Here is a 68,741-nt window from a genome sequence, read left to right as displayed (position 1 = left end):
GAAGGGAGATTAAATAATACTTTGTTTGGATGGAGAATTAACAGGGGGTACAAGGAAAGGTGGATGATATAAAAAGCTGTCAAATGACCATGTTGTCATTGTGCAGTCCCTAAATTAATTATGCATTACGTTTTATATGTAATTGCAAATTTAATTATTCTTTCACATTTGCAAATATAAACTGTCTAAAGAGGAAAAAAATTTAAGTGTTCCAAATTTCAATTCGTTTGAACCGGTGGAAAGATTTTAGTTTTCTGATCATTTTATCCTAAATGGTCATAATTAAAATTTGACTTTAGGCCTCTCGTTGATTAGCTCTAAGAAAGTCATAGAATTAAATATCTCTTAGGGTTAATCAATGACAGCCACAGAGTCAAAATTAAACTATGACTATTTAGGATAAAATGATCTAAAAACTAAAATCTTTCCATCGGTTCAAACGGATTGAAATTTAGAAAACTTAATTTTTCAACCTCTTTAGACAGTTTATATATTAAAAAATATGGTTAAAAAATTAAGTGTTTCAAATTTTAATTTATTTGAACTAGTGGAAAGATTTTTTAGTTTTTTGATCATTTTATTCTAAATGGTCATAGTTAAATTTTGACTCTAGAGCTCTCGTTGATTCACCCTAAGAAAGTCGTAGAATCAAATATTTTTTAGGGCTAATCAACGAGAGCTCAAGAATCAAAATAAAAATATGACCATTTAGAATAAAATGATCAGAAAATAAAAATCTTTCCACCAGTTCAAACAGATTAAATTTTGAAACACTTAATTTTTCAACCTTTTTAGACAGAGTGTTAGGATAAGTTTGAAGGGAAAGTATGATTTTAGATAGAATGGAGAGTAGAAACTGGTTGAATTGTGGATGGGGAAAGGGGATAACAAGGGGTATTTTCGTCCACAAATCATCCCTTCAAACACTGATTATTTTTAGGCACCTCAAGAGGAGCCCAAATTTAATACCGGACAATCCCTAATCCTGGCCAAAATGATGAGGGAGTCAAAGATAAGAAGGGAACCAATTTCGGATGCGGAGGAAAAGGGTTGGGCCCCCGCTTTTTCCATCCAAGCAGGGCCTAAAAGATGAAAACATTTAATGGGTCGATTTGGATTTTGGAATCACCGTCAAGACACCCAACAAATGAAAAGAGAAATAGAGCAATACCTGGAAAAATATAAAGGGGAAAAGGATTGAGGTAGTAAAGTAAATGGTTCAACTGGGTATGCACGATAGAATCAAAAGATGAAGGAGGCCAGGGGACCCATTCACTTTACCCAGCCAAAAAATAAAAAAATGAATGGGTCCCCTGTCCACGTCACAATGTTGTAAACATGTTGTAGAAAAATGTTGTAAGTGTAGCATTTCTGCTTAGTAGGGTTTCAAATTTGAAAGTGGGTGTAATTTTGATCGATGGCAATTTTGTAATTAAATGAAAGAGGCTGGATAATTTAATAAAAGGGAAATTTCACCTCATCTCCTGGATCAATTCAATCTTATCTATTTTAACAATTTGACCCCACACCCTTCTATTTTATAATAGAAATTTTTCCTAATTAGTACTACAGGCTTCTCAATTTTTCCCACCAGTGTGCTTTTCTCTCTCTCTCTCTCTCTCTCTCTCTCTCTCAAATTTGAACTTTCAAAGCTACGTTATCACTTTCTTTCGTTCCGATTCGTGTGAATTTAGTCTGCTAAATTCATCTATATTCGTGTCTTCCCAAAATTGGCTTGGTTTTCTTCTGAAGCGGAAGGTACTCGAAAGGGAAAATCAAAGAAACTGGGCCATTAGCATTGCCATTTGCACCGTTTCAACTTTCAACAGAATCTTGTGTATGATGATTGACGAAATTTCGTTCCGATGTGACATCGTCTTCATTTTTTTCTCCATTTTAAAAAAAATTTTGGAAAAAAAAAAAATTCAAATCGGATCGTATCCAATTTTTTCGGATTCGGATTACCACTGTCGGATTCGATTCGGATTGGATTCGAATTTATCGGATTTGGATCGAATCTGATCCATTGACAGGCCTACTTCAAAGTCTCCAATGAAGAATCATGAAATACCAGTTGTGAATACATGCATAAAACTCTTTATAACAATCCAGTGATAGCAAAACCAAAACTAATACGGAGTATGAATTTGAAGAGTCATGTCAGCAAAATTTACTCTAAGAGAAGTAGCAAACTTGCTACACCATTTTGGTGTAGCGCTCTCACTCTTCACTCTCACTCTCACTCTTTAAATTTGAAGATCAAAGAGAAATGACTTTTCAAAAACTTTCACATGATTTTTTTTTAACAAAGTGGTCCCTTAAAATATACTCCCCCGTCCTATTTTGTTTGTCTATTTTCGTTATTCATATGTTTTTTAAACGCGTATATGTCCCAATTTGTAATATTTTTCATAATTTAATTTTTTTTTTTGTAGACGTACTTAATCGAGAATTATCAATCAAGATTTATATTGCATATTTTTGGATATTTATATTGGAAAATATAAACGATTGAAAACTAACATGTGCGAACATAAAAAAAAGACCAACAAAATAGGACGGAAGGAGTAAAAGCTAATAAAAAACTTAAAATTTGAAGACTTCCTTGGAGTGCACTTGTTGCAATTGCTTCTCCAACTTGCCATATGTGTCACCAAAACTATATCAGTATAAAATTATACTATCTCCTTTGGAGATGCTTTCATGCGGTCCTTGCAGTCACTAAATAAAGTAAATGTGCGAAGTAAAATCGAACTTTTTTTTGGTATAAATTAAAGATTTATGAAACGAACACGAACATTCAGGAGCTAAGGGGCATAGCTTAGACAATATATATATAGAAGAGAAAAAAAAAAAAAACAAACCTATTATAGGTAGACAACACAAACCAACATGACGATGGAGATCAGAACTCTGCAGCTCCTTGCAATATAAGTTAGTTGCAATTACTTAATTGGTGGTTAGCTCGAAAAATATTTTTTTTTTGGACATGAAAATGTTGATATACGATTTTTGTCTTCGTTGGCAATATCAGTATCCTAATAAGATGAAGAAAGTGTGTTGGACAAAATCAGACCTGTAAGACTTGTTTCATGGACATTCTCAAGTACCGGAAGACTGAAACTGAACACTGATGGCAGCAACAGAGGTAATCCGGGACCAGCTGTGGCTATGGTGGAGTTTTTAGGGAGGAGAAAGGGCATTGGATCCTTGGGTTCTTTGGAAAGCTTGAAGACTGTACAAGTTTGGAAGCGGAGCTTTGGGGGCTGTTCAAGGGGCTCGAAAAGGGATGGATGCTATGGATGTGGAGTCGGATTCAACCACTGCTATTGATCTGAATATTGAGGAACCACCTGGGAATTCACTCCACATAGTGCACATCACACTACAAGAAAAATGAAAATTAGTGACGAAAAAGTGACGACGAAATTTAATTTTGTCACTAAATGAGTATATTTGGCGACGAAAAAATAAATTCGTCACTATTTTGATAATTTTCGTGACGAAATAATTTCGTCACCAATTATGCCTGTTTAGCGACGAAAAAAATATTTTCGTCACTAAAGGTACCCATTTGACGATAAAATACATTTTTCGTCGCCGAAAGCTTAAAAAATGTGACAAAATTATTTTTTATCGCCAAAGATAATCATTTGGTGACAAAAAATATATTTCGTCGCCAAATGTAAGCAATTTAGTAACGAAATATTTTTTTCGTCACCAAATGCTTAACTTTGGTGACGAAAAATAATTTCGTCACCATTTTAACGCTTTCAGCGACAAAAAATATATTTCGTTGTCAAATGAGTACCTTTCGTGACGAAATTTATGAATTGCGCTTTGTCACTAAATGTATTTCGGACATAACTCTTTACTAAAATCTCCGATTGAGATAATTCAAATTGGGTTTGAACAATAACTCAATTGCCTACAACTTTTATGTTTATCAAAATTGCTAATTTTAATGTTTAAAGGTCCAAAATTACATTCGAAATATATTTTCATTTTAAACATATGTGTTATATATTAGATATTTCAAATATTTACTGAAAAGTGTGTGTAGTGCAGTTGGTTGGAGCTTGCGCGAAAAACTCAAGGGACTCGGGTTCGAAACCCAGCAGGAGCAAGAAAGATGGATTTCTTTTCCCATATAAAAACATCTTTCGGAACGAAAAATTTCGTCACTGATTTCTTATATTAGTGACAAAAAATTTCTTCACCAATGTGACCCATCGGTGACGAATTTTTTCGTCGTCAAAAAGCTCAATAAGTGAGGAAAAAAATTTCGTCACCAATTATTCACTTTTTGGTGACGAAATATTTCGTCATCAAAAGGCACTATAAGTGACGAAAAATAGATTTCGTCACCAGGTAGGAATCCTCAACAACCTTTACTCGACAAATTTTTTTTCGTCACCTATATTATTTGTGACGAAAAACATGCAATTTTTGACGATTTTCATTCGTAACCCAATTGAATTTTTCTTGTAGTGTCAAAAAATGTAAAGTCCTCGTGGACCCTAAGGCACACACTTAGAGAGGGAAATAAGGTGACAGATAGGCTTGCCAACATGCGAGTGGATCAGAGGACCGTATGATGTCTCACATTATCTCCGATGATTTAGTTGTGTTTTATTTTCCTTTGAACCAAAAAAAAAAATATTATGAACAAAGAGATGGTTGACTTTAATGGCATTCAGCGAAAGTGGAAATCCAACAGGTGGCATGGGTACCAAATTAACAGAGGCCATGCATGAATGTTGAATAAAGACACGTTTTTGTCTTCAACAATGTTGACTTTTGATTCGATCTCAAGAATTGAAATCAACTTATCACTTAATTTTCAAAGCCGTATGCATCAATATTAGGTTTACTTATTGTATTAGTAATGTTTTCCTTGGACTTTTAATTAGTACCTAACCTAACACAAAAGCATGCATGTCTTGATCTGCATTACCGGTAACTCTCCATTTTCAGTCTCATTTTCAACACAATAAACGAGCTAGATGGTTACCCGATGACGTGAAGTTTCCTTTCTGTATCTTCTTAAATTGAATATCTTTCTCTACAATCTTCTATCCAATTAATGGTTCGATCATCAAAATGGAAGCAACTTCTCTGCAGTAAAAAAAATGGGGCTGCATTTTGCAGTTTGCCTGTTACGAGCTCTCCTGGATCGTTCTTGGATGATCCGACCCGTTTATATTGTAGGACTAATCGAATATAATGTTCACGCAAAAATTAAAGTAGTTGTGGTGAATAGATGGTGCTCATGGGGGTAGGTGGCAATGCAGTGGTAAAGATGTGATGGTACTTGATAGAGCTGCCCCTGACTTTCCAGGGGCCTAAAGCCCACACATATAGATCGAGTCAAAAGAGATATGGAGTCCGAAGGGTAGTGGAGTTTTCTTTGGGGCTAAATTAAGGATTGGGGTCTTTTTGCTAGATTATAATAAAGGGTACCAAAATAGGACAAGCCCTGAAAATTTAAAATTTTTTGGGGTTTCAAGTGGCCACCTCTTTGACTTTAGCTCAGGACCAGCTATAGTGCAAGCAGATTGGTGGGGTGGAGAGGTAGTTTTTGCATGTGGTGGTGTGGTGAGAGATGGTGGTCATCATGGCCAGTGATGTGGGTGACAGAGAAGTGATGGTGGTTGTAGCAGAGGTGGTGGCGATAGAAAGGTTTGTGACTTTTATGTGGTCGTGTGATGGATAGAAGGTGGTGAGTGGTGGTGGTCATTGAATAAGAGGTGGAAGCGGTTGAATGCATGGAGGAGTGGTACCCTCGATGACGATGACGAGTGGTGACACAATTGAATCGGTGAAGAGGTGGGGTGGTCATAGCTGTCAAAGGTAATGGACAAATTGTCGATCATGGTGGCCGGTGGTGAAGGTGACTGCAGATGGTGTGTAACGATCCGGAGTTTTGACCCTTTTTTTTGTAATAATATTAGCTTCAATATTATTAAGTCTAAATTATTATTTTTAATAATATTATTAAACCTTATTTTTGCATGCAACTACTATATAGTTTTATTCATTTTTTTTTCTTCACACACATGTATGCATGCACACACATTTCTCCAACTCCCTCACCTCACTCTCTCTTGCAACCTCTCTCTCTTCCTCCCATAGCTCTCTCTCTCTAGCCGTAATTCTCTCTCTTCCTTACCCTCCAAGAAAAACCAAATCCATCCCCCTTGTCCAAACTGAAAAATTTCTTGACCACCAAGAAAAATCCGTATTTAATTCCTTCCTATCCTCTTCATACTCTCTCCTTGACCTTAAACTCAATCCAAATTCGTCCATTCCAAATTCAAAGAACCCAACTTCCATTAATGTGATCTTATTCTTTCTATCCAAAATTTGCCTATAAAAAAACCCTCCCCATTGACCACGAACATACCACTATTCCACCCATGCTCCTCCGACTCAGAAGTGAGAAAAAACCGTAGGCAAATTGGAGCTCCATACAATGGAGTTCTAGAGAGAGAAAGTGAGAGAGAGAAAAGTGGGTTTTGTACCTAGACCCAACCGAAATCCAATTCAACTATTCCAATCACTTCCCACAACCCCAAGCATCACCAAACAATGTTCAATTCGGCCCCAAGGTCCCTAATAGCCAAATCTCGAAGTCATCTTCTCCAAAACTCCAAATTCGTTTTTGAATCAATCCAATCCAATTCGAGATATTATAATCCATTCCAACCTCCTCTCTATGTATATTAAGTGTTTTTAGGACTTAGATATAGCCCATGCGATCCATGCACGAAACCGTAGCCAAAACGGACAAAAAAAGAAATTACAGTCGCGACCTTGCGGCCGGGTTGCCCAGCTGCAAGAACCAAGGTTCCAGACCTCGTGAGCCGCAAGGTCAACCCAATCACACCTTGCGGTGAGAACTATTTTAGTTCGAATGAACTTTGCGACCTTCCGAACCCGATTTTTGACACTCAAGCTATTTTTCCCAGACTTTTCAAACCTCAAAGATCATAACTTGTTAATATTATTTTTTTATTTTATTCTCTATTTATTATATTTTTTTACTTGTTTTCATTCAAAGTTTACAAATGAAAAATCTTTGCAACCTTCCCAAGAACGTTTTACCATCCAAACTATTTTTCCTAGACTTCTCGCATTTTAAAGATGATATCTTGCTAATTTAATATTTTTTTTATTAAATTTACTATTTATTATTATTTTTAAAGTGTTTCCAATCAAAATTACTTTACAATCTTATAACTTTGTTATTAATGCCTGAGTAATTTTTTTAGACTCCTTACGTTCCTAAGATGAAACTTTGTTAATCTCAACATATTTTATTTATTAAATTATTTATTACCAAATTATTTTACTTCTAGCAACTTTCGTTAATATCTTTATTTTAAAATAATCTTGCGACCCTCCGGACCCACTTTTTGATACTCGATCATGTTGCATAGGGTCGTAGGACTCCTTTTAGGGCCATGATACTTAGGTCCCGTTCCAGAAACCTTCTTAAAAAATAAGCAGCTTATTTCACATTTTCAAACTCAAAAATAAAGTAAATGAAAAATAATTTTTCAATTTTTTTTGCATCGTATAAAAGATCTCATCAAAATCTTCCAAACAAGATCCATATTGCATATTTTTAGATTTCAATAAGACCATAATTTTTGAGCTTGAAATTGCCTTCTTAAAAAATAAGGACTTATTTTGGTTTCCGGAACGGAGCCTTATTCTAGTATTATTGTCTATTTTTGTATTTATCATGGTTATTAATCTATCTATTTCCTAAATAAAATTTGTACAAGCCTAAGCTTACTAACTTTTGACCAAATTATTATTATTATTATTATTTTATTAATAATTAGATAAAAGTTTTTTGCATATTTATTAACTTCTTGGACATACATGACTAAGGGCAACGGCCCATTCGTAAAAAGTTGTGAGATTGCATTGCTTGTTATTGTTTTAATTACTATTTTGATTAATTGTATATTGTTCCAATACTTGATTTGAATGCTAGATTGCACCCTAGAAACATGAGGCGGTATACGAATAGAATTCATCTAGACGTTGCTAAGTTAATGAAAAAATGGTAAAGTGTTGAAGTTTGTGAGATTGTGGATTATGATTTGGCTATGGCTAAGGGTGACCTGCGGGGCCCGGTGATGTTATTGTGGTGATCCTACCGTATGGTACGCCATTGGAAGTTCCAAAGGGTAATTGTGCCTTTGCAAGGTCAGCAAGGGGGAATTGTCTCATGACACGGTCATAGTTAGTGGCTTAAGAATTGTGGTGACCTTAACGTATGGTATGCCATGAGAAATTCCAAAGGGTAATTGTGCCTTTGCAAGGCCAGCAATGGGGGATTGTCCCATGACACGGTCATAGTTAGTGGCTTAGGAATGGTGGCGACCCTAACGTATGATACGCAATGGAAAGTTTCAAAGGGTAATTGTGCCCCCTGCTATGGTCTTAAATGAATTCATGCGAAGTACATAACTTAGATGAACTCGTTTAGAACCCCGTGTGCAGGACAAACAAGGGGGGATTTTCCATGACACGGTCATAGTTAGTGGTATGGGAGGAAAGGATCTTGTGGAGAAGATCTTAGATTTCATTTAGGTTAATGGATAGTAACAAACTAGTTAATGTGTAAAATCTCTGCTTGACTTCTTCGATTCAATATTATCTTGTTACCTGCTAGCTGTAAAGTAGGAGGGGTAGTTGGGTTGGATTATCCTACTGGGTGATTTATGACTCATGGATACATCTGTGTCCTGGCAAATCAGTTGCTTCGGTGATCAATTTGCCAGCAGTTGCAAGATTCAATGGTGGAGTGGCTTTGAAACAGGAGGAAAAACCAGGAGCAGAGATCGAGTATGCTTGGAATCTGTATCAAGACTAGAGTCGCTCTGGAGTTATTTCAATAAAATTATATTATTTTAATGCCTCCGAAATTATTTGAAAAATCGGGGCGTTACATGGTGAGGTGGTGGAGAAAAGGTGACAAAGTTGTTGAGGTAGAAAGATGGCGGCAACGGTAGTGTTGTTGGTGGAAAGAGTTGTCCATATTGTTTAATTTAATTTTTTTATATGTAATATGCATAATTATTTTTTGATAGATTTCAATTAATTTTATCAAACAAAGTTTGCAAAATAAAAAATTATAGCTTGTGAAGTACAAAAAATTTCTTAAGTGACACAACTACCAAAAGGGGCTAATAATTTGAGATGGAGTGGGTTGCAGTGAACTCGTGCGATGCAGTGCTATGCCCATCTATTTGTATTATTATAACAACAAAAAGTTTATTATCCTTATCATACATTATAAGTTAATTTATTTTTCTTAGATTTTTGTTAGTTTTGCATCAATGCTTTTTAATTATTTATTTGAAATGTGAGAAATCTAAATTCTAAAAATCAAGAAACTTCAAGTTAAAATAGTTTATTAATGACGAAAGTTATAAAAGTACATCAATTTTTTAGATTAGTTTTGTCTGCTAAGTTAATACAAATATGATGAAACACTAATAAAATATTATAAACTAAAAAACAAAATAAAGTAGGCCAAACTCTTGAGTTGGTGATCTATGAAAATAGATAGACAATAAAAAATTACTCAGGTGATATTTAAATAAGGGTTAATTATAGATTACCTCCTTGGACTATCAACATTTTTCACTGTACTTCTTCATCTAAAAAATTTCACACCTTACCCCTTAATATATCATCTAGTATCACTTAGCCCTTTTTGTTATTCTGTCTTTTAGATTTGAGCCTTAGACTCCGATATGACATGAACATGTGGTTAATTTATGATAAAAATATCTTTTTTATGATATTAGTATTAAAATATTTTTATGACTCATATTTAAAATATTTATAAATGTTAAAATCATAAAAATTAGAGTCGTAGTGGACCCCACATAACATATAAATGATAAAGAGAAGCATGTTCCTTGAATTAGAGGATGTACTAAAAAAAGAGAGAAGTAAATGAGAATTTATGTAACATATGAAGAATATGCCATAGAAATTGATATATAGCAATGTCTCATTGAAAAAGAGAGATTTTGATCATAAATTACTCAGTATTTTCATGTCACATTGGACTCTAACGCTGAAATATGGGGAATGGGGATGTTACCAAGCACCCCTGCCAAACGGGTGCCAAGCGATCGATTTGACCATTCATCTCGGCAATCGACGGCTCAAATCTTGACCGAGCAATAGATGGTTTAGATTTATATGCGCTTTAATTCAATCCGAATCGTTCATGCCGAGATGAACCACCAAATGTCCCTCGGCACCCGCTCGGCAGGGGGTAATATGTTGGAAGAGTGATACAAGGGGCTAATAAGTGATACTAAATGATTGATTAAGGAGGAAAGGTGTACGATTCTTTAGAAGAAGGGTATAATGTGAAAATGTTTATAGTCTAGGGGGGTAATCTATAATTCACCCTTTAAATAATCCAAGTCTCAAACAACTCTAACAACTTGTAGACTTTTTTTACTCCACCGCAGACAAGGGGCATATGTCCAGTTTCCTCACTATCCAGTGCCGTCCGGTCTAGCTTTTGTGGGCCTTGGCCTGAGCCTACAATAATGATCGAAAGCGTTTATTTTGTAGAGCTCGTTTAGAGTCTTGAGACCTTCGACCTCGAAAAAATTTATGTTTGTCAGTCACCAAACAAAGCCCGATCGAAACACGTTTATCTTCAAATAAGTTCACTTTTTGCACTGGATCGGAACCATTTGTTTGAAGATAAATATGTTTAGATGAGATGATGATTGCGAATCGATAAACATGATTTTTTTGCATGGTCGAATCTCTTGACGATCTCTACTATATGAACGGTTCCAATCACTTTTGTGAACCCGTGACAGAACCCACAAAAGCCAAACTTGATAAGACTGGACAGTGATGAAACTGGACAGGGCCATTGTCAGTTGTCCCCCCACCGCCAGCCCTAACCGCGGCATCTCGCCCTCCAGGCGTGGAATCAAACCCACCCCGTAAAGAAACAGCCTAAAACCGTAAGAAAATGTTAGAAAGATGCCATAAAGAAACAGTGTCCACCACCATTTGGTTTCTTCTTCCGCTGTCTTTTTCCTCCCCCGATTCCCTTAACTTTCCCAACCCATCTCCGCCTCTCTCTCTCTCTCTCTCTCTCTCTCCTCCCGATTCCTCTCTCCTCCGGTAAGTAATTCCAATCTCATCTCCTCTTCTCTCTTGATTCCCCCATTCACTTTTCTGAGCTCATTCTGTCCAAATCTCCCAGATTTCACCTCTACACGAAACACACAAGGGTTAGCCTTCCTTTTTGTTTTTTTTTTCCTTCTTTCACATCCTTAACTGTACTTTCAGCCGCCCCTTCTTTTTCCCTACCTCTGTTTCTAGCGTGGGGTGGTAGAGGTGGAATTTCTCAATAAATGGTTCAGGATGCGTCGTTAGGGTTATTGCATTGTCTGTAGTGGTGCAAACCCTAGCCTGAAGACTAGGAGGGTTTGTTTAAGGTTGAAAATGCCCCCAGAAGGGGCGAATTCGACCGGTGATGGAGCTGAGTTCGCGTTCGCCATGGAGTACCACGGCCCGCCCATAACCGGCGACCTTCCCCGGGCCGTCCCGATCAATGTGCAAAGCATTCCAGTTGCTTCCGTGGTCTCCCAGGTGCCATTGCCCGGGAAATTTTCGTTGCCAGTTGTGCAACCTATATTGGCACCTGATATTGCTAGAAAGTTTTCGAAAGAGTTGAAACTCGGTTTGGAACACAGTGTTCCGCCCGCGTCTTTGATAGCCTTTGATAGGCGAAGTGGGGAGGTTCGTGATGCGAAAGAATTAGGGTTAGGGTCTGAGACAACTGTTTCTCCGACTTCTGTGATTGCGTTTGAGGAGACTAGCACTCCGAGCAATGGGGATTTTGCTTTATCAGGTGAGTTTGGCAGCTTGAGCGCTTCGGATTTCCGAATTGGTGATAAGGGCTCTGGAGAGTTTTCGGATGTGATCTGTTCCTCCGTAAGCCATGAACATTCGAATGAGTTGATGGGTGGGCCAGGAAGCTCGGGCACTTTGGGATTTTCGGGGAGTTTCGATAAGCCAAAGGATGTATTGGGAAGCTCGGGTGGGCATAGGGTTTCAAATGGCTGTAAGGATAGTTTGGACTTTAATTATTTGAACCAAACAGAGTGGGAATCAAGTGAGTCAGTTTTGAGCTTGGATTACCCTTCTTCTAGGGTTTCTTCTCTTAGGATTGGGGATTGCAACAATGAACCTGCTTGCAGCACGAGACGGACTCCGGTGGTAACTTTCTGCGATATTGAGTCAAATGAGGCAGATTTTGACGAAGCATTAAGTCATTATGAACCTGAAGTTGTCCGAGCAAAAAGAGAACCTGGGGTTAAGGCAAGGAAGGGAGCTTGCTATCGATGCTTTAAAGGAAACAGATTCACTGAAAAGGAGGTCTGCATCGTTTGTGATTCCAAGTATTGTAGTAATTGTGTGCTCAGAGCAATGGGGTCTATGCCAGAAGGAAGGAAGTGTGTTACATGCATCGGAAGTCCTATTGATGAGTCAAAGCGAGGAAACTTGGGGAAATGCTCTCGAATGTTCAAGAGACTGCTTAATGACTTGGAAGTTCGACAAATAATGAAGGCTGAGAAATTGTGCGAAGTTAATCAATTGCCGCCACAGAATGTTGTTGTGAACGGTAAGCCTCTCTGTCAAGAGGAGGTGGCTATTTTGCAGAGTTGCCCAAACCCACCAAAGAAGCTCAAACCTGGACATTATTGGTATGACAAAGTATCTGGTCTTTGGGGAAAGGTATACGTTGCACTATGAGGCATTGTTTGTTGACACTATACATACTACTATTGTTCTTCATTTGTTGTATTGCCAGGGAACTTGATTGTTTTGCTAATTTAACAGGAAGGACAGAAGCCTTCCAAAATTATTAGTGCCCATCTGAATGTTGGGGGTCCAATCAAAGTGGACGCCAGCAGTGGAAACACACAAGTCTATATAAATGGTCGGGAAATTACAAAAGTAGAACTCCGAATGTTGCAGGTTTACATTTCTGACTATGCCAAAGTTGTCTTGTAAGTGAAGCTATTGCCATGTATATATTTAACATTACCGTGTGGAAAATTTAGTTGGCAGGTGTTCAATGTGCTGGCAACCCTCACTTCTGGGTGAATGAGGATGGTTCGTACCAGGAAGAGGGACAAAAAAATACGAGGGGGTATATCTGGGGCAAGGTGTGTATCTAGTTATCTATGTGCTTCTGTGTCTTTCTAAGCACCCTAAAAAGAAATTTCCTGCTGGTTAAACTTAAAGTTTCTTTTCAGGCTGGGACAAAGCTGGTTTGTGCTGTGCTATCCCTTCCACTTCCTTCTAAGTGTGCGAATCCTTGTGGAGAACAAGTGAATAGTCTTGTTTGCCGAACTGTGCCTGATTACCTTGAGCAGAGAACCCTTCAGAAACTTTTTTTGATAGGGTATAGTGGATCTGGAACTAGTACTATATTTAAGCAGGTAATAACCCAATGGAGTGAAATTTTTATGTTTCTTGCATTAAAAGTCTCCATTTGGATAAAATCTCTATGTCATCTATTCCTTATCATGTGTCCTGGTAAGTGATGCAAAAATGATCTTACGAAAGTTTGATGGATATTCTTGTGGAGATCCTTTCTGTATTTGGCATACCGTTCTTCTTGAGGGGAGAACTAATCCTTTCTGACCTGCTTTTAACTTCAAAGGAATCTTCTTGTCTGATAGTAATCTACTGGCTGCATGATTATGCGTTCTAATTTATCACCTGTTGATAAAAATTACATGTGGATGATTGGTGAAGCTTGTTTAGATATACTTGGAATAATATTGACAAAATTCTGTGTTTTTCATTTCCCTTTACGTTTAATGAAGCTACATTGGCATTAGTTATGTTTTTCACTGAATCGATATGAACTTTTAAATTAAGGCTTTTATCATATTCAAAATCTTGGTGAAATCTAGAAAAACGAGTGTTAAATAATGTAAATTCTTTTGATAGGCCAAGATCCTTTACAAAGATGCCCCTTTCTCAGAAGATGAACGTGAAAGTATCAAATTAGTGATCCAGAGCAATGTGTATGGCTATCTTGGTATTCTTCTTGAGGGACGTGAGCGTTTTGAAGATGAAAACTTGAATGAAATGAGGAAGCATCAATCTGATGATGATACAGGTCATTCAGGTATCAATTTTTTGTCTTTAGTCTCTCCTCCTCTTCACTCTCTCACACACACACAGAGGATAGAGAAAAGATAAATAAATAAAATGAACAACTATCAAGCTAAGTCAAGTGGGAAATTGGCACAAGCCTGAGCTTGAGCATCATTGCTCTGCCCAAGAAAAGGCTGTCTCCAGCCTGGTCGAAGGTCGAGCTTCTGGATGAAACTCTGGCGTGCGACAAATTGACCGCAAATATAAAGAAGATTCGTCATTGCATCAATTAATGACGTTTTAACTTCTGAAAGTATATTTTGTGAACTTGGAAGATAAGTTGTGCATGAATCATATTTGTTTTCTTCACATTATCCTTGTACTTTAGTTGTCTCGTAAACAAATACGTTGATGTAAATAGTTGATTAACCATGTTATATTTGGTATGTAACAGCAGAATCGTGTGTTATGTTTTGTTATATTTCAAGGTGAGTTTTGCTAATCTTTATTTGAGGTCTTCTTTGTAAGTTTTTGCGTCACATAGTGGTTGTCCTAACATTATTCTTAACGTATGGTTTAGTTGGTTCCTATAGGTTTTGTTGGTTGATATCAGTGTACATTCAAACTTACATCGAGCATGGCCATATTGACACTGTACATCCTCCGACAAAATATTGTTTGTTCTGAAAATTGGTTATTGTTAACACCAGGGAATACTGATGGGAATGATGGCAAAACTATCTTTTCCGTTTGTCCAAGGTTGAAAGCATTCTCCGATTGGATTCTCAAAGTTATGGTATCAGGTAATTTGGAAGTCATTTTCCCAGCCGCTACTCGGGAATATGCGCCATTAGTTGAGGAGTTGTGGAACAATTCAGCCATTCAGGCAACATACAGCCGGAGAAGTGAACTAGAACTGCTGCCTAGTGTTGCTAGTTATTTCTTAGAGCGGGTAAGATCATGCCTAGTTCTTTTGCGGTAGTTTAGTTTGTTGAATATGGAGATTTCCCAGCATACTAATGCTTTCGCAAATTCTTTGTTCTTTTTTATTTATTTTCCCCTCCTTTCTTATATTGCTTACTTGGAAAAAACATGCTTGGTCTATGATACATCTGACAAGTCTAGCTACGTGTAGGCCCCGCATTTGACACACTTGGCAAGTCCTGTCCTTTGGAAGGTAGGGTGCAGATGTTCCAAGCTGAGGCAATTAGTATCGTTTTTCGGCCCAGCTCGGGATCATCAGCTTACAGAATTCTGAGACCTGGGCTCGGGAAGTTACTGTTGAGTTTGGCTTACAGGCTATGATTATGTTAGTGTAGATTTGTTGGCAAAACAAGCTTCTAGGTCATATCGTTGCGCAACACTCCCACAAGATTAACTTGACTTCTATCCATAGTGGGGTTTGGATCTACCAAAAAAAGAAAAATAACTTCTATGAGAAGATCATGCGTTGCAACCAATGTTTACAAAGGCTAAGTTGGGGCTCGCCTCGAGGTCACGTCAAGGCTTAGGGCCAAAAAAGGCCTCAAGGCTTTTGAATTTGTGCTTTATCCTCTGAAGGTGAACGCCTTGTCTTAGGGGCCTTTGATCGTTCGGATTTTCACACATTTCATGTGATGTGTGTGCCTCTTTGGAGCAACATGACCTAGCTCGCTTGCTCTCTCTCTCTCTCTCTCTCTCTCTCTCTCTCTCTCTCTCTCAAGTCACAACCTTGTCGATCTTTACTTGGGGAGGGAGAGAGCTTATGGAAATATATTACGTGAGAGAGTATGAGAGAAAAGTTACAGAATTAATCCATGCAGCGGTTAGAAATAGTTCTGACTTGGAGTATGAGTACGTCTTTTTACGTAATAATATTGCACCAGAAAGAGGTTATTTGTGACATATAGACTGCTTTATTTGGTTAATGAAAGGCTTTAAACGTGTGGCGACGATGGTTGAAGTTCATTGCTGATGTTTCCATTGAAATCCATTTCTTTTCCAGGCAGTTGATATATTGAGTCCAGATTATAAACCATCTGACGTGGACATCCTATATGCCGAGGGGGTTACCTCATCCAATGGGCTTGCTTGTTTGGATTTCTCATTTCCCCAGGCGGAACCTGACATTGATATTGACACTGCTGACCTGCATGATTCTATGCTTAGGTATGTCCTTAAGGTTTATTTTCTTTCTTTCTTTCTTTGTTGTAAAACAGGTGCCTGGCACTTGTGGCTTCTTTTGCCATTACTTGTATTGCATGGACATTAGATGAATGCGTCAAATGGGGATACATGTCTAGGTGTCAGATTTGTGTACTCTGGTACTCCCTAAGTTTGATGTGTGGGTAAAATGATGATAAACGAAATTGCTCATTAAATGCGGTAACTCGAGCACATTTCTAAATAATCTAAACAACCATGTAGTAGGACAGCATGCATGAAATTATCTTAGACACCTTGGTTCACGGGCTACAAAGCAGCAGACCCTGTAGCCTGTAGGCTTAACTATATCTGTTATTTGGTGGTATTGCTCTAGTTAGAGATGTGGTGCTGTTAAAGTGCTCTGGAAGTTATGCCCCTCCATCTTTCCTCTGTTCCTTTTATAGCTGTGGGGAATTGTGCTTGACAAGAGTCTCTACTACTGGATATGCTTGTGTTCCTGTATACATGTAACAATAATTTGGATGTGTTAATGCGCCTGGAAGTAAATCTAATACATGGAACAATCATCAGATTGGTCCTCTGATTTTACCTTGCCAAACTCTTCGTTTGGGCAATTGCACCAATCTATTGGTTGTCTGCAGCACTTCTTTCCCAGTTTCCTGTGATTAGTAAATGAGTATCTGAGCTTATAAGTAGATCAATTCTACATCAGAATTGTCCAATTTTATCGCAGCATATAGGTGAGACAGGCTACAACTAATTTGCTTTACATCCAATTTCATGTCAGCCAAAAAACTTCTTGGCCTTGGCGTTAAATTTATTTTTGTGTGCGGTTGCCGGTTGCTAGATTTGGTTGACACTGCAAATACTATAAACTTAAATTAATAAATTACTACTGCGCCATGTCTTTCCTAAGCCACTTGCAAAACAAAACATAAAAAAGTAAATACAATACACGATAATGCTTCTAGAGGCACAATTTTATAGGTGTTACCTAAGTAAGTTGATCATGCTCGGAAAATAGGTGTCGACAAGGCTGAACTTTTCATGCTATTTATCTGCTCATACTCTAAAATAGGTTGAAGCATGCTGATATGATAAATTCATTTACTATTGTTCATGGGAGTTGTGATGGTAGTGGACGCATGTCAGGTTTTTGTAGTTGCCCTTGATTATTTTAGTTATTTTTTTCCACTCTTCTTGCTGTATGGCCGGTTGTTTGCATTAATGTGATGTGGTTTTTGCTGGGTCTCAGATACCAGTTAATAAGAGTACAAGCAAGAGGGTTTGGTGAAAATTGCAAGTGGTTGGAAATGTTTGAAGATGTTCGACTTGTCATCTTCTGTGTCGCCTTGAGTGACTATGACCAATATGCTATAGATGGAGATGGGGCTTTGGCGAACAAGATGTTACTAAGCAAGAAGTTTTTCGAGTACATTGTAACTCATCCAACCTTCGATCAGATGGACTTCCTCCTCATACTTAACAAATTCGATCTGTTCGAGGAAAAGATAGAACGGGTCCCTCTGACACAGTGTGATTGGTTCAATGATTTCCATCCTGTGATTAGCCGAAGTCAACGCTTCAACAGCAACAGCAACAGCAACAACATCAATAGTAACCCCTCCCTCGGCCAGCTAGCTTTCCATTATACTGCAGTTAAATTCAAGAGGTTATATTCGTCTCTCACAGGTCGGAAGCTGTATGTTGCTCCGGCAAAGGGTTTGGAGCCTAAGAGCGTTGATGAGGCCCTTAAATATGCAAGGGAGATTCTGAAGTGGGAGGAAGAGAGTTCCAACTTCAGTTTGAGTGAGTACTCAATTTACAGTACTGAGGCAAGCACTTCCTCTCATTGACAATGGCATCATAGAGAAAAAGCTGGTAAAATGGACTATTCCACTTCACAAGTATCATTCCATTTGTACATAAAAGATTCTGTAAATGATTGTCGAAAACAAGCAGGATGCAAAATTCCCGGATGGTGCTGCCGTTATACATCCATAGTTGCTCCCAAATTTAGGGTGATACTGCGGTGCTGCATATGGTTTAGCAGTCACCAAATTCTGGTACGGTGCTCCTTGTAACAAGTTTGAATAGTCGTGCCGTTTGGGGATTCTATTCTAAAATATTCTTCCACTGGCCTTGTAGGTTAGGTAGTACGCAAATTTTCTCTCAAACTTGGTGTTAGTGCTATTCTTCTTGTTGTATTTGCCTATCGGGTTATCTAGAATGAAAATGCAGCTGATTTGTATGTTAGTCTATCAACTTTGCAACCCTGCAAATGCCCTTTTTGCTTGATGGGACTCCTTCTGGCTTGACACAAAATGTACGATTGTTTGGAAGTTCAACCTCAAGATTTATGATCACATTAGACACGCCGGGTTTGAAGTGTATGTATCAGTCTTTTTATACATTTTTCTTTCATCCGCTAATCTTTCTACATTTTTGTTACCTGTTTGGTATATCTTCGGGAGCTTGTGGTGCATGTTGAAGTGTTCAAAATAATGATAAGCAATCTAATTGGCAGTAAATGGGTCACGTAGCACTTAAGTTAGACGTGACCAAATCTTACAATATAATTGGGTTGATTTTTCTTGGATAAGGTAGGAGAGCTATGGGTTGATCTTACCATGAATTGCATCAAAACTGTTTTTGTATTTGGCTTTAATGAATGGCGAACAATTCGGCTATTTTCTCCCAGGAAGAGGCGTCCATCCAGGAGCTCCTCTATTTCCACAGCTGTCCTATTATATGCGGAAGGGCTAACATCTCTTTTGCAGGCAGCGGAAAGAAATGTCCCCAATTCACGGGGTATCAGTTGGACAGGATTGTTCTCCTTCAATACCACTAGAAAGGAGGCCTCGGTTGTTAGAGATTATGTTCAGGGCTTCGGGACAGCGCATAAGCTTGGCGTTGTTGGCTTTAATTGTGTGTAAAAACCCGACCCCAGAGATAAGTCATGCGCTTGCTGGAATCCAGGGAGTTACAGTTACCAACCACATGAGGATGGTTCGATGGTGGTGCCATAATTTGGGATGAATTGGGCCATTTCCATCATGAAAAATTTCAAGCTGCTAGAGAGAAACTGTCCGTTTTCTGTTAGGTTTTTACCACGACGAAACCATTTTAGTATATTTGCGATGACACGGGCAGCTTTGAGTCCCGTTTGAAGTATTGACGGAAGACATTAGACAAACGGTTCTTCTATACTACGCCTACTGGGTGGACGGTAAAAAACTACTTTCTCGTCAAACAAGGTGAAATTAATGTCTTCAATTTACTTTTCCTCTGACTGATGTTAAGACCGGTCACTCTGTCTCTTACTTTCCAAGATACCTATTTTACCCTTCTCACTTTTTTCGTGCACCAAATTTTTTTACAACTCAATGCGTCAGATCGTCTCTTGGAGAAAATGCTTAGATCAGATTCATCTGTGGGCTAATACCCCGTTCCACCAACTTTTTTCACTTTTTTATTTGTCCTTATTTGTTTATTTTTTATTTTTTATTTGTGTTTGTTAGTTTTGTGCCTCATTTTTTTTAGTTTTCCGATTCATCTCGTCAAGATGAATCTGAAAACTAATTTTTTTTTTACTTATACCCAAATATTTTGAATAATGACACCTTTTAAGTTTAAAAAATTGATTTTTTTTTACTTTTTTTTACTTAAAAGTGGTCCTTATTCAAAATAATTCGTCGAGACGAATCAATAAATCACAAAAGTTGGGCGCAAACTAACAAACGCGAAAAAAATGAAATTGTTTTTTTACATTTGTTTTAGGATTTTTTTATGGGAATTGATTTTCACACATCTTTTTTGATATCCACTCTTTTTTCTTTTTTCTTTTTTAGTATTGAAAGTGTGTATTTTCTTACAAAAAGACAAAATAGAGTGTGGATATAAAAAGAGGGAGCAAGAAAATTAATTCCCTTTTTTATTCATTACTTTTTTTTCCCTCTTTCTGTGTGGTCTTGAAATTAGAGATGTAAAAACAAATGGATTCAAATGCATTGTGGTGGTAGTATTTACCTCTGTGGTGGTATAAGGGAGTGTTTCCGGTAGTGAAAAATTTATAAATTTTTATTTGTGGTTAAGAAGTTGTTGGGTGTTTTCAGTAGTGAATAAATTGTTAAGAAATATCAAGTTGTTTCCGGTAGTGAATAAGTTGTGGCTAAGTTTATGAGTAGAGTTACTATAGCAAAATTTTTTTTTTTGTTGATCAATTTTTTGTTAGTTGAAATGATATGATAAAATGTTAAAACTTTTTTATTAATAAAAACGAGATGCTAAAATAAATTAAGTTTTTAATATTTTTTGTCAGTGGAAACAAAGTCTAAATAAAGAATTGTTCAGAAATCACGGTTCAGAGACACAGAATGAGAGAGAGGGAGAGAGCAATGGGGACGGACAAAACTTGATGGGGTAGTTTTGTAATTTGCTCCATACATTAACTACTTCAAGACCTTTTTACTGCGCGTGTCCTACGCTCCTTCTGATATTGTCTAGGAAAAGGCGTAAAAGTCAAGCGCGTGTATGATGCACCCTTTGGGCGTATTTTAGCATTTGCCTTGAGACAAAACTCGAAATGTCTCGGAAAGATTGGATTTAGTAGTGTCCTTACAACCTGAAATTGGGTAGGGGTCACTTGGCTCAGACGGCTTGTTTTGGTTATGACTACGATGTATGAACAAAGTTGGAATTTTGTAACGTCCATCCTTATTTAGGCTCTGTTTGGAACTCAAGGAAAATGAGAGAAAGGAAAAGAACATAAAATGAAAGGAAAAAATTACTATTCACAAAACTTAAAATTTTATTTTACTATTCACAATTAAATTTTTTTTTTAATTTTCTTCTCTCTCTCTCTTCCAACCAAACAATAGGAGGGAAATTTTTTTAGTTTTCCTTTCTTTTCCTCAAGTTCCAAACAGAGAGTAAGGTCTTTCAAATTAACAATGCTACAACTTGTATCAAAACGAAAAAAAATATAAGAAAAACAGAATTAAAAAAAGCAACAAAAGGTCATTATATGATGATATTACCACAACACGTTTAGTAATTGACCAGACGAAAGATACAAAATGATGAAGCCAGAACAGCAACTTGATGCACACAAAACTGGCAAAAAAGATTCGATAGTACAATGATGAAGCCAGAACAACAACTTGATGCACACAAAACTGGCAAAAAAGATTCGATAGTACGATTCGAGACTTAATTGAAGTATGGACCTAAACCCTTTAGAACTGATGGCTCCTAGCTACTGCCTTCCAGATTTCTTCTTTTTTTATGAGACAAGTACAATAGATGATGATTTTCCTCACAAAAGAAAAGGGAATGTAGCCAATGAGTTTTTACTAGCTGCTTGGAATTTTTGCTCTCAGAAATATAATCGCTCAATCTGGGCATCTGAAAATAGAAACTTTCAGTACAACATCATTTTTCTCAATTAGTTCAAAAACACAAATGTCGTCTACTTTAAGCGTGTTTTCCCTACAAAATGTGGACCAACCATGACAGAACCTCACTCTGGTTTTGCTCAATTGCACAGGCCAAGACCGATCTGAAACTACAAGTGTTGCACCATGTCTATCCTCCATGTACATATGGAAGCTTGATGGTACATTCTGCAAAAATGAGAAGACTTCGCATCATTTGTGGATGTCATCAAGCTAGTTGCCCAAAACCAACAGATACATATATCAATCAAGGCAATTCAATCAACTGATTCTAAATCCAAATTCGGACGAATTCGTGGTCCTGCTTTGAGCAAAGCAGAACAGGCGTGGCTGTGAGCAAAATGTCAATAGACATCCATATGGTTCAGCCAAATTTGATCAATTTCAAAGGCCAAGACCGATCTGAACAAGTATAAAACCATGTCTATCCTTTCCATGTACCTGTGGAAGCTTGATGGTATATTCTGCAAACATGGGAAGTTTTTTTTTTATCTTATGTGGATGTCATCAAGCTAGTTGCCCATACCAGCAGACACATAAAAATCAATCAAGCTAATTCAATCAACTGTTTCCTAAAAAAAGATTGGACAGATTCGTGGTCCAGCCGTGAGCAAAGCACAACAGGCCTGGCTAATAAGCACAATAGGCCTGGCTGTGCGCAAGATTTCAATATAAATCCATCAACTATAACACCAGTTAACCACTGTGAACAAACCTTGAAGCATTTTTCATATGCACCCAAGAAACTGAAATTGCTATATTCTTTTTGGCGATCAAAACCCAACCAGGACTGTTTTTCCTACTTGGAATCACAACCTAATAAGGAAGCCATTAATTTCCCACGGAACTGTCTCAACATCCCTCTGCAATAACCAAAGATTGGTGTCTGCATACGGTGGCGATGGGCATAAGTAGATTAGGGTGGTAGTGGAATGCTTGGTGTGCTTTCTCAACAGAAACTGTGTCGTTCTGGCTCACAGCAGGACCTTATTAGACTCTTAAGTTACTAATCAACAACTGGCAGGCCGAAATATACTGCTTGAAGACATAAATTATTCTTGATCCAGGAAAAATCGAAGTTCTATCCATTTATGACAGACTAATAAACCAGTGGCCTAATGCCAAAGAACTCCTCATTACTAAGGCTGTATAAGTTTAAATCAGGGCCTTTGCTGTGTTTTAAGAGGAACTAAGCAAAGTTTTTGAGATGGGACTATTTTTTACCTATACACAATGATTAAGTTTCGTCTATAATGCTTATGCAATCTGCATATCGAAAACGAGAATTTCACGAGCTAAAATTCATAAAGATATGTTCAAATTAAAATCTAAGAATTTACAAAAGATGCAGGGTTCAAGACCTCACCACAAGCCCTTTATTGATGTAACTAGGGCTCATAACTACTTCGAAGAATGGAAATTCAGAAACGAATTTGCTGGCTTCTTTACGAGTGCGCTCTTGAGTCGCCGATGAAAATGTCGGACACAATTCTTTCTGAGCACTTCCCTCGCCATTGGCTCCTTGTGCCAGTCGTTTAGACTTCCCTACATTATTCCAAGCATATTCTTAGATTTTTTCACCCGTCGTAAAATTTGACTTCCTGGTGTTAAGAAGTTAACTTACTTCGTTCGATTGTCTGATTGTCTTGGGGATGTGTGATTTCTTTGTCAATCTCCCTAGGAGGCTCGCTAACCTTCTTTCGACAACCATTTTTCCCGTATATCTTGGTATAGAATTGTGCATTGCCACCATAGTAGAATATGAGAAAGTCTCCGAATACTAAGGAATTGTCATGCACAAATTGCTGCCAACCTTCTTGGAAATACAAATGTTCATCGACCTCTTTCAGTTCTACATGCCATGATCTTTTTTCTGGAGTAGTGATTGTAGATTTATACGGCAAATCTCCAGTGAAATGCTTGACAAAATCTTGTGGGATTCCCTATTATTTTAGCAATGAATGAAAGTGAAAAGAAAGATTGGTTATTGTTGAAAGGGGAGAAAAGGAAGAAAATTGGCATGCACAGAGGCATTACGAAGTATAGCTTAGACTAGACATGCCATGTATCTCAAAAGAAAACACAATTTTTAAGGGAAAATCGCAGAACACTGATGGGAAATCGAAACAATTTCCCAAAACAAGGTTTCAACTTTAAAATGTCCACTTTCATGGTAAGATGTAAATGTAATCATACACAACAACAATGTCAACAATAACAATAACGACAACTGTACCCATTTAACCCCTAATCAATAGGGGTATGAGCGGGGAAGGACTCGAGACTGACCCAACCATTAACAATATATGCACTAGAAATAAAAAGAAATCCAGGAAGATAAAATACCACCACTTTAGAATATGACCAAGTTTTGAAAATATGATGGGAGGGAGGGAGGGAAAGTGAGGTGGTTGGTGGTTGCTAGGGCCTTGGGGCATTATGCATAAAAAAACTTCATATGAGATGAACTCTATCTTTTTTTGCCTTCAACCGATTTTCAGTATTTTTTACGTCAGTGAACTTTTTTTTTGGCCTTTGCTCATTATTTTTTACCCTTGAGACTTCTCTCGTCGATTTGAATGATTAATAAAAAAATAACAAGAATCTACCAAAATTTCAGAAAAGACTTGTAAAAATACCAAAGCAAATATTCAAGAACAGGCCGAGACCAAATTTTATTTACCATGTTTATGGTATAATTTGGACTGAGATCCCCTGTCCGACCCCAATCCGGACAGGGGCCTGTCCCACTCTTCTCGGCCATTGATCTCGCAAATCAACGGCTGAGATGTGTCGAGCACTTTTTGCTCCAAAACGACGTCGTTTTTGCTCGGCACATCTCAGCCGTGGATTTGCGGATCAACGGCCGGCCAAGACGAATGGGACACGCCCATGTCCGGATTGGGGTCGGACAGGGGATCCGCGTTCGTATAATTTTCGTATCAATCATACATATGCGGAATAAAAAAGTATATAAACGCAGAGAAAAGTTGAAAAAAATATCCGTATAAGAAGACAAAAACCCCTTCAAAAGTCAGTCCAGGGGACTTTAGTCAAACACCACCATGAGTCCATGATCTTGACAGATTTTTCAATAACACTTTTACGACTTCCGGATAAAAAGAGAGGCTGAAATTCGTTGTGACGAAGAACATTCCAAAAGATTGAGTTAAAAATCGGCTTTAAAGAAGTTAACCGAAACCACTACCGACAACATCCAAACGAGCAACAATCGATCAGCTTTCGATCAAAGAAACAGAGAGGAAAAGAAAGAGAAAGTCTTTTTACCAGTCGGTGATAGGACAGATCAGGCACATAGACTTTGCAGAACTGAGGAGAACTCTCCGAGAAGTTGAGAATTTCCAGCCGTTTCACCATATCCTCTCTCTCTCTCTCTCTCTCTCTCTCTCTCTCTCTGTGTCTGAACTTAAACCCTAACTGAAAAAACCTCAAGGTTGGCAGGTTTCCCGGATGGGGAGATGAACAGTTTTCCGCATGCCGAACACACAAAACAGGAGGAGAGACTTTTGTAGAAGTAGTAGTTTTTTGGGATTCTTCTTCCCCTTTAAGAGGGTGGCGTTTATATAGCTCGAGAGAGGAAATAGGTGAGAGAATGTTTAGGAAGAACATTGGTTTTTTATGAGGGAGTGGTTTCACACTTTACAAATTGCCAACTGCGCGTCCCAAGGGGAGTTATACATGATTTTCGCACTTCACAAATTGACTTTTTTTTAGAAAAATTAGCAAAAATACAAAGAAAACTACGTAGTCATGAACAAAAGTTATTGAAAGAAGGCTTTATAATAAACAACGACAAGGTTTTTCATGTTATAAAAGCTTTTCATAATAGCTTCATTGTCAAGTTCGGACAACCGCATCCGACAAGGGCCTCGAACTACGACGGTTCCCCATGGTAAGAGCCTTTGGGTATCACATTTTAAAACGTCTCAAGCCTAATAATCCCTGTTTTGTTGGGAGAAACTGAATTTTAGTTTGGTTTTAAAGTATTTAGTCATGACTCATGAGGTAAATTCTTTATTAAAAAAAAATATTCAAAACCTGCAGTGGGGGCCGTGTCCCCACTAGCTCTAGCCTAAATTTGAAATTGATTGAGAGCGAGAGCGAAGACTATTTTGAAGGATTATGCCATTAAGAACAAGAAGAAAAGAGTTCAAATTCTTTACGCAGACGGTAGATACCGTGGGGTTCTACACCACCGCCATTGTGGTCATGATATGGGTAGCTGTTTGAAGTAATGGTCGTGTCCTTTGAACTTGAAATTGGGTGACTCATCACTCGGCAAAGACGGATTCTTTTAAATGAGTGTAGAAAATTAGTCTATGATGTAGAACCAAAGTAGAATTTCGTAATGTCCATCCTTATTGCTAATGTCCTATCAAATTGATATACAACACTGCAGCATGATTTTCCAAACGGAAAAAATGTTAGCAAAACAGAATTAAAAAAAGAAACAAAAGCTCATATTATATGATGATATTAATTAATACAAAACTAGAACAGGCTAACAATACATATAATGAAGAAGCTAGAATAGCAACTTAATGCATACAAAATTGGGAAACAAATCTACAAATTTAAATTTCTCTGTTCAGTTAAAACAGATATTTACACAAAATAGTTTCGATAATAAGATGGTGAAATTACACGGACACCCCCTTATCTATTTAGTTTGGACACGGACACCCCCTAACCTTTAAAAACGCCCATACACACCCCCTCATCTACTGAAAAGGAAAAAAAACCTCACTGCCGTTAACGGAATGAACGAAATGTCAAATATACCTTTGGTAAAATTACACGAACACCCCCTCATCTATCTGGTTTGGACATGGACACCTTCTAACCTTTAAAAACGCCCATACACACCCCCTCATCTACTGAAAAGGAAAAAAAACCTCAATGCCGTTAACGGAATGAGCGAAATGTCAAATATACCCTTTGTTATGAAATGGAGCAACAAGCATACGCCACACTTCACTCGATCTCTCCACCCTACTCGATCATGGTGCCTCTGTCTCTCTTCCTCTCCCTCTTCAACTTGCATTGTAATTCATGGCTAACCCTAGATCGTGAAGAAAACCTAAGTTTCGAAGAACATCGGATCGTGTAAACTATAGAAAAGCTGTAGATCGTGGCAAACCCTACTTTGGAAGGTATGTTTATGTAAAAAAATCCTAGATTTTCTTATTAAATGGCACAAATGTAGATGCATATGTCCATATTATATGATATATGAATACATTAGGATTTTTATTTGGGAATAGTAAGGTTTTTTGAAAGGTGTTGTACAGTGGTGACTTCGATAACCTTTAAAAATTGGGGCTTTTGTTGTTTTGCATTTGCTTGTCATCCATTTTGTATTTGAAGTCCTCAAGGGGGCTTTTTCTCCACAACGGCAGTAGGAATCAACCCAATTTTGGGTTTGGTTGGAGTTATAGCTCTAACTGCAGCTATTAGATCTATTGTTGGTGTGGCTATGGTGGCTACTATAGCTATTGTTGCCACTTGCCACCTTCCATGGCTGTCATAGGAGAGAGAGAGAGAGAGAGAGAGAGTCTCTGATATAGAGTGAGAGAGGAAATCTCAGATATAAAATGAGAATGAGGAATGAGGTATGAAAGGCAACTGGGTAATGTTGTCGTTAAAGGGCATTTTTGTTTAAAATTTGGCAAAAGTATTGACATATGCCTTGCAACAAACGGTACTCAAATGGAAGGGTGCTCATTGGGTAACGGTAGAAGATGAGGGGGTGTGTATGGGCGTTTTTAAAGATTAGAGGGTGTCCGTATCTAAACCGAATAGATGAGGGGGTGTTTGTGTAATTTCACCTAATAAGATTGAGACTTAATTGAAGTATGGACCAAAATCCAATAGGATTGATGGCTCCAAATACAAGACCACGTACTCCCTTCGAGATTTCTTCTTTATGAGACTAAGTACAATAGATGACATCCTATATTTTAGATGTGGCTCTTTTAGCCCATTTGGTTTTAGTCTGGGATTTGAGTCTATTGAAAGATGTCGAACTTCCTTTGATTGGTAACACACTAATTCCCCACTGATGTATACAATATTGGCAATAAAACAAAAAAACAAAGGATGATAATTTTCCTCACCATACAAAGGGTATAGGGCCAATGAGTATTTACTAACTGCTTGCGATTTATGCTCTCAGAAATAGTTCAACATAGCAAGCGCAGATAATCGCTCAAACTGGGCATCTGAAAATAGTAACTTTCAGTACAAAATCATTTCTCTCAATTAGTTCAAAAACACAAACATCGTCGACTTTAAGTGCGTTTTCCCTACAAAATGCGGACCAACCATGATAGAACTTTTGTCCGGTTTTGTCAGTTTTCACAGGCCAAGACCTATCTGAAGCAACAAGTGTTACGCATTGTCTATCTTTCTCCATGTACTTGTTGCGGAAGCTTGATGGTATATTCTGCAAAAATGAGAAGTTATAGTGATCATATTATCATATATATATTTGGACATTATCATATATATATTTGGACATCGTCAAGCTACTTGCCCATACAGTTAAGACACATATATAAATCAAGGCAATTCAATCAACTGTTTCCTGAATCCAAATTGGACAGATTCAGGATTCCGCCGTGAGCAAAGCACATCAGGCCTGGCTAAGCATAACAGGCCCGGCTGTGTGCTAAATGTCAATAGAAATCCATGAACTATATTGCCAGTTCACCACTGTCAAGAAACCTTGAAGCATTTTACATATGCACCCAAGAAACTGATATTGCTGTGGCCTAATGCCAGAGAACTCCTCATTACTAAGGCATTCAGGGCCGTCCCTGTGTTTTAAGGGGCCCTAAGCAAAGTTTTAGAGATGGGGACTAATTTTAACCCATTCCCCATCATGCTTCTGCATATTGCAAACGAGCTAAAAGTTGTGAAGATATGTTCAGACTAAAGGGAGATCTGGATTTACCGGCTAAAACCGTTTAAATTAGACCCTTAATCAAACTTAAAGCTTTTATTTATTTATTATTATTTTGGACTTTTATAAAGCGTACTAAAATGTGAAAGCTTACATGAGCTTTAGCCCAGAACGTAATCGTATCTTGTGATGCGTAATTTATCTAGGTGAGCAAACCTAGCATAACATCAGAGCATGTGGAAGATATGTTTACAATTAACGAAAGATGCAGGGTTCAAGACCTTACCATAAGCCCTTTTTTGATGTAACTAGGGCTCATAACTACTTCGAAGAATGGAAATTCAGAAACGAATTTGCTGGCTTCTTTACGAGTGTGCTCTTGAGTCGCCGATGAAAATGTCGGACGCAAATCTTTCTGAGCACTTTCGTCGCCATTGGCTCCTTGTGCCGGTCGTTTAGACTTCCCTGCATTATTCCAAGCATATTCTTAGATTTTTTCACCCGTTGTAAAATCTGACTTCCTGGTGTTAACTGTTAAGGAATTAACTTACTTCGCTCAACTGTTTGATTGTCTTGGGGATGTGTGATTTCTTTGTCAATCTCCCTAGCAGGCCTGCTAACCGTTTTTTGAGAACCATTTTTCCCGTATATCGTGGTATAGAATTGTGCATTGCCACCATAGTAGAATATGAGAAAGTCTCCGAAAACTAAGGAATTGTCATGCACAAATTGCTGCCAACCTTCTTGGAAATACAAATGTTCATCGACCGCTTTCAGTTCTACATGCCATGATCTTTTTTCCGGAGTAGTGATTGTCGATTTGTACGGGAAAACTCCAGTGAAATGCTTCAGAAAATGTGGCGGGATTCCCTGTTGTTTTAGGGATGAATGAAGATGAAGAAAGGAAAGATTGGTTATTGTTGAAAGGGGAGAAAAGGAAGAACTACATTGGCAGAGGGCCAGAGCATGAGTAGTAGTATTGCTTACTTAGACTAGACAGGCCATGTTTCTCCAAAGAAAACACATTTTAAGGGAAAATCGCAGAACACTGATAGGAAATCAAAACAATTGCCCAAAACATGGTTTCCAGTTTACTTACCCCCAAAAAAAAAAAAAAACATGGTTTCAAGTTTTAAAATGTCCACTTTCATGGTAATATGTAAACTTAATCATATACAAAGACAACAATGACAATATCGACAACAATACCCATTTAACTCCTAATCAATAGGGGTATGGGCAGGGAAGGACTCAAGACAGACACAACCATTAAAGATATATGAACTAGAAATAAAAACAAACCCGAGAAGTTAAAATACGACCACTTAAGAATATGACCGAGTTTTATAAATGTGACGGGGAGGGAGGGAAAGTGAGGTGGGCAGTGGTTAGGGCATTATCCACAATGGACAAGCATCTTAATATAATGAAGGTGGATCCAATATGTGTGACTAGAGCTCACGACGTACACCTAATTCATAACAAAATGACACTCCCTGTTCTTCTTTTTGGTCTCATTTTTTTTTCCGGAATTTTTTACTTTTTAATTTTTATGTTTAGTTTTTCATAGTAATTTTTGAGATTAATCATTCATCGTGACAAGAGTAATAGGAAAAGTATAATAATGTAGACTGAAGTACAAAGAACTTTGTATAAAACGACACTGAAGACAAAATTAATCGTGTTTGGTAATTTTTTTTTGTTTTTAGTGAATTTTATTTTTGCTTTTGCTCATAATTTTTTATAACCAAGACTCCTCTCATCAAGAACGGGCCTAGACCAAATTCTATTATTATGTTTATTGTACAATTTTCTTAGTAATCATACATATGCGGTTTCAATAGTAGGCACCATATTTTCATAATTTTTTTTTAAGTCCTCCTTGGCCTAACTTTTTGTCGATCTTTTTGGTTCTCTTAAATCTTTACTCGATTTATGTCAAAGTTTTATATCACATTGTTTGTCTTGATGAGAGAAATTGGAAAAATATGAAAATATAGACCAAAGTTGAAAAGAGTCAAAATAAGATGACAAAAAAAGTCAACTATGGGTCGTTTGATCGTCTTATATCAACTTTGATAAATATTTTTATAGTTTTTCGATTTCCTTCATTGATTCGAACGATGTGATGTAAAATTTATATCCAAATTTTCTAAAAATTAAGAGACTTTTCCATTTATTTAAAACACGATGAACCCATGACAGTCTTTTTCAAAAACACTTTTTAGGACTTCCGGGAAAAAAGACGAGGCTGACAAATTCACTTGATTCGTTGTTACCAAGAACATTCCTAAAAATTGAGTTAAAAAAACCGAAAATGATATTGGTACCGACCCATACATATATACCTGGATCCGTGGGACCCACCTAACTGATCTGTTTATTATTTTTAAAACACATCTTTATAGAATTGGGTCAAAAATTAGATCAAAATAATATTTGTAAGTGTTTGATTCATATATTCAATTTTTGGTTCAGATGTGTCTCTAGACTAAAAATTGGATCTATAGATTGAGCCCTTACCTCTATTATTTTGAGATGATGTTTGACCCAGCTCTGTAAAAAATGTTTTTTTTTTTAAAATAAAATAATTAGGATCTGTGGTGTGGGAACCGCAGGTGGGTGGTACCTGGGATCTATTTGTACATGGTAGTACTCTATGGGTCCGTGCCCACAGCAGATTTCTTAAAAAAAAAATCAGCTTTACAAGAACTTAACCGAAAACACTACTGAGAACATCCAACAAACCAACCATCGGTTCAGTTGATCGATCATTCTGGATGTAAGAAAAGAATACACCTAAGAATTCAAAACCACAGCAAATAGTAAGAACTACTGATTAGGTACATCATAGACTTTGCAGAACTGAGGAGACCTGATCATCGGAGAGAGAGAGAGAGAGAGAGAGAGAGAGAGAGAGAGAATGTTGTTTTACCAGTCGGTGAGAGGACAGATCAGGCACATAGACTTTGCAGAACTGAGGAGAACTCTCCGAGAAGTTGGGAATTTCCCGCCGTTCCACCATATCCTCTCTCTCTCTCTCTGTGAAGTTAAACCCTAAGTGAAAAAACCTGAACGTATGGGCATTTGGGGAGACTGGGGAGGGAATCCCTCAAGGTTGGCAGGTTTCCCGGTTGGGGAGATGAACAGTTTCTCCGAGTGCCGACCCCACAAAACAGAAGAGACTTTTTGTAGTATTTTTTTTAGAGAGGGCAAGAGAGTAATTTCACCTACCAAACTCACCTAGGCAATTGCTGACTAGGGAGAGGTAGAGTGAACCCTTTAAACACATACACAAATCCAAACTCCCGATGTGGGAGCCAGCTCATCTGACGCAGTAGTAGAAGCTTCGAGATGGATCCAAGATTTGGATGGGACGGGACAACCTGTATATCACCGTTTATTTGCTGAAATAAATGATTTGGATTTGCTTTTACCGGCAATAATTTATGAGCATATTCGAATAATTAATTATAACAATAGATGGTCTCAATTTTAATTATCTTGTTCAATCTAAAATTTGGACCGGAGAGATGATCCGGACCCTTTTGTACCTTTTGTATAACTTAACTAAGGAAAAGGGTGAGAGAATGTTTTGGAAGAAAATTGTATTTTACTAGTAGTATACTACAGTAGTTAGCAAGAAAATTGTATTTGTGCAGTGGTTTTTTTTTTGTTTGTAATTTCCTATTTTAATGAAAAAAGTATATGTACTTTTTGTTGTTAATTATGAAGTATAAGGCCTAGTTTTTCAAAAAGTACTGAATGAGTATTTTTAATCACTAAAGGGGTTTTTTCCTTCACAAGTACAAATACCAAAAAATTAAAATAGAGAGAGAGAGCAAAAATGAAGAGAGAGAGAGAGAGAGAGAGAGAGAGAGAGAGAGAGAGAGAGAGAGAGGCTCATTTAGTAGGAGTATTATCTTAATATTTCATATTCACTTGGATATATTACAATTTACATCCACAAAAGGAGGTAGGGCTGCAAATGAGCCGAGCCGAGTTTTACGGTGTTCAAGTTTGTTTATTAAGTTTTTAACGAATACGGGCTCGAGCTCAATGAAAACTTAACGAGTCGAGCTCAAGCCAAGCAGGCTTTGGCTTGACTCGAGCTCGAGTTTGTTCACGAGCCTTAACGAACCAACGAAAAATGTATATATATCCTCGCATAGGCCTAATACAACTAAAAATATTTTAATTGTGAAGGTATATATCTTTTATTTTCCTATGGAGTGCGGGTGTATTGATGTGCGTGTGCTCTCGCTTCCTTTGGTTGACTAGAAAGTGAAAACGGAAAGAACAAATTATGAAATACCAATAAAAATTCTAAACTTAAGTATATATACCCCGGCTCGCGAGCCCACTCGAGCCGAGCTTATCCTAGCTCGAGCTCGGCTCGTTTACAAAACGAGTTGAAAAAATCGGCTCAAGCTCGTTCGTTTAACTTCCGAGCCGAATTGCGAGCCGCTTGTGAGTATCTCGGTTCATTTGCAACCCTACAAGGAGGGCAGAGAGTAGCAGTTCTTAATTTGGACTAATTGTCTGGTGTAATTGTTAAATAGGCGTGTCTGTGCCATTCAAAACCTTCTCTATGTTATATTTTCTCCACTGGACGCTAAATGAGACACACGATAGTTATACCTAAACGATGGGAAAGTGACCGTAAAAATTAAAAGGGGCCCGCAAAAATATGACAGTTTATTTTTCCTAAGAAAAAACGATTTTTGTGGAGTGGCTACCAATATTTGATTTAGCACGATTTGATGCATTCATGCATCATAACAAAAGAATGGAGACTTAAAACCGAGAGTGCAGATGACAATTTGAACTTCAGCTACTTCGTACCTAAAAAAAGAAAAACTTCAGCTACAACTATTGAAAATTAATTCAATTAGCATGATTCTTTTAAGACTTAAAATATGTAGATGTGTTAACATAAATGTACCTTCCATTTACAATTATCAATTGTGTCAAGGCTATTGCTTTTTATTAAGTTTTGTACTCTCCACAAAAATTTCAATATATATCTGCAGAAGTTGGATGTGTGAGTAATGTTTCTTGGTTGAGATTGATCAATTGTTCTTTTGCTACTTTCATTCAAGGTGAACTAATTTTGAAATATAACCTATTACATCAAAAGGGAAAGGTCGAAACCTTACCACATATAGCAGTTTCGTGGTTATACCGCCGCATACTTACTGTTAAAGAGAAATGAGTAGACTTTGAAACGCAACATAACCAATTTGATCAAAATGCGCACATATAAACGTTAACATATGCTGCAAAAATAGCACTTCATAAAGATTCACCACAAAGCTCAATGCAGTTGCCAAACCAATCTTTTGATCGAGACGCGCACAATATAAACATCAACGTACGTTGGTCAATGCATTCTTTTGCTTTAGATCTGTATCAGTCTCGGCACTAGCCACAAACCAAGTTCTAGCCACGGATCCAGATGGGATGACATTCAGCCGAGGTACAATTCCCTTAATCATCAAGTTAAAGATGCAAACATCAACGACTTTCAAATAGTTTTCCTGCGCAAATGAGATCTAGCCGAGCGTGTGTGTGCAACTTCTTGCCGCAGGATTATAGACCTCGTCCTCCCGGCCATCTGAAACTTGTAATATCACACTCTTATGGTTCAAAGGCCATAAGTATATTTTCTTCAAGAATGTAGAGTATTAAACAAGCATCTTTTATGTGAGATTTATGGAGTAATATGGAAGCATCATTGCTTCCTAAGTCCTAACCAGTACACAAATCCAAAGAAAATTTAATTGAAAGCTTACCAAACTGTATTTGCCAGCAACATAAGACGGATGCATGTAAACCATGAATAAAGAGTTTTTTCAGATTTGAGATTCTGGGCTCTTTCGAGGGCTCTAGAGTTCTTAATATTGGTTGGTGCTGATTCTTTTTGACAGGAATTTGAGATTTGCTGGTGTGTACGGCTACAGAACACCCCTCCAATACATTCTTCTACTGACAATCTCGAAGCACCCGAAAAATGCACCTGCTGCATAGAGTAGTACTCTTGCATCACGAATGTCATCATTTGATTTTTTCAATTCGACTTGCCATACGACACCATTGGAACCTTGAGAAATATGAGGTCCCCCTGATTCTTCCCATATTCACCTATAACTTTTCTGAGAATCCTCTGCGAAGAACATGAAAGTAAGATGTGAAATAACTGTTCAGGTATCAGATTTCAAATTTCATTTGGACATAATGACATATATAGATCTTGTTCTCTGTGAAGCAAAAGTAACTTTGATCAATGTGCTCACCAGTCACCATGCTTACAAGACCAGAAGTACATGTTTTACAATCATCAACTTTCATCGCACAGTCCGTACGACCTTGCTATGAGGGAAGCAATCCCCAAAAAATAAAAATGATTTACGTCATATGGTTTAATAGCCGACAATATAAACGCGTAAGATGGATCCCAGAAAGAGCCCCGCTATATATGCGGAAGATGGATCCCAGAAAGAGCCCCGCTATATATGCGAAAGTCCAACTCAACACACCGGGTAAACACTACAGAATTTGACAAAATGCATAGGACATAGCGTTGGAGATTAATAACCGGGTTTTGCAAGTCGAAAACTGGTTTCTTGGAAACCAGTAACGTATCTTAATGACCCCTTTTTTGTTGATTGAATATGAAGAAAGATTACAATATAAAAAAGGAAAAAACTGTACCAAAAAGAAATTTTCAGTTGAGAGACACAGAGAGAGTCCTGACCAGCTTCTCATTTTACAATTTGGATCAGCAAAATTTTGCATCTTATTCCTCTAGAGCCATAGCAATTAGGCTACTTTCGAAATATTGTGACATTCAGACGAGGTTCAATGCTCTTAATCAATTCAAAGACACAAACATCGTTGGCTTTCACATTGTTGGCCTGTACAAATGACTTCCAATATAGAACGTATCTGCCACGTCCTCCACAACGGCACTTTACAGGCCATACTCCCCCGTTTGAACTCTGCAGTACCACCTTCTCTGGTTTTTCACTTAGATTTTGCTTTGAGAACTTCGTCGGTAGATACTGCAAAATTTCAAAAACTATTGGCTGTATCAATTAATACAGAAGGATTTGAACAAAAGTGAACTGATATAAGAGCTCAAATTAGAATATTGAAGGATCATTTTTCCAACTCCATTCGCGACAACTACATAAGTCACAGAGAATTAATTGATAACTTACAAAATAGTAATATCTAGTAGAAACATAAGATGGCCGCATAATTTTTGTGAAGTAAGGATTTGCAGATCTAAAAGCTCTGGCTCTTTCAAGAGCCCTAGATTTCTCATTGCCGGATAAAAATGGCTTTTTGACAGTAGATGGACCGTGTCGGGGTCTTTTGGCAGGGCCTCCTGCAGGAAAAATCAAGACAGATTTTTAGAGTTGAAGAGCATGTGAATCTTTAAGGTCACAACGTTTCATAGTTTGTTCACGATAATGGATATTCGGAATTCGCCCTACAAAGAATAAGCAAAACAAGCAAAGTGAAACAACACTTACTTCTACTTTCCTGGCGCTTGACAGCCTTTTTATTTGGACTTGGTAGCTTTAATTCAGTACTAGTGATTTTACCATAATCATCTTCTTCAATTCCTTCAGTGTCAGGCACTTGCGAATTCCCCATATGGTTCGCGTCGGTTTCATCACCGCAAGTGGCACGGAATGGATATTCTATCTCTGAAGCTGTCATATCAAATATAATGACATGAAAATTGGAATCCCCATCGTATCTGAAAACCAAAAAGTGCCCGAAGCATACGGAGTAATGCCCTGCGAATTCTTTCCAACCATTGCATAACCAAGCATCCTCATCAGATTTTATCAGTTCTACTTTCCACACCATACCATCGGGAACCTTTAGAAAAACATGGTTCGCTAGATCCTTCCCGTAGGTACTCGTAAATTTTCTTGGGATTTTCTGCCAGGAACATAGAATTAAAACAATTTGTCAAACGTTTCATCAGATGAGCAGAGGGATTTAAGCAAAATTATACCTCATAAAAACAACCTACACGAGGAATAGACACTGAAAGAAAGCAGTAGTTTATTTTTTTGGTACGTCGGAAATTGAGAGAAGTAGTTCATTCACTGCAGTGTGTTAACAGATTATATCGTCAATTTCAAATATTTCACCAGATCATTCATTAGATTTAAATTCGCCGGATAAGGACTAGAAATCGACTCCAACGATTTCATCAACATGACATGAAACCAATGAATGGAGAAATTTTAGTATTTTCTGTAAACAAACTTGAGAAAACAAGATTTTTGGAATAACTTGTGATTATCAAAAAAAAATTTGATGAAAAATTAAATTGGTGAGGATGAGGGTATTCAATTCCATTATGAAAATGGTAGAATCGGGCTTTTTCCGCATAAGTTCAGAAATGTTGAAAAGATGAAAAACAATCGGCGGGTTCAAATCAGACTTTACCCTAAAATGTTGCTCAAATTGGATGAAAATAAGGATATCCTGTTCTCCGGAATCCATCGATTTCTCTGTCGGAATTTACAATTGAAAACTCATGCTCGTTGTAATATCACCAAATGAAAGGTTGGAATAAATTGGTCACGGAATAAGAAAAAGGAAGATTTCAACTGGTTATTCATACTCTGACATCAATTATTATTATTATTATTATTTTTTCAATATTGTAAACATCACGGGGATTAGAGAGAAATTAGTATGTTAACAGTCACTTGGGATTCGACGGCTCTCCAGAGACTCAAACTCAGACCATCCCTTGGCTTCCAAGGGGAACAGATAGGCCGGTTAAGAGCCACATCAAGTATTGATCAACTGAAGGGAGGAGGTTAATGCTCTAGAGAGAGAGAGAGAGAGATGTGGGTGATGAGTACCAGCTTCTCGTGCGGAGAGTGTATTATCTTGAAAAAATGAGGTGGTGGCTTCACCGGAGAGCTAGGACGGCGGCTTGACACCATGTCACCTCGTCGCGGGTGTCCAGTTCTTTTCTTCGTTGTTCCTTCCAGTGGGAATTTGTGACGAATCCAGTGGAAAGCAGTGGCGGAACTAGCAAGGAGCCCACTCCCCCCGTCTTTTCTCGATGCACCTCAATTATTATCCTCTTTGGTACAGTTAAAAGACAATCTATTTGCACCGAAACTAGAAAATTCCCGAGATTTTCAAGCTATTTACACCGAGACTAGAGGATCTCCGAGATTTCCCTCGAGCCTGATACCAAGTTCATCTCTACCTTCTTGTATTCTTGGACTTTTATTTCTGATTCGCATGAGTTTTATATTTACCTAAGCTTTATCTTGGATATTTTTGAAAATATTTGAAAAAAGTTATAAATTTTTAGATGAATCAATAATGCACTAGAGTTATGTGTAAAATTAATAAACTCAAAAAAAAAATTGAATAAAAACAAAACAAGAAAAAACCCCAACATTCTTAGCGGAACTTAGCGGAGACTCAATGGCTGAAGCACATAGAGGCTGCCTTGGGCTATCACCTAGGTTGGCTCCCAAAAAACCTTAAAAAAGTCCAAATTATTTTAGCCCAACCCACCATCCAAAATTCAGCCAACTCTGCCCTTACCGATAAAACTCAGTTGACAGTTGATTCCTATCAAATTTTACAAGATACATAAAACTCAATGAATCAATCAAGTTCTTACCGATATCGGAATGAGTTAATTTTTTAAAGGGACTCTTTAAAATATATTTTAAACAAATCGAATGGCTCCGATCATTAACGGGAAACTCTGATTAGTTTTATGTCAAAATTTTTGTCAATTTTTGAGTGAGGGGAACCGGTCCCAATATGTATACACATTCTATAGTACAATACTTTTGTGTCAACTTTTTTTTTTCTTTTTTACGTTTGTGCAAAAAAAAATCACTTAAGTACGTCGAATCACGGGGCTTCAAGTCCGCAAGTATATATTCCTTTATTATGTAGTAAAACACTAGATGATGTGCTTAGATTTGTACTTAAGTACATTGAATCACGGGGTTTAGATTTGTAATTATGTTGTTAAATGCATAATACTGGTTGATGTGCTTCAATATGCTCTTATATATGAGTATCAAATGCAAAGCATTGGTTGTTGTGCTTAGATTTTACCAATTTAGTTGATGCAGAGTACTGACAAATGTGCTTAAATTGGTTTTGGGTTAGCCGAGGGCATAATAAATTCTTGGTTCTGCCCTTGTCGGGCTCAAGATCAGAAAAAAAGGAAAAGAAAGTGACGCTTGTCAAACATTACCTTGGCCATAAACCCTCGTGGGATGGGGATGCCTTGAATGGCAGAAGCATTACACGAAAGAGAAACTACCGCGTTTGGCTACAGAAAATGCTATCAGATTTTAAATTTCATTTGGACATTTAGATCTTGTTCTCGGTGTCGTACGTACGGTTCATAGAAGCAAAAGTAACTTTGATCAATGTTCTCGCCGTGCTTACATGACCAGAAGTACATGGTTGTACAATCAGCAACTTTCATCGCACAGCCCGTACTGTCTTGCTACGACGGAAGCAATCCCCAAAAAATACAAATGATTTACATGGTGTGGTTTAATAGCCGACAATATAACCGCGACAATATAACCGCGAGAGATGAGGATCCCAGAAAGAGCCGGACGTGCGAAAGTCCAACTCAACACATTGGGTAAACACTAACCAATTTTACAAAATGCATGGTACGTAGCGTTGGAAATCAATAACCGGGTTTTACAGCCGACTTGCACGCATTTACGAGATAAAAAAGGAGGAAACTGTACCGAAAAGAAGTTTTCAGTTGAGAGACAGAGTCCTGACCTGCTTCTGCATTTTACAATTTCGATCAGCAAAATTTTGCTTCTTATTCCTCTAGAGCCATAGCATTACCGAAATATTACGACATTCAGACGAGGTTCACTGCTCTTGATCAATTCAAAGACACAAACATCGCCAACATTCACATTGTTGGCCTGTACAAATGATTTCCAATAGAGAAAGTATCTGCTACGTCCTTCATAATGGCACTTTACAGGCCATTCTCCCCCGTTTGCACTCTGCAGTACTACCTTCTCTGTTTTTTCACTTAGATTTTCCTTTGAGAACTCTGTCGGTAGATATTGCAAAATTTCAAAAAATATTTGTTGTATAATTACAGAAGGATTTGAACGAAATTGAACTGATATAAGATCTCAAATTCGAATACTTTTGTTGGAAGGATCATTTTTCCAACTCCATTCGCGACAACTACACAAGTCACAGAGAATTTTAATTGACAACTTACAAAAGTATATCCGGTAGAAACATAAGATGGGGACATGATTTTTGTGAAGTAAGGATTTGCAGATCTAAAAGCTATGGCTCTTTCAAGAGGTCTAGATTTCCCATTGCTGGATGAAAATGGCTTTTTGACAGTAAATGGACAGTGTCGGAGTCTTTTGGCAACGGACAGGCCTCCTGCCAGAAAAATCAAGACAGATTTTAGAGTTGAAGATCGTGTGAATCTATAAGGTCACAACGTTTCATAGTTTGTTCACGACAATGGATATTTTTAACTTGCCCTACAGAGAATAAGCAAAACAAACAGCAAAGCGAAACAAAACTTACTTCTACTTTCTTGGCGCTTGACAGCCTCTTTTTTATTTGGAATTGGTAGCTTTAATTTAGTACTAGTGATTTTACCACAATCATCTTCTTCAATGTCTTCAGTGTCAGTCACTTGCAAATCCCGCATATGGTTCGCGTCGATTTCATCACCGCGAGTGGCACTGAATGGATATTCTATCTCTGAAGCAGTCATATCAAATATAATGACATGAAAACTGGAATCCCCATCGTATCTGAAAACCAAAAAGTGCCCGAAGCATACGGAGTAATGCTCTGCGAATTCTTTCCAACCATTGCATAACCAAGCATCCTCATTAGATTTTATCAGTTCTACTTTCCACACCATACCACTGGGAACCTTTAGAAAAACATGGTTCGATAGATCCTTCCCGTAGGTAGTCGCAAATTTTCTAGGGATTTTCTGCCAGAACCATGACCATAGAATTAAACAGTTTGTCAAACGTTTCATCAGATGAGCAGAGGGATTTAGGCAAAATTACATAGGAGAAATGTTAATTGCAATAGCACGCGTCTAAATATCAGGACCTGCTATATATTCAATTCAACCCAAGTCGAGAAGGGTAAATTAAGAATGTAATTTTGAACAAGTGCGATGCACATAGAAGAGCTTAATTTACAACTTAAATGGACAAAGGCAGAGCAACTACAGCCACTTAATATTTCACCAAGTCATTCATCAGATTTAAATTTGGCTGAGATAAGGACAAGAAATGAACTCCAACCATTCCATCAAAATGACATGAAACCAATGATGGAGAAATTGGTAATTTTTTTTTTATCAAACTTGGCAAAACAAGATTTTTGGGGAAAATATCAAATAGTCTCCAAACTTTGACTTTAATGTTTAATTGCGCACCGAAACTCTTGAACCATCGTTATTCAATAGGGCCTCTGCCGTCTAATTCGTCAAATTGGTAATGGGTTTTGGTGACTTGAATAATGGCTCCGATTAATCAAATATGTGGCTCCTTATTATCCACACTTGGTGCCGCACGTACATTAAAAGATTTTGTTGTGGAACGGCGCCCCCTCCCTCCCCCAAACAACACCCCCAAGCACTCACAAACAGCAAAAAATAGAGAAAAAACGCAGCAAAGAGAAACACACCGAGAAATTCCGTGGTTCAGCCTTCGTGGGACCTATTTCCACGGGGAGGGGAATATCTTCACTATAATCAAAGTATTGCAATGAGTAGGAGCCTCAATCACTCGACTAATCTCACCGTTTCACCTTGATTACAATGAAACCAAACACACTCCTCTCCCTTTCCTGCCTCTTTTCTCACTCTCACTCTATCAGTCACACACCACACTAGTGTTTACGAAAGGAGAGAATAAAAAGGGCTCCAAGGAAATTACAAGAATACCCACCCAAACAATATGGGTATTACCAAAATACCTACCACTATGGGTGGACCCCAACAATTTTTTGCAATCCTTACAATGTTTACTCAATTGGAGGATTAAAATCATACTTTACCCTAAAAGGTTACTCAAATTGGATCAAAACAAGGATATCCTATTCTCCGGAGTCCATCGAGTTCTCTCTGAGTTTACAGTGGAAACTCGTATGCTCGTTGCAAGATCACAAAAGGAACGGTTTGTCATAAATTGGTTACGGGTAAGGAAATCAATAATGCTAGGGACACAATTACCGGCCACAACCGCTTACGTGACCGTGCATAATAAGTGATTGCAAAGTAGTTATAAAGATTTTAGCTGTTTATTCATATTCCGACACTATCAAGTACATGCAAAGTCACGTAAACACCAACCCTTTCTCCTAGTCCCTTGGGATAGAGTAGATTAGGATTGAGTAGATTAAGATTAACGTAAGGTGAAAAAAAAAAAATACATGGAAGGTCCAAATACAGCATGCATACAAGGTAGGTCTAAGGTCCTTAGAACACAAGGGTTTGATCCAAGTGGTAATGAGAAAGCAATTCCTCCATAAGGTTACAGGTTCCATTTTTACAGAGAACAAACATTTCAAATCTTAGGGCCATTGAAGGTTATGTCTGATTATTACCTTCACGCTCCAAAATTAGTCGAGGTGCGTGCAAGTTGGTTATAAAAATAAAAAAAAACCCTCATGCAGTGAATAGATTGATGCTCTAAAGTCTAAACTACCGAAAATATCTACTCCTAACGAGAGAGAGAGAGAGAGAGAGAGAGAGAGAGAGAGAGAGAGAGAGAGAGAGATGTGGATGATGATCAGATGTACCAGGTTCTGGTGCGGAGAGTGTATTATCTTGAAAAAATGAGGTGGTGATGGCTTCATGACCGGAGAGCTAGGACGGCTTGACCCCATGGCACCTCTGATCCCCGGCGGCTAGTTCTTTTTTATTTTTTGATCGATGATCGATCCTTCCTTCCAGTAGGAATTTGTGATGGATACAGTGGAAAGTTGCAGCAAACGCTTCCTCTGGGGAGATGATGCATGTAAGCTGAAACTAATAGAACTCGTCTTTACTATGCTGATCTGGGTAGTTGAAACAGAGTAATTAATGGAGAAGGTGACAGACAGCAGCTCATACATGTAAGGCCGTTCCATAATAATAAATAAGTATTTATTTTTTAAAATAACAATTTTAAATTCAAAAATTTTGTTTTTACGCAGATAATTTTTCTATCACTATGGATCTTGTTTTATGGATTTCATTGATATCTTTAATACGGTGCAAAAAAATTTGAAAAATTATTTTTTAATTACATTATTTTTGAGTTTGAAAATGTGAAATAAATTGTTTATTTTTTAAGAAGGTTTTTGGAACGAGGCCTAAGTGTTCCACTCTCTTTTTAAAAGTTCTTTTTGAAAAAGAAGATAAATTCAAGTTAAAAAATCATATGTTTACGCAAATAATTTTTCTATCAATATGAATTTTGTTTGATAGATCTTATTGAGATTTTTTAAACAATGCAAAAAAAAATCAGAAAATTATTTTTCATTCTCATAATATGTGAGTTCAAAATTATCTTCTTTTTGAAAAGTCAAAAAAAAATTCGCATTTTTCAGTTTTGTGTTAAATTTTTATAGATTTTGAAAAAGTAATAAATTTTTTACTTTTACCCAAATATTTTAAAAAAAATCACTTTTGACTTTTTTTTTATACTTAAAAGTGGTTATTTCTCAAAATATTTGGATAAAATTAAATTTTTTTTATTTTTTCAATTCGTCTTGACGAGACGAATCGGAAAACCGAAAAAGTGAGGCACAAAACTAACAAACACGAAAAAACATCAAATAAGGACAATAAAAAAAACGAAAAGTGTTGTTAGTGGAATGGGGCTGCTGTTTAATCAACTTTTACAGACATTTGAATTTCTTCTTTAATTAAACGGTTGAAACTCTCCTCATCTAGGGGCCGCGATTCCTTTATTAACGAAATTGTGTGATCTTGGCTGTTTGTTTTAGCTTGAACAGTCTAGATTTAAATGAAATTTTTTCGGAGAGGAGTTCAGACGCGCGCGATTCACCTATGTAAACAACTATTCAAAGAACTCCGTGAATAATAAGTTTTTGTCTTTTTGAAAACACTTATTTATGTATGCTCATTTTGAATCTCTAGACCCATCTCAGTGACCTAACCCGGTTGTCCCCCAATTGGGCGAAGCGACCCAAAATGCCTCCCCTCTCCAATTGAAGGTGATGATGGCCTTATGGAAGGAAATAGTAAGACAAAGACCCTTTAACCAGAAATTCTATTACACACGACAAGGAAGCTCTCGAAAGAGCTACCTCAAAATGAAAGCTACGTCAATCCACAGCAATTCATGGGCCAGTCAATCTCGGGCCCAATGATGCAATTGAACTGTAAATTGAATTTGTAGCTAATGAGTGCAGAAAGAAATAGAGTAATAATTAGAAATATGGATAAAAATTGGAGAGAGATAAAGAGAAAAATAAGAATAATTATTGGAGTGAAATAAAATAATGATTAGAATCCAAAACCCAAAACGAACGGGATTTAGAAGTTTCTATAGAGTCTACCTTGTCTTAGAAAATCAAATCTTATCAAGAGTTGAATTACCACATAGTAATTGCATATCATGTACGACAAGAAGGCACAACAAAAATCACGAAAAGCATAACAAATTGACACCTATGAGACATAATATTCACACTGCGTAATAACATCTTTCACCGCATGATGCATAATTCTCTTAAATTGCCATTGTAGTATTTGTAAATCACTTAGTTTTATGGTGCATGTTTTTCATTGTAACATTCACCACATGGAACCTAATTTCCACATAAAAGAACATAACAAATGAAGAAAAAGAAAAAGAAAAAGAATGGGCACTTTTGAATTTCCTCATATACGTACCTCACATATATTTTTTTCTTATTGTAACGCGGTACATGACAGTGTCAAATAAAGAAAAAGAATGGGCACCACGAAATGCTATCCTGCAATACCGTGAAATTTAAGTGTTGCCAAACATTTTGATGATCTGGCTTTTGTCCGTCCCGCTTCAAGTTCTAGAGAAAGAAAGACGATCATTGGGCTGTGGAAAGAAATACCCAAAAATAAATAAATGAAAGACAATCATTAAATTTCTATCCTCATCATGCCATGTAGTCTACCGAACACAAGTAATAAATGGAAGGAAATAGGTACAAAGACGTGAGTAATAAGTAGAGAAAACTTATTGAAACACCATGCTATGCTATGTGAGGGATGGTTCCGAAAATCCAAAGTGAACAAAGCTTGATTGTATGTACTTACAAGGATTTAAATTTTTTTTTTTGTGTGTGCGCGCAGAAACAGATCAGTCCATATATCCAACCAAAACAATAGGGGAAGTCCAGCCATCCGTTGGCCTAAAACAAAGACGATCCCTGTTTCCAGGACTAGTCAGTGGTTTTTTGGCTGCCTATAAAAAAAACCACTGAAAAAAACTAATGTGGTATCAGTTGTTGGCAAAAAAAGAGAAGGAAATGTGCCATCAAAACCCGGCCAAATGAAAAAAGAAAAAAAGGTGCCATTCGCGAAGAACAACCCATATGCTATAAGCTTAAACGGTTTGTCAAAACCTTACAACAACATAAAATCCAGTACAGACTTGGAAACAGAGGACAAGAATTTTGATCAAACCACATGTTTATGTGATTATATGTCTACACATTCCAAAATGACACTTCATAAATATTTACTCTAAAGCTCGAAGAAGTTGCCAACCCTACAAGAGTTATAGCCATTTACCAAACCTGCATATTTTTCTTCATATTTTTCCTTCTTAGTCTACCTGCCGCCAGAAACCACCTTGATTTTCTACTTCCGAAAAATGGTGACATCCAGCTGGGGTTCGATGCCTGTACTAATCAACTCAAAGACGCAAATATCGCCAACTTTCAAATTGTTGTCCCGCACAAATGGGCCCCAACCAAGATTCCGCTTTCCATTCAATGCTCCAGCATAGAACCTTACCAACCATGTCGTCCCATCTGAAATCCGTAAACTAATATTCTTTTGATTGTCCCTTAGATATTTCTTCAAAAATTTTAGTGGCACATTCTGCAAGAATTAGAAAACAAAGAGTGCATGTCTGAATTAGAGAATTTTGACAAAAAGTGAGCCGCCCGCGCGTACAAATTCAAAGTACACTGGTACGAGGAAGCATTATTTTTCATGAACTCGCTATGAATTAAACAAATACAAAATTGAGTCCAATACTAGAATCAATTGAAAAGCTTACCATACTGTAATTACAAGAAACATAAGACGGCTGCAAGCGAACCATGAAGAAAGGTTTTTTGGATTTGAAATATCGGGCTCTTTCAAGGGCTCTTGAGTTTATATTGGCTGTTGCTGATAGCATTTGGACAGCAATTTGAGATTGGTACCGTCTCTCTCCAATGTACGTGCCTCCGGTGCATTGTTCTGCTGGAAAAATCAAAAGGCAAGACTAGTATTTGATGTGGAATTGATCAATGTGGCAAAAAAAATAAAAAAAATCTAATATTTTCTTATCTGGATCCAATTACAAAACTAATGGACAGCGACAAAAGCGTTCTTACTTTCAATTTCGGTCTTCGCATCCTTTTTTTGATTTGGAAGCTTTAGCCCTTTGGATTTAAAATTCAGTGGAAATTCCTGCTTATTTGAATTGTTCTCCATTCCAAACTTGGCATGGGCTCTTTCCCTTTCAGAAACTGAAGAATCTCGTACAAGTGAATCATCCGAGATTTTGACAGAAACATTTTTCTCTATATTTCCCCTGTAGTAGGCTGCCTTCCTTGTTTTTTGACGAGTTCGAACGCCAAGTTTCTCAGTTTCACCCCTTCCGTAGGTTTCCTCTCTTTTCGTATTGTATGTTTCAACAGAGTCATCAATCTCAATGACTTCTTCCGTTACAGGGATTTTTGAGTTTCTATTACAGTTTATGTTGGTTTGTTCACCATGGGTTGCACTTACCGGGTACGCAATCTCTGAAGCCGATGTATCAAATATGAGGACATTGAAATTGCAGTTCCCATCGTACCTGAAAACCAGAAGATGTCCGAAGCCTATGGAGTAATATTTTGCGAACTCTTTCCAACCATTGCACATCCAAACGACACCATTAGATCTCTCCAGTTCTACTTTCCATACAGCACCACTTGGAACTTTGAGAAATACATGGTTCCCCACATTCTTCCCATATTGACTTATAAATTTCAGGGGAATCCTCTGCTAGCAACATTAGAATAACTTGTCACATAACTGTTCAAGTATGTGTCGAACGACATGCCGGAAACCATAAAATACGGTAGCCAGAAGAATTCGATAGAAGAGATTCTTCTGCTTAAAGGATATCCATTCCAAAACTGATAGATTTTTTGGATTATGTTTTGTCTTTATTCAATTTTCTTTTAGTTTGGTTCATAGTTATTTATTTTGTTAATTCCTCTTGTCGAGACGAACAAATAATCAATAAAAATAATTAACGCAAAATCAATAAATACCAAATCTTTTTTAATAAAAACAAAAACATAAGCTAACTAGATTATTAAGCCAAACCGGGCTTTAACATGAACCGTTGTGGTGTATTATGATTGAGAAAAAATTCTATCTACTGCCTGTGTAAAACCCAACTTTTCCACTATCACCTATTATGAGCTCCACCGGGTGTCTATTGTTGTGATATGAACCATTCATATTTTAAGATCCGCAATATAGTATTGTCATGCAAAAAATCAGCTTGATCCAAAGTCGATAGATATATCAAAATTTGAATTTTGGTTTATAAAATGGACCATCTTATTTCTGTCATTAATAATAAAGATAAACTATCTATTTTATAAAGCAAAATTTAATTTTTGATACTCATATCTGTTAGACTTGTCCTACATTGCTCATTTAAGCCACCCAAGCTTGGTCAATATATTCTAGAGGTTACTCTACCTATTGCCAATTGGTTTTAGGTTGAAACCCTCCAAGAAATCTAACATGGTATCAGAGCTAGGTCTTAGATAGTCTCACCTATCGTGAGAAAGTCTATGTCATCTCTATCGCCCGAGTCAATTAGTTAGCTCCTGGTCTCCTAGTCTTTCACCTCCACGTGCATCTGGGCTGGACGTAAGGGGGAGGGTTAGATTTGTTCCACATCGCTCATTTAAGTCACCAAAGCCTAGTTAATATATTCTAGAGGCTACTTCACCTATTGCCAATTAGTTTTAGGTCGGAACCCTCCAAGAAATCTAACACTATCAATGTCCGATCAAGTTTATTTTTTGCGTGGATAGACTACTTCAGATCAATAATAAACACACGGAAGGACCAAAAAAGGTGGTGGAGGAAATGTGGAGTTTTCCACCACCGGTGGAAAGAATTTAATCTCATTATGATTCACGTGAGCAAGAGAGACAAGCTTAATACAAAGTACTCCCCAACAAGCTTATACAGACAACAACTATATATATGTTGTAGAAATATCAACTGGAATTGCCCAATCTTGCTATGACCAAAACGTAAGATCAGAAGATCTAGTAGTTGTATATGTCAAACTAAACAACCAAACACTAATAATAACACGAAAAAGTTTAATATCATATATATGTATGTATATATATTACGTTAGATATTCAAATGTCATTCATATGATTCATGAACATTCCATCGGGAAACAACCAAAAAAAAATACTCCGTAGTATCTTCTTTATTATTATTATTATTATTATTATTGTTATTGTTATTGTTGTTGTTTTTCTTTAAAATACTCTCTTTGTCTCATTTTGATCGTCCCCGATAAAAAAGATGTGCAATTTTCTGGTCAAAAAATAAAGTACCTCAAGTATAAAAAAATTCAAATTTCTTCGCATCAAATTAAAGAACTAATTGGTGTGAAAAAATTAATAAAATCATAAACAAAAGTACTTTTTTTAATTCAAAAATTACACATCTTTTCGCATGAGACTATTACTTTATGATGGAGGGAGTTTTACAAGTCAAAAAAGGGTTTTTATTTGGTCAAAGTTAATTAATTCGATTGTGCTTTCTTGTGATCAAACGTTGTGTTGGAAATAGGACTAGCATATACCATGGTAATTTTTTTGGGTTTTGGTTATGGATGATCACCTTGTACGTAGTGACTATGAATCAACAACACTCTTAACATTCACTTTAGAAGCACACGACACATCAGAGATATGTATAGAACACACAACGTGGCATGTGAAAAAAAACCCACAAACTTTAGTCGCACGGTAAATTTGTTTTACAGTAAAACATTTCCTAAGAATACCACTACATGAGTAGTTCATAACATTCACTACGACCCAAAAACCCCCAAACAAAAAAACAGAGGACAACAGAGAGGGGTTGTATTTTGGGATGATTAATTCCTTACCAGCTTCTGATGGGGAACACCTGAAGAGTGAATTATCTTGAAAAAGTGAGGTGCTACCTTTACCTCATGAGAACTCGACGGATTGGACCCATCATCGCCGCTTTGCCGACGGTGGCTTTTACTGACCATATTCTGGGGGTGAATCTTTCCGAAGGCGGGAGAGCAATTGAATGAATCAGTAGGTAGTAGAGGGTTTTTGCTTCAACGAACTAAAATACTAGTAGCATAAGCTAAGCTGTTTAGCTTCTCTATGGAGTAATTAATGAAGTTAAAAGTATATATAAGACCTGTTTAGCTTCCGGTTTAAGTAATTAATTTCCTTTAATAGATAGGTACATTGGGTAGTTGAAGCATTTACAGATTTGGTTAAGACATTTTACAGGGTTAAATATGACATTCAATTGTTCAAGGCATCCAATGATAAAAAAAAAAAAAAAAACTCTGTTCAAGGCATCCCCTTCGCACAAGGGTTCACAGTTATGGTAATGTATGACAAGTGTTCAGAAATTATAGTCCCACGGTACTTGAGAGTGGAATGAATAATTATTTAATAATATTTGAGACCTTTTCACTTCTTATTAATTAATTTTGAAATAGATATAAAGCTTTTCCAACAAGCGTCACTTTCTTTCTTTCTTTTTTTTCTGACCTTGACCCCACTTCCCATTCATTGCGCCTTTTTCCTTCAGAGTAATTTTGTTCACTACCTTTGCCCATATTTGGTAAGCAATGTTGTAGGTTTTATTCTGATGAATAGAATCCTTTAACTTCTATAAATTGAATATCGATAAATACTTGATCGGAAAATTGTATTCTTGAGCTGAGTATTGGGGAGAGCAAAATTTAAATTTTTGATCACGTACTTATAGATAACCGATTGGATTGAATTTATGCACAGTATCCAACAATTATTTTTTTGTGAGATATGAGTGGTTTTGATTATTGAAACAAACATGCGATGTAACTAATTAAATGTGGGTTTACCCACAAATTGTTCTCTTTTCCTCTCTTAATTACATTTAGGCTCTTTCTGTTCCCATACGCAACTTCGAAGAGGGAGGTGATGGGTTTTGGAAGAATAAGGTGGGAAATGTTACACAAATTGCGTTTTGTTGAATGTGGAAATGTATTTACAAGAATAAGGTTACATGTAACAAACGCTCATCTTCCAGAACATGTCAAGGTTATATTTTATAGGGAAAATTAAATACGTCATACTCCTTATGAAATTGTGCCACCAAAACTAGGCCGAATGAAAAAAGAAAAAAAGTGTCACCATTGATGCAGTTGCATAAATTTCAGTATATAAGGAAAGAGTAGACTTTGAAACAGAGGACAAGAAATTTGATCAAAACACGTGTATATGTCTGCACATTCCCAAAATGACACTTCACAAATATTTACTCTGAAGCTCCACGAAGGTGCCAACCACAAGAGTTCTAGTTACTTACCAGTTACCAAAGCTAAATAGGATTTTTTTTTCTTATATAGAGTCATAGACTACCAGTCCCAAATCACCTTGATTTTCTACTTCCGAAATATGGTGACATTCAGCTGGGGTTCGATGCCCATACTCATCAACTCGAAGATGCAAATATCGCCGACTTTCAAATTGTTGTCCCTTGCAAATTGGCGCCATGCAATACTGCGTCGGGCATTCATTGATCTACGATAGGACCTTACAGACCATATTGTCCCATCTGAAATCTTTAAACTGATATTCTGGTGATGGTGATCTCCTAGATATATCTTCACGAAGTTTTGTGGTATACTCTGCAAGAACAGAAAACGACAAGTTTTTGTCTGAATAGAGAATTTCAACCTAAACTGAGCCCGTAGAATTTCAAATTAGACTGATAAATGGAACCATCATTTTTCAACTCGCTACGAAACAAATACTTAATTGAGTCCAGTAGAATTAATTGAAAAGCTTACCAAACTGGTTTTACTAAAAATATAAGACGGCTGCATGTGAACCGTGAAGAAAGGTTTTTTGGATTTAAAATCTTGGGCTCTTTCGAGGGCTCTTGAGTTCATATTGGCTGTTACTGATATCATTTTGGCAGGAATTTGAGATTGATGTCGTCTCTGTCCAATGGACGTGCCTACAGCGCCTTCTTCTGCTGAAAAAATCGAAGGCAAAACTAGTACATGATGTGGCAAAAATATCACTCCAACTACAAAACTAAGCAAAACTAACGGAAAGAGAGTTCTTACTTCCAATTTCTGTCTTCAGATTCTTTTTTTGATTCGGAAGCTTTAGCCTTTTAGATAGAATATCCGGTGGAAATTCTTGCATATTGCTCTCCATTCCAGACTTAGTATTCGCTCTCTCCCTTTCAGAAACCGGAGAATCTCGTACAATTGAATCATCCAAGATTTTGACAGAAGCATCTTTCTCTATATTTGCCCTGTAGTAGGATGCCTGCCTTGTTTTTTGACGAGTTTGAACGCCAAGTTTCTCGATTTCACCCCTTCTGTAGATTTCCTCCCTTTTCATATTGTATGTTGCACAAGGCGTAACTCCTAATGTTTCAACTGAATTATCAATCTCAATGGCGTCTTCCGTTACAGGGATTTTTGAGTTTCCATTACCGTTTATGTTGGTTTGTTCCCCATGGGTTGCACTTACCGGGTATTCAATCTCTGAAGCCGATGTATCAAATATAAGGACATTGAAATTGCAGTTCCCATCGTACCTAAAAACCAGAAGATGTCCGAAGCCAATGGAGTAATACTTTGCGAACTCTTTCCAACCGTTGCACATCCAAACGACACCATTAGATCTCTCCAGTTCCACTTTCCATACAGCACCACTTGGAACTTTGAGAAATACATGGTTCCCCACATTCTTCCCATATTGACTTATAAATTTCATGGGAATCCGCTGCTAGCAACATTATAACTTGTCAAATAACTTGTCATTTCAAGTTTCTTTGCATCAAATTCAAGATCTCGATTAGTTCTTTAATTTGGTGCAAAAAATTAACAAAATCATAAAAAAGTTCTTTTCTTTTCTTTTCTTTTCTTTTTTTTAATTCAAACGCTGGTTTTTATCGGGTCAAATTTAATATATTCGTTTGTGCTTTCTTGTAATGAAACTTTGTGTTGGAAATAGGACCAGCATATGCTATGATATTTTTTTGGGTGTTGTTTACGGATGATCGCCTTGTACGTAGCAGTTATGAATCACCAACACTCTTAACTGCTTGTCGTATCCGTGTTGGACGCTTTGGAAGACAAATCGAAGACATGTATGAGACACACCACGTGGCATGTGAAAAACAAACCCACAAATTAGTCGGTAAATTTGTTTTACAGTACAACATTGCCTGAAAATACCACTACAAGAGTAGTTCATAACATTCGCTACGACCCAAAAAACCCCAAACACTGAAAACAGAGGAAAACAGATAGGGAGAGAGGGGTTGTATTATGGGATGATTAATTCCTTACCAGTTTTTGATGGGGAAGAACTGAAGAGTGAATTATCTTGAAAAAGTGAGGTGCTGCCTTCACCTCACTAGAACTCAACCGATTGGACCCGTCGTCGCCGCTTTGCAGACGACGGCTTTTACTGACCATATTCTGGGGGTGAATTTTTCTGAGGGCGGGAGAGCAATTGAATGAATCAGAAGGCAGTAGAGGGTTTTTGCTTCAACGAACTAAAATACTAGTAGCAGCATAAGCTAAGCTGTTTAGCTTCTCTATGGAGTAATTAATGAAGTTAAAAGTCTATATAAGACCTGTTTAGCTTCTCTATGGAGTAATTAATTTACTTTAATAGATGGTAGTTGAACCATTTACAGATTTGGTTATGTCATGTACAGCGTAAAATATGACATTCAAACTGTTGAAGGCATCCCCATCCCACGATGGTTTATGATCAAGGTAATGTTTGACAAATGTTAAGGTAATGTAGTCCCACATTGTGAGAAATGAGTGGTTTTGATTACTGAAATAAAACATGCAACGTAACTCATCAACTGTGGGTATACCCACAAATTGTTCTCTTTTCCTCTCTTAATTACATTTAGGCTCCGTTTGTTCCCATATGCAACTTCGAAGAGGGAGGAGATGAGTTTTGGAAGAATAAGGTGGGAAATGTCACAGAAATTGGGTTTTGTTGAATGTGGAAATGTCTTTACAAGAAATTGGTACATGCTTGTATGGATATATGGACGCACGTGTGTGTGCGCGCGCTCACAGGCGTATGTAAGTTTAGTTCTTGCTGGACAATGGTGGAAGAGGATCATGATCGTCAGTGGTTATTTGGTGCAAAATCTTTTTCGTGTAAAAAGTTTTTCCCAACTAGTGTGCTTCCAAACACCAAAAATTAGGAAAAATAATTTTGGGGAGAACATTTTCATCCCAAACAAACGGAGCCTTAAGATTTTTAGGGTTGTAGGCGTAGCATCTTCTGACAAACGCTCATCTTCTGGACCACGTCAAGATTATATTTTGTAGGAAAAGTTAAATACGTCATACTCTTTAGTAGGAGTATCCCTACTTAGGAGTATGAAATTGTGCCATCAAAACTAGGCCAAATGAAAAAAGAAAAAAAGTGTCATCATTGATGCAGTTACATAAAATAAAATTCAGTACATTAGGAAAGAGTAGACTTTGAAACAGAGGACAAGAAATCTGATCAAAATACATGTTTATGTCTACTGTCTACACATTCCCAAAATGACACTTCACAAATATTTACTCCAAAGCTCCATGAAGGTGCCAACCACAAGAGTCAAGAGATCTAGTCATTTACCAAAGCTAAATAGTTTTCTTCTTATATAGACTACCAGTCGCAAATCACCTTGATTTTCTACTTTCAAAATATGGTGACATTCAGCAGGGGTTTGATCAGTGGCAGCTCCAAAAATATTTGGTAGGGTGTTCAAAAAACATGTTAATTAGCTAACTATGTTTAACAAGACTAAAATGTTAGTATAAACATGGGTTGCTAGGCATTCAAATGTGAATTTTTTTTTTTGGATAACTCAAGTGTCTGGGCCAGCTTACGCGCACCTCGATTAATCATGTGGCTTAATTTCACCGCCCACTTGCATAGAGCCCTATTAAAGCTGAAGAAAGTGTTCAAATCTGAGTTGATTTTTGGCTCTCTCAAGTTGATGAGTGTTCAAACTTTGTTTGGTTGGGTGTTCAAAGTAAGGGTAGAATGAAAATACATGCTACCCAATGTACCCTAGAAAATTTCTAGGGTGTTCAAGTGAATACCCAAGCTCCAAAGTGGAGCCGCCTCTGGGTTCGATGCCCCTACTCATTAACTCGAAGATGCAAAAGACTTTCAAATTGTTGTCCCTTGCAAATTGGTGCCATGCAAGACTACACCGGGCATTCATTGATCTACGATAGGACCATACAGACAATATTGTCCCATCTGAAATCTTTAAACTGACATTCTTGTGATGGTGATCTCCTAGATATTTCTTCACGAAGTTTAGTGGCATACTCTGCAAGAATTAGAAAACGGTGAGTTTTTGTCTGAATAGAGAATTTCGACCTAAACCAAGCCGGTAGAATTTCAAATTAGAGTGATAAATGGAAGCATCATTTTTCAACTCGCAACGAAACAAATACTTAATTGAGTCCAGTAGAATTAATTGAAAAGCTTACCAAACTGGATTTACTAGAAATATATAAGACGGCTGCATGTGAACCATGAAGAAAGGTTTTTTGGCTGCATGTGATAGGAATTTGAGATTGATGAGACTAAGTGCAATAGACGATAATTTTCCTCCCAATACAAAGTGACACATTGAAACTTAGCGTTCTAGCAAATGAGATAGAGAACTCCAATTTTACGAGCACACCTTGAGATTCACAAGAAAAAGAAAGAAAAACATTACTAGAATTTATTGAATGAAAGATATATCAAATTTTGGCTTGTTAACCAGGTGATCCAATTCTCAACAAACTGTAATTGAGCCTATCTTCAGTAGTTTGATTTTTTTAAACATACAAAAATAAGGGAACTGATTTTCGCGCTCCAAGATTTACTGCAGGCGCTCCACCTTTTTGTTTTTATACTGTGATGTTGCTGGCAACATCAGTGTATATTTTGTTTTTACACTGTGATGTTGCTGGCAACATCACAGTGTAAAAACCAAAAATGGAGCGCCTGCAGTAAATCTTGGAGCGCGAATATCAATTCCCAAAAATAATTGAGCTGAATAATAAGTTGCTGGTAATTGACCAAACGAGAGATGAGAGCAAGCTAATGATTAGAAGATGTAATGATGAAGCCAGCATAGAAACTTAATGCACAGAAAATTGGCAAATTATTCCGCAAATTACTCTGTTCGTTCAAAATAGGTATTTGTAATATAGATCCGATACTAAGCGGTTGTTGTGATAACCCAAATTTAGTATGTAAAACTGAATGAATTAAGTGATAAATCATTAAGTAGGTTTGACAACTTCATTTTCCAAATTCAAAACCAAAAAAAAAAAAAACACCCTTGTTGTTTGAAGTCATTCACACTACCAGGAACTTTATAACCCCAAATTCCAATCCTAAACTGATGTTGCAGAATGTGATTGTACCTATCCTCTTCCTCTCTTTTGTACCACCACGTGACTCACATTTCTAGTACTTGGGATGAATGTGAACGAACAGGATTCTCCATATACTATCTTGTTCTGCTTCCAGACGGGGGCATTGAGAGATGATATCGGCTGACAATACTTCAAAAAATAAAAACCACCGGAAAAAAATAATGTGGCCTCAGATATTGGCAAAAAACAAAAAGAAATTGCGCCATCAAAACTCGGCCAAATGAAAAAAGAAAAAAAAATGTCATCATTAAAGCAGTTACATAAAATTCAGTACATTAGGAAAGAGTAGACTTTTAAACAGAGGACAAGAGGTTTGATCATAGCACATGGTTATGCCTACACATTCCAAAAATGACACTTCATAAATATTTACTCCAAAGCTCCATGAAGGTGCCAACCACAAGAGTCAAGAGATATAGTCATTTACCAAATCTACATATTTTTCTTCTTATGTAGACTACCAGTCGCAAATCACGTTGCTTTTCTACTTCTGAAATATGGTGACATTCAGTTGCGGTTCGATGCCCTTACTCATCAACTCGAAGATGCAAATATCACCGACTTTCAAATTGTTGTCCCTTGTAAATTGGCGCCATCCAAGACTGCGTTTGCCATTCACAGAACTAGGATAGGACCTTACAGACCATATCGTCCCATCTGAAATCTTTAAACTGATATTCTTGTGATTGTCTCCTAGATATTTCTTCACGAAGTTTAGTGGCATATTCTGCAAGAATTAGAAAACGACAAGTGCTTGTCTGAATAGAGAATTTCGACCTAAACCGAGCCGGCAGAATTTCAAATTAGATTGATAAATGGAAGCATCATTTTTCAACTCACTGCGAAACAAATACATAATTGAGTCCAGTAGAATTAATTGAAAGCTTACCAAACTGGATTTACCAGAAACATAAGACGGCTGCATGTGAACCGTGAAGAAAGGTTTTTTGGATTTAAAATCTCGGGCTCTCTCGAGGGCTCTTGAGTTCATATTGGCTGACATGGCTGTTGCCGATAGCGTCTTGAAAGGAATTTGAGATTGATGTCGTCTCTGTCCAATGGACATGTCGCTAGCACCTTCTTCTGCTGAAAAAATCGAAGGCAAAACTAGTACATGATGTGGCAAAAATATCACTCCAACTACAAAACTAAGCAAAACTAACAGAAAGAGAGTTCTTACTTTCAATTTCTGTCTTCAGATCCTTTTTTTGATTCGGAAGCTTAAGCCCTTTAGATTGAATATCCCGTGGAAATTCTTGCATATTGTTCGCCATTCCAGTCTTGGTATTCGCTCTCTCCCTCTCAGAAACTAGAGAATCTCGTACAAGTGAATCATCCATGATTTTGACAGAAGCATCTTTCTCTATATTTGCCCTGTAGTAGGATGCCTGCCTTGTTTTTTGACGAGTTTGAACGCCAAGTTTCTTGATTTCACCCCTTCCGCAGATTTCCTCCGTTTTCGTATTGTATGTTGCACAAGGCGTATCTTCTAATGTTTCAACTAAATCATCAATCTCAATGGTGTCTTCCGTCACAGGGATTTTTGATTTTCCATTACCGCTTATGTTGGTTTGTTCACCATGGGTAGCACTTACTTGGTATTCAATCTCTGAAGCCGATTTATCAAATATAAGAACATTGAAATTGCAGTTCCCATTGTACCTAAATACCAGAAGATGCCCGAAGCCTATGGAGTGATAGTTTGCGAACTCTTTCCAACCGTTGCGAATCCAAACGACACCATTAGATTTTTCGAGTTCCAGTTTCCATACAGCACCACTTGGAACTTTGAGAAATGCGTGGTTCCCCAGATTCTTACCATATTGGCTTGTAAATTTCATGGGAATCCTCTGCTAGCAACATTTGAATAACTTGTCACATAACTGTTCAAGTAGGTGCTGAACTAAATATTGGAAACCATAAAATACGGTAGCCATAAAGAATTCAATAGAAGAGATGCTTTTGCCAAAAAGATATGTTATGAAATTTAAAATTGCACTTAGGGGTGGTTTGGTTTGGCTTAATAATCCCTTTGGATTGTTTTTTTCTTTATTTAAATTTTTATTCACCTTTATCAGCTCGCATTAAATTTTTATGGATTATTGGTTCGTGCATCTCGACAACAAAAATCTAAATTGTAAAAAGTTTTGTGATAGTCCCCAAAATTAAATTTTTATGGCAAGAAGTAGATGGTAGTCCCCAAAATTGTTTTCCTTTAAAATACTCCCTTCATCCCATTTTGATAGTCCCCAGTGAAAAGACGTGCAATTTTTGGATAAAAGAATAAAGTACTTTCGTATATGATTTTTCAAGTTTTTTCGCATCAAATTAAAGATCTCAATTAGTTCTTTAATTTGGTAACAATAAATTCAAAAAATCGTAAATTGAACTACTTATTATTTTTTTGATTCAAAAATTATGTAGTACGTCTTTTCATAAAGGACTATTATTTTGGGACGGGAAGAGTATTAAAAATCAAACACTTGTTGAAACTTTGTGTTGGAAACAGGACTAGCATTTTACAATGATATTTTTGACGTGTTAGCTACGGTTGATTGCCGTGTAGTTACGGCATACTGTAGTGGCTATGAATCACCAACGCTCTTAACTGCTTGTCGTATCCGTGTTGAGGCATGCGACACATCGGAGATACGTATGGGACACACCACGTGGCATGTGCAAAAACAAACCCACAAAACTCTAGTCAGTAAATTTGTTTCCCAGTAAACCGTTTGCTGGGAATATATACCACTACAGGATTAGGAGTAGTTCGTAACATTCACAACGACCAAAAAAACCCCAAAAACTGAAAACAGAGGAAATTAACAAGTGTAACAGAGAGGGAGACTAAATGAGTTGTATTATGGGCTGATTAATCCCTTACCAGTTTTTGATTGGGAACACCTGAAGAGTGAATTGTCTTGAAAAAGTGAGGTGATGCCTTCGCCTCAGAACTCGACCGATTGGACCCGTCATCGCCGCTTTGCCGACGGCGGCTTTTACTGACCATATTCCGGGGGTGAATCTTTCTGAGGGAGGGAGAGCAATTGAATGAATCTGTAGGTAGAAGGTTTTTTGCTTCAACGAACTAAAATACTAGTAGTAGCATAAGCTAAGCTGTTTAGCTTCTCTATGGAGTAATTAATGAAGTTAAAAGTATATATAAGACCTGTTTAGCTTCCTGTTTAAGTAATTAATTTACTTTAATAGATGGGTACATTGGGTAGTTGAAACATTTACAGATCTGGTTATGTCATTTACAGCGTTAAATATGACATCCAAGGCATCCCCATCCCACGATGGTCTATGGTCATTTCCTCAAAGTAACAGTCTTTACCCATATTTCGTTAGGAGATTATGCAAAATTTAGCAGAGTCAAATATCGATAAATACTTGATCGAAAAGTCGTATTCTTAGGTTTAGAAATGGAGAGAGCAAAATTGAAATTTTTGATCAAAGTACTTATAGATAACCAATGGGACTGAATTTATGCACGGTATCCAAACAATTTTTTTTGTGAGAAATGAGTGGTTTTGATTATTGAAACAAAACATGCAATATAACTCTCTTGATTAGATTTACGAGGGTTTTTATAGGGTAACATGTAGATGTAGCATCTTCCAACAATCGCTCATCTTCCGGACCACATCGAGGGTTTTTAGAAGGGAACATGAAGGAGTATCCTCCCAAAACAAGTGACAAAAAAAATTAAAGTTTCACAAACCAAGTTACAACTAAAATAAATTAAGTTTCTATAATTTAAAACCCCCAAGAAATTGTCCTACATCCACAAAGGGTATGGAGCCAATGAGTAATTACTACTTGCGATTTTGATTACTGCTTGCGATTTTTGCTCTCATAAATAGTTCAACATCGCAACCACAAAGAATCGCTCAATTGGGACATCTGAAAACAGAAACTTTCAGTACAAAATCATTTTTCCCAATTAGTTCAAAAACACAAACATCGCCTACTTTAAGTTTGTTTTCCCTGCAAAATGTGGTCCAACCACAAATGAACCTCCATATGTGTAGGCCATATTTGATCAATTTCACTGGCCAAGATCGATTTGAAGCAACAAGTGTTACACCATGTCTATCCTTTTCCATGTACCTGTGGAAGCTTGATGGTATATTCTGCAAAAAATGAGAAGTTTGTGTCATTTGTGGATGTCATCAAGCTAGTTGCCCGTACAGTTGAGAAACATATATCAATCAAGGCAATTCAATCAACAGGTTCCTAAATCCAAATTGGACGGATTCGCGGTCCTGCTGTGAGGAAAGCACAACAGGCTCGGCTAGAGCAAAATGTCAATAAACATCCATGAAATATATGAGTTCACCACTGTGAACAACCCGTGAAGCATTTTTCATATGGACCCAAGAAACTGAAATTGCTGTCAAATTTTTTTCTGCAATCAAAACCCAACAAGGACACCATCAGTTACTTTTTCTTTTCTTGCAATCACAGCAGGACCCTCTTAGACTCTGAGTGTCTAATCAAAAACTGGCACGCCGAAATATACTGCTTGAAGACGTAAATTATTGCTCATCCAGGGAAAATTGAAGCTCTATCCATTTATGACAGACTAATAAACCAATGGCCTAATGCAAAAAAACTCAATACTACAGCTGTGTAGGTTTGGATTAGGACCGTCCCAGTGTTTTACGGGGCCCTAAGCAAAGTTTTAGAGATGGGGACTAATTTTTACCCATTCCCAAAATTAAGTTTTGCCGATCATGCTTCTGTACAGAATTCATTGTTATTCTTCTAAGGTTCTATCCTATGGAGGCAGGGCTCAATTAATTCAATCTGTGCTGTTCACTGTGCAAGAGTATTGGAGTTCCATCTTTATCATTCCAAGTAGGGTGATTAAAGATATTGAGAGCACTCTTATGGCTTTCCTTTGGTCAGGCGTTTGGCTTAAGCATACTTCTGCAAAAGTAAGTCGGCTTTAGAAGAATCAAAGAATGGAACAACGCAACAATGCTAAGACACGTTTGGGCCTTGAGTAAGAAGGCTGACACCCTTTCGATGAAGTGGGTCCATATGTATATCATCAAAGAGCAGAGTTTATGGTCCATGTAAGTCCCAAGTGGATGATGCATCATGGACAGTGAGAAAGGTTTTAGGCTTAAGAGGGTTGGGTCAGTCCATGATTCAATACGAAATTGGGAATGGCCAGAGAACCTTTTTATGGCTTGATAATTGGCACCCTTTAGGGCCTTTGCATAACTGATTTGGGAGGCAGTGGTGTATAATCTTGGTGGGTCTTTAAACTTTAAGGTGGATTACATTATCCATCAAGGTGATTGGAGATGGCCAAGGCCCAAAAATCGAGTCACCCAGTCTATTATTAGCCAAACTACTACTACTTTTCAACCTGATCGTGATAAGGAGGATAGCATTACCTGGCTTCCAGATCCCAATGGTTGTTACTCTCTGAAATCTGCATGGGAAGCTGTAAGGAAAAAGTGCTGGACAGGGTGATCTGGTATAGTAATTGTGTCCCGAGGTGAGCTTTTATCCTCTGGTTGGCAGTACAACAAAAGCCGAGCACTACAGATGATATATGTGTGTTTTGCTCTTCCAATGCCCCTTCTCTTCTGCAATTTGGCGTGCTGTTTGGACTAGCTTACCTAGGTCTGGAATTTTATGTAGACTGATGGAAGTTCTGGACTTGTTTTCTATTCATGTCAGAGGTAAGGGTTTTCAAAAGCTACTTATGCGGTGCACGTTTGCAGCAGCAGTATACTGCATATGGAGGGAAAGAAATCTCGGGTAGTTCAGAATAAAGCAACTGATCTGGACCAGGTTACTATGGTTTTGGTGAATTCTATTTGGGACTTTATGAGCTCAAGGACGGGGGGTGAAACCATCCCAAGTAAACAAGTCTTTAGTAGCCAAGTGGAGCTTGGCAGATTACATCTTCTCTTGGTAGAATAGGTTTGATTTGTTTCATATATGTTGCTTTTGTTTTGTTTCAGTACTTGGCACTAGTGCAGGAGTTTTTAGGTTGATACGGCCAAGTCTTGTATTACTGGGGTATGCTCCTTTGAGGATGTAACCTTAATTGAATTTTTTACTACCTATAAAAATAAAAATAAAAATAAAAACCATTTGTAAAAACAAATTCAAAATCAAAGAAAGAGATCGGGATTTACCAGCTAAAACCTTTTAAATTAGGCCCTTTATCAAACTAAAACTTTTTTTTTGGTTGTTTTGGACTTATATAAAGAGCATTAAAATGTGGAAGTTTACATGAGCTTTAGCCCAGGACGTAATAGTATCTTGCGTTGCTTAATTTATCAGGGCGAGCAAACCTATCATAACATCAGAGAATGTGAAAGTATATATGTTCAAGATTTATGAAAGATGTAGAATTCAAGACCTTACCATATATCCTCTATCGACGTAACTAGGGTTCATAACCACTTCGAAGAATGGAAATTTGGACACAACTTTGCTGGCTTCTTTACGAGCTCTGTTGCCCTCTTGAGTCGCCATTGAAAATCTCAGACACAGTTTTTTCTTAGCAATTTCCTCATCATTGGATCTTTGCGCCAGTCGTTTAGACTTCCCTGCATTGTTCCAAGCATATGCTTAGTGCTATTCATCCATAGGAAAAATTGACAACCTGTTATTAAGAAATTAACTTACTTCGTTCGACTGTTTGATTGTCTCGGGGATGTGTAATTTCTCTGTCAATCTCCCTACTGGGTACGCTAACCTCCTTCCGACAACCATTTTTCCCGTATATGTTGACATAAAATTCTGCATTGCCACCATAGTAGAATACCAGAAAGTCTCCGAATTCTAAGGAATTAACATGCACAAATTGCTGCCAACCTTCTTGGAAATACACATGTCCATCGACCTCTTTCAGTTCTACATGCCATGATCTTTTTTCCGGACTAGTGATTGTAGATTCGAATGGGAAAACTCCATTGATATACTTCACAAAACTTGGCGGGATTTGCTGTTGTTTTAGCAATGAATAAATATGCAGAAAGGAAAGATTGGTTATTGTTGAAAAGGGAGAAAAGGAAGAATATTGGCAGTGGCATTATGCAGCATAGCTTAGACTTGATAGGCCATGCTTACCAAAGGAAAAGAAATCTATCTAGGGAAAATTGCAGAACACTGGTAGGAAATCAAAACAATTGCCCAAAACATGGTTTCAAGTTTTAAAAAACGTCCGCTTTCATGGTAAGATGTTCAATAACAGTACCCATTCAACTCACAATCGATAGGGGTTTGGGTGTGACAGGACACAGACACAACTTTTAACAATACATGCACAAGAAATAGAACAAAGCATCAGAATAAAAAAAAAAATTGATCACAGCAAGATATGACCAAGTTTTATAAGTATGACGGGAAGGGAGGGAAAGCGAGGTGGGTGGTGGTTTGGGCATAGTCCACAATTGACTAGCACCTTAACTTTTTGGGTTTTGTTTTTATTCAAATTTTTTTTCGCATTTGTTAGCTTTGCGCCAAACTTTCGTAGATTATTATTTCGTTTCAACGGGAAAAATCGAAAAAGTAAAGATTTACGGCTTTTACCCAATTGTCTCAAGAGACTGCTAAAGTGATGACCGACTAAGCGTCTGTGAGTTATTCCATTAATTTAAACACCATGAACCCATGACCATAACCAACTTGGGCCAGCTCAATTGGCCAAACAGTACTGTGGGTGTTCTTTTCTAAGAAGGCTTTTTCTTTTCTTTTTTTCTACCTTATAATGAGCTTATTTTTTTTATTGGTTGAGTTGTTAGACTTGGTTGTCTTGTGCTCTCACAATTGATACCGTCCCGGATTTGTATCTTGTTCTTCATGTATGATGTAAGTAATCTCTTTTATCAGATTGACAAAAAAATAAAAATAAAAATAAAACCAATGACCATGACAGACTTTTTCAAAACAATTTCAGGACTTCTGGGAAAAAAAGAAAGAACAGAGGCTGAAAAATTCACTTGATTCGTTGTTAGAAGAAACATTCTAAACAATCATGTTAAAATTGAGATTTCAAGAACTTAACCGAAAACTCTATAACAACATCCAACGAACCAATCAACAATCAGTTTTGGATCATTCTGGATGTAAGAATACTCCTAAAAATTCAAAACCAGAACAGGGAGGATTGGGGTTTTACTGGTAAACGGTTTTTTTATTAAAGAAACAGAGAGAGAGAGAGAGAGAGAGAGAGAGAGAGAGAAGGTTCTTTTACCAGTCGGTGAGCGGACTGATTGGGTAAATAGACTTTGAAGAACTGGGGACAACTCTCCGAGAAATCGGGAATTTTTCGACGTTTCACCATATCCTCTGCCTCTCTCTGTTTCTCTCACCAAAACCCTAATCAGAAAAACCAGGACGCAGGGGCATTGGGCATTGGCGAGGCAGATATTCTCGACAAGCCGACCCTACGAACAGGAGTGGCTCTTAGAAGAGGAAAGAGAGGAGAGACTATTGGGAAGAAAATTGTTGTGCAGTGATTAATTTTGGTAATTTTCTATTTTTGTAGTTATTGAATGAAGAAACATATAATTCCAACTTTAATAATCCTACCCCTTGGGCTGTGCCAAGTTTTCGTTTGGATGCAAAACACATTAATGAATTTTGTAGACATGTTTCGGGTGCCACAAGAACAAATCAAATCGTTGTCATTACTTTTCAAATGATTTTTTTGAGTTTCTTAAAAAAAATTAGCTTAATCGTATATCGAAAGGAGAAATGAGCGGTTTAAATCATCCTTGTGCGACCCAAAATGACCTCCCAAAAATTCATGAATCTAAAATTAATTGTTTCTCTGTACGAATTCTAAAAAAGCCCTTGTTAATATCGAATTGAAGCGAAAAAGTCCTTGTTGATTAGGGCTGCAAACGAGCCGAACCGAGCCGAGTTTTACGGTGTTCAAGCTTTTTTTTAAGTTTTTAACGAACACGAGCTTGAGCTTGAGTTCAATAAGAACTTAACGAGTCGAGCTCGAGCCGAGCAGGCCTTGGCTTGACTCGAGCTCGAGCTTGTTCACGAGCCTTAACGAACCTACGAAAAATGTATGTATATCATCGCATAGACCTAATACAACCAAAAATATTTTGATTGTGAAGATATATATCTTTCATTTTCCTATAGAGCGGGGGTATATTGATATGTGTATGCTCTCGCTTCCCTTGGTTGACTAGAAAGTGAAAACGGAAAGAACAAATTATGAAATAACAATAAAAATCGTAAACTTAAGTATATATACCTCGGCTTGCGAGCCGACTCGAGCCAAGCTTATCCTAACTCGAGCTCAGCTCGTTTACAAAACGAGCTGAAAAAATCGGCTCAAGCTCGTTCGTTTAACTTTCTAGCCGAGCTCGAATGAGCCACTAGCGAGCCGAGCTGCGAGCCGCTCGCGAGCGGCTTGGTTCATTTGTAGCCCTATTGTTGATATTGAATGGGCTCAAAAAAATCATTAATCTGCTTCGATGCCAAACGGGGACTCAGCACAGCCCAAGAGGTATACAATTGGATTTGGGTTTTGGGCTTTTGGCCCCAAAACGATGTCGTTTCAGGAGTCAGCATTGCCTGCAATTCGTGAGGATTGACAGAGTCGCCGAATCCTCAACATTCATTTAAAGGTTGTGGATTTTAGATTTTAATTTTTATTCTATTTTTTTCAATCATTACTCTCATTTTTTTTCTCTATCTCTCTTCAATCATTCTTATTTCCAATCATTACTATATGTCTCTCTATACTCATTACTTATAAATTCAAATCCAAATTCCTAAAATGAACGGGTCAGTTTTGGTCTTTACTCATATTTTCCACTAATTTTTTTGTCTTCAACATTATGGCAAAAGCCCACATTCTTTTTCATTAAAAATGTCGTTTAGTCTATTTAGTTAGAAAAAAATATTAATTCGTTTCTCTTTCTCAAATAAGTAATTAGTAAAAAATAAGAATCTATTTTCAAGCTTAAAAATAATAGGTTTATGAAAAAAAAATTTAATTTTTTTTACAGGGTTTTATCTCGATGATATCTATCAAACAAGATCTATATTACATATTTTATTTCAATAAGCCTATTATTTTTAAGTTTGAAAATTGCAAATAAATATTTATTTTTTAAGGGGGGAAACTGGAACGGGGTCTTTAAGTTATAGATAAATAAGTGTTTTGCCCTTTTGATTAAAAACTTCAAAGCTGAGGTCAACTCATAATCAACTCGACTAAAGCTCATTTGAGATGGGTTTACTTCTTAAACAAAACAAGTTTCAACATATTTTGGAACATCGTAAAGTTTTCAAACCAAGCTTAAAAAATTAATTGCTTATGAGCTCGTTTGGCTCATTTATCCATCCTTCATACTATGTGTGATAGAAAAATCAGTATTAATCATTGGATATACAAAGTAAAGTGTAACTTTTATTTCAATGAAATAAATATAAATACAACATACACAGTAAGAGCTACATAACCAATCACAGATCGCTTAATACATCTACGAATCAAAACTCAAAAACCTGACATAAAAAATGTATTTATAATATCACTTGCACTTCACATTCTGGAGTTCTCTGGTTGATATATTGACATCCATGGTGCAATTCATATCGACGGATTTCTTCTTCTTGAAAATTAACATTAGCTCCACCTTTCCACTCAATCTGGATCTGCTGGTCAATGGCAAAGTTCCCGAATTTAAATCACTTGCCAAACTAGTATTGGTCGATATATTAGCTGATGTGAGATCCACTGCAACGTTGATTTTCTTGGTAGACAGGAAATTTGCTTTTGACTTGGGGATAACTGCACTCCCAACTTGAATATCATTGTAGTAGAAGTAAACCGTGTTGCTATCGTATTTGTACGGGCCGAAATTGGTGTTCTTGACCCCGAATTGAGCGTTCACATTCAAGGCGAATGAAGGGTTGGTTGGTTGAACATCAAAAGTGCCGAACGTGGCAGAGCGAACCCTGAATTTGGGAGTTTTGACTTTCATCACGGTTAGCGAAAACAACACTATGATGGCTGTTTGGAAGACGACGAAAGCTGCAATATATAGCAACAATTTCTTGCGCTTTTGGCGGCGGAGCTCTTCGGAATCGGCCATGCCCGCCTCGGCATCGCTTCGGGCGTAGCCATTGGCAGGGGCCAGGGGATACGCTTGTTGCTGCTCCTTTTCTGCCATACTAGACAAGGTGAGTATTTCTTTTGAGAGAGAGAGAGAGAGAGAGAGAGAGAGAGAGAGTGAGTTTGGTTGGTATTGGTAAATGTGTAGTTGAAGGAGATGATGGGAAAATGGAAGGAGTTTGAGAGGTATATATAGACACATATGGGAATGCCATTCTTTGAAATTGTCAATTCATTTGAAGGCTCCACACGCACATCGCCTGCTCTGTTTTTCTCTTTTCTCCGCGGGGTACTGGGGTGATGTTACGACTTTGGATAAGCGTATGGAAAATACTCCCTGTTTAGGAAAGTCCTCGTGTCAGCTTCTAGAGGAACAAAAGATGGCTTGCGACTTTTTAGCCTTTGACAATGTTAGATTGTGTTTTCATATCTGGGATCCGGGGGCTCTGCTGTGCCATGAGGCACAGTAGCGCCTACCCACACCCAAAACTATACCGTTTTGAATAAAAAAAAATTTTAAGTTATCTATTTGCAATTTTATGGAGCAAAAATGTGATTATAAGAGTTTTAGAAATAAAATTTAATTATATCTCTTTAGAATAATATAATCAGAATAAAAACATCTTTACACTGGTTCAACCTGATTGAAAATTGGATCAGTTAATTTTTTAACCATATTTTTTAATATATAAACGTTCTAAAAAAAATTAAGTGCTCAAATTTTTAATCTGTTTGAACAAGTACGAAGATTTTATTATTCTGAACATATTATTCTAAAAAAGCATAATTAACTTTTGTCTTTAAGGTTTTAATAATCGTGTTTCTGTTCCACAAGATCCTAAATAAAGAGCATATACTTAATTATGAGAGTTTTAGAGATAAAAGTTAATTATGATCCTATAAAATAATACGTTCAGAATAATAAGATCTTCGTACTTGTTCAAACGGATTAAAAATTTGAGCACTTAAATTTTTTTAGAATGTTTATATATTAAAAAATATGGTTAAAAAATTAACTGATCTAATTTTCAATCAGGTTGAACCAGTGTAAAGATGTTATTCTGATCATATTATTCTAAAGAGACATAATTAAATTTTATCTATAAAACTCTCATAATCACGTTTCTGCTCCATAGGATTGCAAATAGATAACTTAAATTTTTTTTTATTCAAAACGGCACAGTTTTGGGTATGGGTAGGCGCTACTGTGCCTCATGGCACAGCAGAGCCCCTGGATCCTCATATCTAATAAAGTCAGTTTTTTTGGCTTCTTAGTTTTCTCTATTAAAAATAACGGTTTTGCTAATCTCCGCACACACCTATAATATGCCAGTAATTTTAAACAAATTCGGATATCAATACATATTTTATAGATATTAATACATTTTTCTCGGATATTAATGCACATTTTACATATTATCCTGTACCCAAATAACATTTTACATATTATCATGTACCATTTGGGCGGAGGTTGGAATAATCCTTAAAATAAAGGCTAATAAGTAAAGTTATTTTTGCTATTGTATTCTAGAAAAATGTTGACTTTATATAGCTAACTTATTTGAATTATGTGTGTGAGTTGTGCTATCCACACAAATTTCTGTGCAAAGATTGTGCACAGATTTCAATGTGGGACCCACTACGGGTCCCACATAAACAATCCGAACTGTTCATTAAATGTAAAATATTTTTTCTAGTGTCCACGCAAAAAATCAACTCAATCCAATACATATAGAAGCTCGATCCAATCATCTAACTTTTCATTCAGATTTCAGAATAATGAAAAGTTAAATGATTGGATCGAGAGCTTATTGGTATCGGATTGAGTTAATTTTTTGGGGAGACCCTTGAAAAAATATTTTACATTT

General features: G+C 37.1%; 9 protein-coding genes across 11 annotated transcripts; 1 reads left to right on the top strand and 8 right to left on the bottom strand.

Moving 5' to 3' along the window:
• The first annotated feature begins 10,943 nt into the window (after nucleotides 1–10,943).
• Nucleotides 10,944–18,764, top strand: LOC131336649 (extra-large guanine nucleotide-binding protein 1). The gene is made up of 8 exons (XM_058372556.1): nucleotides 10,944–12,810; nucleotides 12,916–13,053; nucleotides 13,140–13,244; nucleotides 13,335–13,520; nucleotides 14,038–14,218; nucleotides 14,898–15,139; nucleotides 16,172–16,335; nucleotides 17,588–18,764. The coding sequence occupies exons 1-8, from the start codon at nucleotides 11,515–11,517 to the stop codon at nucleotides 18,186–18,188; spliced, it is 2,913 nt and encodes a 970-aa protein (XP_058228539.1). The 5' UTR covers nucleotides 10,944–11,514; the 3' UTR covers nucleotides 18,189–18,764.
• A 2,569-nt stretch (nucleotides 18,765–21,333) lies between these two features.
• LOC131336644 (B3 domain-containing transcription factor VRN1-like) lies at nucleotides 21,334–25,409 on the bottom strand. Its single transcript, XM_058372552.1, has 4 exons — nucleotides 25,077–25,409; nucleotides 23,413–23,731; nucleotides 23,155–23,333; nucleotides 21,334–21,956 (listed from the first exon to the last, which is right to left on the bottom strand). The coding sequence occupies exons 1-4, from the start codon at nucleotides 25,164–25,166 to the stop codon at nucleotides 21,726–21,728; spliced, it is 819 nt and encodes a 272-aa protein (XP_058228535.1). The 5' UTR covers nucleotides 25,167–25,409; the 3' UTR covers nucleotides 21,334–21,725.
• Nucleotides 25,410–27,863: 2,454 nt separating this feature from the next.
• LOC131336643 (B3 domain-containing transcription factor VRN1-like) lies at nucleotides 27,864–31,904 on the bottom strand. The gene is made up of 4 exons (XM_058372551.1): nucleotides 31,649–31,904; nucleotides 29,265–29,583; nucleotides 29,000–29,178; nucleotides 27,864–28,254 (listed from the first exon to the last, which is right to left on the bottom strand). The coding sequence occupies exons 1-4, from the start codon at nucleotides 31,736–31,738 to the stop codon at nucleotides 28,018–28,020; spliced, it is 825 nt and encodes a 274-aa protein (XP_058228534.1). The 5' UTR covers nucleotides 31,739–31,904; the 3' UTR covers nucleotides 27,864–28,017.
• A 2,030-nt stretch (nucleotides 31,905–33,934) lies between these two features.
• Nucleotides 33,935–37,987, bottom strand: LOC131336641 (B3 domain-containing transcription factor VRN1-like). 2 transcript variants are annotated; one of them, XR_009202896.1, is made up of 5 exons: nucleotides 37,614–37,832; nucleotides 36,255–36,672; nucleotides 35,937–36,106; nucleotides 35,471–35,777; nucleotides 33,935–34,879 (listed from the first exon to the last, which is right to left on the bottom strand). XR_009202896.1 is itself a non-coding variant. In XM_058372549.1 (4 exons), the coding sequence occupies exons 1-4, from the start codon at nucleotides 37,695–37,697 to the stop codon at nucleotides 35,541–35,543; spliced, it is 909 nt and encodes a 302-aa protein (XP_058228532.1). In that variant the 5' UTR covers nucleotides 37,698–37,987; the 3' UTR covers nucleotides 35,356–35,540. The 2 variants fall into 2 exon arrangements, 1 of the variants encoding a protein (XP_058228532.1); XM_058372549.1 differs by lacking the exon at nucleotides 33,935–34,879 and having other exon boundaries at nucleotides 35,356–35,777; nucleotides 37,614–37,987.
• Nucleotides 37,988–39,468: 1,481 nt separating this feature from the next.
• LOC131298557 (B3 domain-containing transcription factor VRN1-like) lies at nucleotides 39,469–42,843 on the bottom strand. Its single transcript, XM_058324039.1, has 4 exons — nucleotides 42,568–42,843; nucleotides 40,324–40,744; nucleotides 39,994–40,173; nucleotides 39,469–39,895 (listed from the first exon to the last, which is right to left on the bottom strand). Exons 1-4 carry the CDS (start codon nucleotides 42,652–42,654, stop codon nucleotides 39,603–39,605), a joined length of 981 nt encoding a protein of 326 aa, XP_058180022.1. The 5' UTR covers nucleotides 42,655–42,843; the 3' UTR covers nucleotides 39,469–39,602.
• Nucleotides 42,844–45,580: 2,737 nt separating this feature from the next.
• LOC131298556 (B3 domain-containing transcription factor VRN1-like) lies at nucleotides 45,581–49,378 on the bottom strand. The gene is made up of 4 exons (XM_058324038.1): nucleotides 49,176–49,378; nucleotides 46,366–47,017; nucleotides 46,044–46,231; nucleotides 45,581–45,862 (listed from the first exon to the last, which is right to left on the bottom strand). Exons 1-4 carry the CDS (start codon nucleotides 49,302–49,304, stop codon nucleotides 45,620–45,622), a joined length of 1,212 nt encoding a protein of 403 aa, XP_058180021.1. The 5' UTR covers nucleotides 49,305–49,378; the 3' UTR covers nucleotides 45,581–45,619.
• Nucleotides 49,379–50,384: 1,006 nt separating this feature from the next.
• LOC131336639 (B3 domain-containing transcription factor VRN1-like) lies at nucleotides 50,385–57,741 on the bottom strand. 2 transcript variants are annotated; one of them, XM_058372547.1, is made up of 4 exons: nucleotides 52,632–52,776; nucleotides 51,393–52,062; nucleotides 51,111–51,298; nucleotides 50,434–50,948 (listed from the first exon to the last, which is right to left on the bottom strand). In XM_058372547.1, exons 1-4 carry the CDS (start codon nucleotides 52,758–52,760, stop codon nucleotides 50,703–50,705), a joined length of 1,233 nt encoding a protein of 410 aa, XP_058228530.1. In that variant the 5' UTR covers nucleotides 52,761–52,776; the 3' UTR covers nucleotides 50,434–50,702. The 2 variants fall into 2 exon arrangements, with proteins under 2 accessions (XP_058228531.1, XP_058228530.1); XM_058372548.1 differs by lacking the exons at nucleotides 51,393–52,062; nucleotides 52,632–52,776 and adding an exon at nucleotides 56,932–57,741 and having other exon boundaries at nucleotides 50,385–50,948.
• A 1,742-nt stretch (nucleotides 57,742–59,483) lies between these two features.
• Nucleotides 59,484–64,236, bottom strand: LOC131336642 (B3 domain-containing transcription factor VRN1-like). The gene is made up of 4 exons (XM_058372550.1): nucleotides 63,982–64,236; nucleotides 62,412–62,730; nucleotides 62,148–62,332; nucleotides 59,484–59,887 (listed from the first exon to the last, which is right to left on the bottom strand). The coding sequence occupies exons 1-4, from the start codon at nucleotides 64,069–64,071 to the stop codon at nucleotides 59,645–59,647; spliced, it is 837 nt and encodes a 278-aa protein (XP_058228533.1). The 5' UTR covers nucleotides 64,072–64,236; the 3' UTR covers nucleotides 59,484–59,644.
• Nucleotides 64,237–66,289: 2,053 nt separating this feature from the next.
• LOC131298555 (late embryogenesis abundant protein At1g64065-like) lies at nucleotides 66,290–66,931 on the bottom strand. The gene has a single exon (XM_058324036.1). It carries the CDS (start codon nucleotides 66,929–66,931, stop codon nucleotides 66,290–66,292), a length of 642 nt encoding a protein of 213 aa, XP_058180019.1.
• Between the last annotated feature and the right edge of the window lie 1,810 nt (nucleotides 66,932–68,741).

Source organism: Rhododendron vialii, chromosome 8a (genome assembly GCF_030253575.1).
Source record: "Rhododendron vialii isolate Sample 1 chromosome 8a, ASM3025357v1".
Classification (NCBI taxonomy): Eukaryota; Viridiplantae; Streptophyta; class Magnoliopsida; order Ericales; family Ericaceae; genus Rhododendron; species Rhododendron vialii.
This window is presented reverse-complemented; position numbering and strand designations above follow the sequence as displayed.

Bases quoted from the DNA above. Each gene is read 5' to 3' on its own strand.
- LOC131336643 (XM_058372551.1), bottom strand. From the start codon at position 31,738: ATGGTGGAACGGCGGGAAATTCCCAACTTCTCGGAGAGTTCTCCTCAG. The intron at 29,584-31,648 runs GTAAAACAACAT...CTAAAACAACAG, and splicing joins ATCTGTCCTCTCACCGACTG to GGAATCCCGCCACATTTTCT. The intron at 28,255-28,999 runs GTAAGGTCTTGA...TCATTTTTGCAG, and splicing joins ACATCAAAAAAGGGCTTATG to AATATACCATCAAGCTTCCG.
- LOC131336641 (XM_058372549.1), bottom strand. From the start codon at position 37,697: ATGGTGTCAAGCCGCCGTCCTAGCTCTCCGGTGAAGCCACCACCTCAT. The intron at 36,107-36,254 runs GTAAGTGTTGTT...TTTTTCCTGCAG, and splicing joins CAAGCGCCAGGAAAGTAGAA to GAGGCCCTGCCAAAAGACCC. The intron at 35,778-35,936 runs GTAAGTTATCAA...GAAATTTTGCAG, and splicing joins CTACTAGATATTACTATTTT to TATCTACCGACGAAGTTCTC.
- LOC131298555 (XM_058324036.1), bottom strand. From the start codon at position 66,931: ATGGCAGAAAAGGAGCAGCAACAAGCGTATCCCCTGGCCCCTGCCAAT.
- LOC131298557 (XM_058324039.1), bottom strand. From the start codon at position 42,654: ATGGGGTCAAGCCGTCCTAGCTCTCCGGTCATGAAGCCATCACCACCT. The intron at 40,174-40,323 runs GTAAGTTTTGTT...TTTTTCTGGCAG, and splicing joins CAAGCGCCAAGAAAGTAGAA to GAGGCCTGTCCGTTGCCAAA. The intron at 39,896-39,993 runs GTCAATTAAAAT...ATCTTATATCAG, and splicing joins CGGATATACTTTTGTAAGTT to TTCAATTTCGTTCAAATCCT.
- LOC131336642 (XM_058372550.1), bottom strand. From the start codon at position 64,071: ATGGTGAAACGTCGAAAAATTCCCGATTTCTCGGAGAGTTGTCCCCAG. The intron at 62,333-62,411 runs GTAAGTTAATTT...GGAACAATGCAG, and splicing joins CAATCAAACAGTCGAACGAA to GGAAGTCTAAACGACTGGCG. The intron at 59,888-62,147 runs GTAAGGTCTTGA...CATTTTTTGCAG, and splicing joins ACGTCGATAGAGGATATATG to AATATACCATCAAGCTTCCA.
- LOC131336639 (XM_058372547.1), bottom strand. From the start codon at position 52,760: ATGGTCAGTAAAAGCCGTCGTCTGCAAAGCGGCGACGACGGGTCCAAT. The intron at 52,063-52,631 runs GTAAGGAATTAA...TGTTGCTAGCAG, and splicing joins TTCTTCCCCATCAAAAACTG to CGGATTCCCATGAAATTTAT. The intron at 50,949-51,110 runs GTAAGCTTTTCA...CTGTTCTTGCAG, and splicing joins TTTTTAGTAAAACCAGTTTG to AGTATACCACAAAACTTCGT.
- LOC131298556 (XM_058324038.1), bottom strand. From the start codon at position 49,304: ATGGTCAGTAAAAGCCACCGTCGGCAAAGCGGCGATGATGGGTCCAAT. The intron at 47,018-49,175 runs GTAAGGAATTAA...TGTTGCTAGCAG, and splicing joins GTGTTCCCCATCAGAAGCTG to AGGATTCCCCTGAAATTTAT. The intron at 45,863-46,043 runs GTAAGCTTTTCA...TAATTCTTGCAG, and splicing joins TTTCTTGTAATTACAGTATG to AATGTGCCACTAAAATTTTT.
- LOC131336644 (XM_058372552.1), bottom strand. From the start codon at position 25,166: ATGGTGAAACGGCTGGAAATTCTCAACTTCTCGGAGAGTTCTCCTCAG. The intron at 23,334-23,412 runs GTAAGTTAACTT...GGAATAATGTAG, and splicing joins CAATCAGACAATCGAACGAA to GGAAGTCTAAACGACTGGCA. The intron at 21,957-23,154 runs GTGAGGTCTTGA...TCATTTTTGCAG, and splicing joins ACATCAATAAAGGGCTTGTG to AATGTACCATCAAGCTTCCA.
- LOC131336649 (XM_058372556.1), top strand. From the start codon at position 11,515: ATGCCCCCAGAAGGGGCGAATTCGACCGGTGATGGAGCTGAGTTCGCG. The intron at 13,245-13,334 runs GTGTGTATCTAG...GTTTCTTTTCAG, and splicing joins GGGGGTATATCTGGGGCAAG to GCTGGGACAAAGCTGGTTTG. The intron at 15,140-16,171 runs GTAAGATCATGC...TTTCTTTTCCAG, and splicing joins CTAGTTATTTCTTAGAGCGG to GCAGTTGATATATTGAGTCC.